At 40.2% G+C, this 72,089-nt stretch overlaps 1 long non-coding RNA gene and 1 pseudogene across 1 annotated transcript; one reads left to right on the plus strand and one right to left on the minus strand.

Annotated features, from left to right (window-relative positions):
* Positions 1 to 10,682: 10,682 nt before the first annotated feature.
* LOC141573094 (uncharacterized) lies at positions 10,683 to 55,054 on the plus strand. Its single transcript, XR_012498656.1, has 3 exons — positions 10,683 to 10,970; positions 50,807 to 50,866; positions 54,824 to 55,054. It is a non-coding gene; the product is annotated as an uncharacterized LOC141573094 (long non-coding RNA).
* On the minus strand, positions 13,793 to 19,332 carry LOC109444669 (kallikrein-1; annotated as a pseudogene).
* Positions 55,055 to 72,089: the final 17,035 nt, after the last annotated feature.

The following is a 72,089-nucleotide window of genomic DNA, read 5'->3' on the forward strand; positions in this document are numbered from 1 at the left end:
AAACTGAGTGTTTAGGTGTGACTAGGCAGGTTTGTCCCCCTCTATTCAAGCTGGAAACTGTTTTCTGGTTCATTCTTTCATTCTCTTAATTTGGCAAATGTTTGTGGCATGCTGCTGTGTCCACACGCTGACTGTGCTGTGAAAGAAGCAAGGAAGGCCAGTCTTCTACCCATGCCCCGTTGGAAAACAAAAGCTCATCATAGGAAGTTTCATAATGGAAGCATTGAACAGCAATTCAAGGAAGTGTTAAGGGAGACCTCACAGGCTGTCTATGAGCACGAGATCCCCCTGGAGGAGGTGGGACTTGAACTGAATCTTAAAGGATGGCACAGAGGAAGCAAGGAGGACATCTCAAGTAGGGAATTGGTATAAGCACAGGGTTGGGGTTAAGGAATGCCGTGCGTGTGCCCGTGTATGAGCGTGTTTAAAGCAGAGGCTAAAACGGAGAAAGGCAGACTAGGAATAGATCGTAGGAGACCTGGAAATTTTATGGGTACTTAAAAGTTGATCCCGTAGATAATGGAAATTATGAGAGAGGTCACTGAGGGGCTGAAGGAAGAAATCTGAATTTTAATCTCAAAATGACATCTCCAGAAAGCATCCCAGTTTTTCAATTGGGAAAACCAATTTTTTAAAAAACGTTTTTGTTATGGACATTATGTGTTTCCTGATAAATGTGCAAAAATTACCTATGAAATAGTCTTGCCAAAAATAGCATTTCTACGTGATCAAGTCTCTGGGCAGTACTAATAGTTTATAAGACATACAGAAAACAGAGGAGCACCTTAAATGATACATGAAGATGCAAACAATAGAATCTGGAATGTGTGAAACTGCAGGATTAAAAACAAAGTTTATCTTGAGAAAATTTCAAAAGGAAAAAATAATGTAGTGAACCCCCTAAATATTTATCACTCAGATGCAACAGTTATCAATTATGGCCAATCTTGTTTCATCTTTACTCCTCATTTTCGACCCACTACTAATTATCTTGAAGGAAATCCCAGTTGTCATATCACTTCATAAATATTTCAGTGTGTGTCTTTAAAAGACAAAGACTCTTAAAAAAACCCCACATAACCACAATACTATCATCATACCAAAATTAATAATAATTTTTTAATATTGTCAAATAGGCAGTTGTTCACATTTTTTTGGTTGTCTCATAAATTAAAAACAAATAATGCCTTTTGTTTCAATCAGAAACCCAATAAAGTCTATGTACTGAAATTGCTTGCTATGTCTCTTAAGCGTCTTCTATTGAAAAGCTCCCCATTCCTCTCTTTTTTTCTTGAAATTTATTTGTTGAAGAAACCAGGTTTCGTCCTTAGACTTTTCCACATTCTGAACTTTGTTAATAGTCCCCTTGTTCCATGCAACATGTTCCTGTCCCTTGATTTCCTGTAAACTGGTAGTGACAGCTGGCTCAGATTCTGAGTGCAGTTTTGGCAGTGATACTTACAGATAGTGGTGTGTATTTTGTGCTGTGTATTTTCTAATTTAAGTAACTCTATAGGCAGGAAGTGGAGAAGCCCTAGAGTTTTCACTGAGGTCTTCCTGGTTCCAAACTTGTGCTCTGGCCATCTCTTCCCATTGCTCTCTAAGATTAATCTGGCAGTAAAGAATGGGAACACTCGAGGGGAATGGAGGCTGGGAACAGTGAGACAAATTAATCTCAACGTGTATGTGCTAGACACTCCCCTGGGCAGGAAGACCGCAGGCCACTGTTGTGACCCAGGAATGCAGTGATGAAGAGTGTGACTGCACAGACTCTAGTCTCTCTGAGAAGGAAGGTGCCAGCCACAGGATCTTGTAATGTTATGGCTCCTGCCGTAATGGAGTTCCTGGCACCTGGTTAAGCAGAAACTTTTAGGTTTCTGTGATTTTTGAATGCTCTGCTGAGCTCTTGGGGTTAACAAAGGGATCAGAAGTACCCACATGGTTAACAGATAATTTTGATGACTTAAAAAATTTTTGTATTCCTTTGTTCTACCCCTTTTTCCAAATAGAATTTGAGATGGAAAAGTTTTCCTTTTGAAATGACATACTTACTCTTTTTTTCAGATAACACCATTATACATTCATTAACACACACACACACACACACACACACACACACACACACACTCTCCATCTCAGAAATATTTAACAAAAATCTCACATGACAGAGCTCTGGGAGTGGTGGAGGGAGGGGATTACCCCAAGATGACATTTAGTGCCATCTTGTTCTGTATTTGAATTTGTTTGTCATGTCTTCTATTTGTAATCAGAAAAAGCAAAACAAACAAACCCCAAAAGAATGCAGAGATGATTAAAAATGATTATAATAAATGGTATCATATTAGACATTGTCTTACAACTTCCCTTTCATTTAACAATATATCTTGGGGAGTAAAATGGTTATATAAGGATAGTTATATATTTAGGGAGTATTATTATTATATAATTATTGTGATACAAATTATTTATAATATAATGTGTTATATAATATAAACTCATATAATATATTTATAATAATATAACTATAATGAACTATTATATAAAATATTATATTATACAATTATATAATTTCTAAGCAATCCCTATATATAGTGACTAAGGGATTGCTTAGAAATTGTAATCATGGAGGGAAAAAAATCAAAATCATACCTATTAATCGACTAGTAGTGGGCTTATATAATTCATTGGAAATAATTGGTACGCTGTTTTGCTCTGAGAAGAGCTATCTGAATCGCACTATTAGTTTGTCCCGCTTCTAGCCTAGATTTGGCCCAACAGAAGGCAGTCCAGGAAGCCCTGTGACACGGGGACCTTTTCAGGCCACTTATTTCTATTACGAGCAGAGTGCTGGGCAGTGGTTCTCTTTCGTTTTTTCATCTTTTGCTCCCATAAACTGGGAGATAGGATCTTCTTTGCAAATAACTAAAAAAGAAAAAAAAAATTTTTCCCCCTACAGTGTGTCATGGAGAGATGTTGGGACAAATGTGCTTGTTTATTAATCAAGTACCTGAATGCCCAGGATGTGAAATGAGTTCGAGCACTGAGGTTCAAGCAAAAATAGAAAGCAGAGTCTCTGCCCTAACGTTCTAAAATATATATTTTCTGTAATAACCCAGTGCTGAAATGAAACTTACTCAACTTTGACACTCTGATGGTATTTCTGGTGACTGAGAGTCTGTGTCCCCTCTCTGCATTGCCAGCTGTGGGATGCTGCAGCCAGAGACTGACCATTGGGTTTCTGCATTCATCTGCAGTTTCTTCAAACGTGGTGCACAGGGCACAATGCAATTAAACGCCCAAACTGCCAAGTTCAGTTTCTGAATGCACATCACCCTAGGCCTGACTTGCATATTAAAGACATCCACTAAAAACAATTTCGATGTATACTCTGTCTATCTGTCATAGGCACTGATCCCAAGTATAGTTTATTTTATAATAATTTTAAAGACCAGACATCATAGACATGGAACTTAGGATATAATTATGAAAAACCATACTAATAATTAGCAAAACGAAAGCCACCCTAGAAACTGAGTTCCCACAAGCATGTTTCTGCCAGCTTGGATTTCACATTAGCACATTATCTGCAATGGTTTTCTCAAATGGAGTCCATTTACAGATATCTGCCAAGCTTCATCAAAACAAACAAGCCCCTATAATCAGAGTCAGCATATAAAGTGAGGGTGGACAGAGCAACAATCTTTTCCCCTGGGCTCTCTTTTATCAAACGACCCTGCCCGAAGAATAGAGCCCAGTGTTGTATGTTTCAAGTGTACCATATGGCACGATACGAATGCACTTTAATGACTTATTAGCATATTCTTCCAACGAGGCTTTCCTAGTTAAACCAGCTTGACAAAATCTGAATTTTAAAATATTTGCATGAAACCTCCTGGAATAAACAAGGCTCAGTGATTTGTTTGCTTTTGCTAGTAGATGAAAGAGAAGCCCACTGCTCTTCATGACAGCGCTCACGAGAAACATCAAGTTGGCCACCTCACTAGCCCTTAGGAGTGGAAGATTTTGGGGGTGTGTGAAGTGTTATTTAGACATTTTGTCTCCCCATGACATGATGATTCCCCACTCTGCCTAGATTCTGTGCTGTGAAGAATGCCTCCTCTGTCCTCTGTGACCTTGGTCCTTCCCTTGTGGGCAATGAGACGCTCTGGCTGAGACTGCGTTGCCTGCCTGCCTCATTAAAAAGCCTTTTAGCATTTGGGGCAGGACCAGGCATCAGGTCAGGGCTTGGGGCTTCTCGTGGTGGCTTGGTTAGGGAGTGATGTGAACCGAAGAGGGAGTCGTGTCTCCGTTGTGACTGCTCGGATGGTCTCTGAAAGTGGGGTATGTGAGGAGGAAGGTGAACAGAATGGAGCGGTCCACGCTACCTAGACAGAGGAAGCTTGCTTCTGTGTGTGTGCTTTCGCACATGTGGTAGCATTTATGTTTCTTTTCAGATTTGTCAGTGTCAATGTCTCCTTTTCTCTCTTTCCCAAGTCAGTTCTGGGTATGTTTTTTGTGGATCAGGATGCTCCTGGTGGAGTTGCCAGTGACCACAAATGAAAAAGGTGACAATCCTTAGTGACCCCCACAATAAGGCTGCCTGTCATCTCCAGTATGACAACAACATGTGTATGTCAATATTGAGTTCACTCTAGGAAACCTTCCTACTTTATGGCACGCATTGCCACAAACCCCTCCTCCCTAGTTGTTATCCAGTAAGAGGTAGGTAGCCATGTGACACTATTATGGCCAATGAAATGTAAGTGGAAGTCTGTTGGATACAGTTTCTGGGAAAGCTTTCACTTTACTGGTAAAAGGAGACAAACCCAGCTGGCCTGTGCTTTGCCTTTACTTCTACCTTCTTCTTGTGTGGAATGTAGATGAAATGGCTGGAGGTGCTGCAGCTATCTTGCAATCATGAGATGACAAGCAAAGAAAGATGTCAACACACTAAATATATGAAACAAATAAACTGATTAGGAAACCAAAGCCAGAGTGGCTGAGCATCTTGCTCAAGATCAAACAAATAAGTCCTCTGACTTCGAGTACTGTGTTCTTTCTTCATATTTTGTCAACAATTAAAAAAATAATACTTCTTACTGTTATTGCACTCTTGCTAAATGCCAGACCCTAACTAATCTTTTAACATGTATTACTTTATTTAACCTTTACAAAAACCTGGTGAAGGGCTAGGGACTGAATTGTGCCCCCCCCCGCCCCCAAATTCAAGTGTTGGAGTCCTAACCCTCTGTGTGACTATTTGGAGATTGGTGTTTTAGGGGGTTATTAAGGTTAAATGAAAGGATGGGGCCCGAATCTGATAGGATTAGTATCATTATAAGAAAAGACACCAAAGAGGTCTCTCTCTCTCTCTCTCTCTCTCTCTCTCTCTCTCTCTGCCATATGAGCACAAGAGAGAAGGCGGCCATCTACAAGCCAGGAAGAGACTTCTCACTGGAAACTAAATCTGTTGGCATTTTCATTTTTCAATTCCCCAGCTTCCCAAACTGTGAAAAACATTTCTCTGCTGTTGAAGCCACCCAGTCTGTGGTATTTTGTTATAGCAGTCTGAGTATACTAAGGCAAATAGGTACTGTTATACGCCCATTTTGCAGATGAGGAAACTGAAGATCAGAAAGATTAAGTACTCGTTTCTTTAAGGTCACATAGTAAATGACATATTTTCCTTTCTTCAAGAGATTGTGTCCCCGTGGCCAGTATGTATGTGGTCCGTCCTATTAATGAGTTTATACCAGACCGATTTTAATTTCTAAAGGTACAACAAGATTTTACCTTTGGAAATTGGTTCTCATCTCTCCATTGAGAGCTAAACAGGCTACTGTGTGTGAGAGAGTGCTTTATAAACTAGACCGTGCCATGCATATTCAAAGTCGTTCATTTTAAGAATCAACTGTGTTTATCTCCTTCATGATAGTTACCTTCAATTCCTACTTGTATGTTTCCTAAAGAAAGACATCAATCAATGAGACAGTGATTTGAGAACAAATCAGTGTCGGTGATGTTCTTGTATCTCCAAATAGAACTGACTCCTCTCTGAGATTCAGAGGATTTTCTTTCTGGTCGTGTCCTCATGTACCTCTATTTTCATGTTCCAACTAAGACCAAGGCTCAGTTAGCCTGTCAGAGTGAAGAGAGCCTGATCTCCGAAATCTGATCCTGACCAGCCACGTCTCCAGCTACATCTCTAGATTCCTCCTCCCCATGGTCACCCGACCAGAACCTCAGTCCGCTGCATGTCATCATCTCCTTAGCCTTATTTTCTATGGTCACAAAGTCAAGGGACAGCAATGCGGGCAAATCTCTGAAGCTTAACGTGCCTAATGAGCTCGCATCTGCCACAGACAGGAGCCTGCCCTATTTATGGCACCGAGAAGTGAGAAAATGTCCCCTACCATGGGGATCAGGTAACTCACACAGTTCTGCCAAAGTTTGGTTGTGAAACACGAAGCCTCTGAAACCTGTTGGTGTTAAGTGCACACCAAATATTCAATCCAGACATGTCGTGCTTGAACTATTCTGGGGCTCATAAACCTTTCATCAGAATCAGAGGTGAAATATTTGGCCTTATTTGTAAGTCCCATATTTCTAAAGACCTTGGGGGCTCATTTAGTATTCCCAGCAGAAAGGTCGCAAGGTTGGTTTTCAGGGGTCCTGGTGTAGCGGAACTGACGACTTCAGGCAGGAGATGCTTTCACGATTTTCCAGGAACCAGGGCCTTGCTCCTGCACGTTGCCTGCTCTGTCCTTTTCTCTGTCCTTGACCACCCCTCCCCCGCAAGAGACCCTAAACACTGCACTGTTGTATAGGGACGTTCAGAGCCCTATATTTTCAGACCAAAACACTGAAACATTTATTTAATATTAGTGAAGTGGCCTACTCCTTTTTTAGCAAGTTATATTACTAAAGGGTTTGCAAATTGTGGCTTTATTGGCAGAGGGGCAGTTACTGAATCTCATGGAAACCTGAGATCTAAGTGTTAGAGAGATCATCTCATCCACCTTTAGTTTTACAAGTGGATGGAATGAGACCCAGAGAGGTGAGGTGACCGGCCCAAGAGCTCACAGCTGGGCTGTGGCCGACCTTGGCTTTTTTGCGTACTATAATAGCTCCTGGACCTCAGACAAGTGACCTAACCACTCATGGGCTCAGTTTCCTCATAGAGGTTCTGAGGAGTGAGTGAGCTAATTCACCCAAAATAATTAGTGCAGTGCCTGGTACAGAACAAATATTAGCCATGGATGTTACTGCTACCGCTGCTAGGCCCCAAACTCATTTCTAAGTTTTACTTTTCCTAGCACCTAGCTCTGTCCTTATGTGACCAGCAATATGTCCAAATCTGGGCCTCAGAGGCGGCCTTATAATGGGATATTGTGATGTCATTTTAGAGAACGTAATTATGTTGCTTTGTGAAATATTCAAAGTCTCCAGAAGTTCAGAAAGGAATAAAATATCACAACAGGCCACGCCTAGTTTCCTATGATCACATAAGCTAAGAACTGACTTTTGAAAGCAGAGGTGAAAATGTTTCCCTCGTAAACAAGCTGCGTACTTAAAGTCACTGACAAGCCATTTTGATGTTCTGCTTCCCTAGGAGTGTTTTATTTCTCGCTTGATGATTTGTTAGAGGTGTTTGGACAACTTAGGCCCATTATCTGCAGGTATTATCTTCTCACTTGCTGACTTCGCTGCCTTGAATGTCCTTTTCTCAAACAGCCTTTCTTGAAGGTGGTGGCACTAAATCAGGCCTCTGTGGCACTGTGAGCTTCCTCTACTGGAAGGTCACCTTGGAACACACCTACACTCTGGGCTCTTTCTTAGAAACGGTGCTGTAGCTCTCTCCCCCAGGAAGGAGGTGGGCAGGAAGAAACTCCTGGCCTGGCCCATGGCTGAGGAACCATAGCTAATATTATGTGCCAGAGCACATATTATGTGCCAGGCTTTGTTTTAAGCAGTTTACATTTATTTTCTCCTTGAATCTACATAGCAATCCTCTGAATTAGGTACTTTTACTAGTTTCATTGTACAGATGGATAAATTGAGGCACCAGAGGTTAAATAACTTTCCTAAAGTGACACAGTCCCCTCTCGCATGTCCAAGCCGGCATCTGACTCCCAGGGCTGTGCCCTGCAGTGCACTGTCTCATCCAGTCTCGTCTGCATTTGGGCAAATCAACCAGGGGTTCATTCAAAACAGGGCTCAGCTGTATCAATGCTCCTTCCTGCCCAACCTCACAGATCCTGGTTGAGACTGGATTATAGACAACTTTAGAGACACAGTTCCCCCCACCCCTACCTCTCTACAATATATTCCCTCACCCCTCCACTCACCTTAGGTAGCTACTGTCCTGGAGGACTGAGATGTAGTTTTCCCTGGAATGCGTCTGTGCTTTAACTACAAATGTGTGTATTTATGTACGAGCATAATACACAGAATCATTTTGGGTGTTTCTGTACTTTATGACACATAAATGGTATTGTACTCAATAGGTTGTTCCACAACTTAAAAAAATATTTAACATATGTTTCTGAGTTTTATTCACATGAATATATGTAAATTGAGTTCATTCATTTAACTGCTATGTAATATTCCAATGTATAATTATACTCTAGGTTATTTTTTTTCATTTCTTCTATTGATAACCAATACTACTATGAACATTTGCTCACATTTGACACATAAGTGAGAATTTCTTTAGGTATATGTCGAAGAGGAGAACTGCCAATTTGTAAAGTATATACTTATTAACCCTGGTAGATATTGCCTAATTGCTCTTCAAAACAAGTGTGCTGGTTTACACTCCCAGGAGAACAGAGTAAGAAATTGTATTTGCCCCCAATCCTTGCCGACATCCGATATTCTCGGACATTAAAATTTCAATTATTATACATTGAGCTTTTTTCTCCATGCAATTTATAGCCATTTTTTTGTTTGTTTATAATTCTTCTTTTTAAATTGGGGAATATTGGGGAATAGTGTGTTTTTCCAGGATTCATCAGCTCCATGTCAGGTCATTGTTTTTCAATCTAGTTGTGGAGGGCGCAGCTCACTGGCCCATGTGGGAATTGAACCGGCGACCTTGGTGTTATGAGTACTGCGCTCCAACCACTGAGCCAACTGGCTGCCCAGGTTTACAATTTTTAAAATTATTTTTTATGTCAGATAGTTCCTGATTTAAAACTTCAGAACAGAAAAGCATATATGCTGAAAAGTAAATCCACTCCCTATTTCTGATTCCATCTCCCAGTTCTTCTTCCCAGAGAGGAATGAAACTATTTCTTATGTAGCCTTCCAGAGGTTGTCCATGCATTTATAAACGTACATGTGCAGTGTATGGGAATGTGTGTATATATACATACAAACGAGGATATGTATATATTGTAAACATACATGTAATTATCCTACGCGTGCTGTCTGTACCTTGAGATTTCCATTTAACAAAAGATCTTGGAGATTATTTCATCATTATCAATATTTATCTCATTTTTAAAACGGCCAATTAAAAATCTGTTTTCCATTTATTTGTATCTTTGTATGAGGACAGAACTCTTCCACTATCCAGCATTACACCTGATCTAGGCACTTGTTTTTGTTTTTCTTTTCTTTTCAGGAGGCCACATCTCACTGTGGCCCATGTGGGGATCGAACCAGCAACCTTTGGTGTTATTAGCACCACCCTCTAACCAACTGACTAACTGGCCACCCCACAGACACTTTTCATACCCCTACTTCGAGATGCCCACAGGTAGGTGCCTCCTGACCTCCCTTTTCAGCCAGGACTTTCTAGTCAAAGCCAAACAGTTATCCAGATAATTCAGACAGAAAGTCCTTGCTATAAAAGCAAATATTGGTCATGGCAATGAGATAGGAAATAACTGAAAAGTTTATTGTCTTGTTGGCATACAAAGAATGCAAAACAATTATTTTGATCTTAACATCTTCTATTATTGAGTTCTTACTATTGCCAGACCTTGCATTCTGCATAAGTTATATTTTTAATTCTCTCAGCGTTCCTATGAGGTTGATATTATCATCACCCCCATTTTATAGCTATAGGAATTGGGGCTCCGGGTGCTTAAATAACTGGTCTAAGGTCTCAAAACTAGTAGAAATTAGTGGAGCCAGGATTCAAATCCAGGTTGAGGTGACACCAAAGCCTGTTTTCTAACAACTGCCACAATGCTTCCACACATGCATATATAATTTAGTTTATTTAGTGATTATAAGACAATATACTTTTAAGTGTCAACAATGTATCAAGTTACATATTAATTTTTATAACCATACCAGCTATTAAATATTTTAATATACTCTAGCTTCTGATTTTATTACCCACTCCTCCCCCAGACCTGATTGACATTCTAGTGAAAGTGAACCAGTCACTCTTACCTAGATACACCTTGTGTTTTCCTGCCTACTGGTATGTACTTTGGCCCTAGAAATGCTGAGGAAAGTCCTCATGTCAGCCAGTTCTTCTTTGCAGCAGTTTAGTTCAACAAACATTTATAGAGCAGTTGCTAGGTAGCAACTAAAGAGAAAACAGTAATAAGGAGACTGGAAATGATGGGAAGTTCCGGGGCGTGGCTGTGTGTCTGGAGTCTCATTCATTGGCTGAGTCAACAGACTTGAAGGGGGCTCTCTCCTTCATTGTACCGTCTGCAGGACACCCCAGGGCCTTGTTCTCTTTGAAAAGGGAAGAAACCCCCCTCTTTCTCCATTATTTTTATTTGCTTCCAACTTCCCCATTTCCCTTCCACCTCCTTAACTCAAGGCATTATTCTTGTTTAAACAAGGTAATAGTCTCGGTTTGAATTTTCCTCCATCCTTGACTAAGAAGAATGCAGTTTCTGCAATCTTTCTGAATGGGGCATGTTGATGGGGAAGCGGAGGAATGAAGGAAAGAACTAACTGCTCTGCATGATGACATGAAGTGTCACCACTGTTATAAAGAGGTAACCTTGTGAATAAGGCATTCTGAGGGGTTTGGCGTTCACTGTTAGAATGAATGTTTGCTATGGGAAATGGTGTGAGCGTGTGATACAAATGGAGCTGGCTGCACAATCTTAATAAGATAGAAGCAGGATAGCTGACTTATAACCCCATCGGCCTCTTTGGCATCCTTCCTTCTCAGGGCCTTTGCCCTAGCTCAAGGTTTCTTAATATTGGTACCTATTGACATTTTGGCCTGGATAACTCTTTCCTGTGGGAGCTGTCCTGTTCGTTGAAGCATGTTTAGCAGCATCCCTGGCCTTTACCCACTGGATGCCAGTGGCATCCCCACCCCCAGGTCATGATAATCAAACATGTCTATAGACATTGCCAAATGTCCTCTGGGGGACAAAATTAACCTTGGTTGACACTGACTGCTCTATCTGTTCCTTTTGCCTGGCACATGCTTCCCCCAAAGATCCATATTTCTATCTCCTTACATCCTTCAAATCTTTGTGCAGCTCTTACCCATCGAGACTGCTCCGACCACCTTATTTAATAATGCAAACTGCCCATCTCCTGACTCCTTTGTATCCCTTACCTTTCTCTACTTTTTAATTTTTATGACCATTTAATGTACCATACAACGTACTTATTTTTATGTATTTATATGTGTTTTCTTTCACTAGAATGTAAACTCCTTGAGGGAGCAGTTTTTCCCCCTGATGCTTTCTAAGCACTGACAACAGCTCCTCACATATGGTAGGAAAAAAACACACCAAACACGTGCAAAGATCCAGTGAAACTCTACCTTTCACTCCTGTCCTCTGAGGTCTCCACCAGAAAACTAAGTAACCACTTTTTTTCCTAGTTACTGGTATATCCTTTAGTTTCCTTATGCACAAATCAAGCAGTAAGAATATATATTTCTACTCCAAGCTTTTATTATTATTATTATTTTTTTTTTAATCAAAAGTTGACATGCATAGGCACGTGTTCAGCATTTTTCTTTTTAAATTTAACCTTACATGCATTTTGATAAGAGTTTCTTCATCTATTTTTTGATCTAAGATTTTTGCTTTCCTGTTTGAACTTTTCCTCTCTGTGGTTGAAACTTGGAGATCCACAGCCTAGTAACACAGACTCGCCTTCCCTGTCCTATAACAAAGAAAAAATTGGATTTGCCCTTTAAACTTGAATCTAGATTTCAACCAGACCCCAGCCGGGTCTCAGCCAGTCAGAAGTCTGCCCGCCTTGTTTCCTGCATGAGAGTGATTCATTGACTTAAGTCCGCATGTCATTTGATTATTTTGGATTATGTGACAAGCTTTCTTTTTCTTTCTTTCTTCTTTTTGATGTAAATTAAATTGGTTCCCTCAAGGACAGGGCCAGATATTGGTACTTCTTGGAAATCAGCCAGCCTGGGAGTGGGGACGCAGGCCGTGTTGTTCTGGACCTTTGAGCAAGAATCCCCTGGCGGGGTTCCTAGGCAACAGGAGGTGACCAGGGTAGAAGTACCTCGCACAACACTGGAGGTGACCTAGAAGTCACTTAGAATGGGCAACTCTGGGTTTCAGTGCAGCAGTAGGATGGCTTCCTCTGATCTCTTTCCACCCAGGATGGGCCTCAGCAACCCTGAAAAGGCAGAAACTGGGAGGCCCAGAGAGACAACTTGTTGCCTTAGGAATCTAAATGTTCCAAAGGCCCAGGAAATAAAATCTGACCTGGTGCGGGTGGTGTGACTCTGTGATGGGCACTTCATCCTGTGGAAACAAATGAGTGGTGTGTGTTTTGAAATTAAGCACTTAGTGATTATTACATTAGAAGTCTTAAAACATTTAGCTCTCAACTTATCAGTCCTCAATGTATGACATTTCATGTTAGCCAAAATGACTTTTTTAAAGACCTAAAAGATAAAATACATACCAACCTTTGAAATTGTAAACAAAGAATTAGAATGACAGATCACTACTGGTTAAAAGAAGTTATTATCTTGGGTGTACATACAAGAGATTTTCTTCTCATTTGGGAGGGGCATGTGCAGGTCACGATAATTAAACACTGTTTTTCTCTCTTAGTTCCAGAAAGGTTAGCATGAAGTTCCAGCAGGCAAAAAGAACAGCTGGATCATGCATCTTTCAAATGGGAAAAACTTGTGTCCTTAATCATGGATGAACCCGTGAGGAAATACTTTAGAAAAGACTGAACTCATCCATCCTTTCATAGAATATGCAATCTAATCAGTCCCCTGAGCAAAGCAGAGGGGAAGGATTAGGAATAATAGTCTGTGTTTATTTTTGTCTGGGATCTATGGAAATGTAGGTTTATGACTTGACTTGAGCTTTCACAGTTAAAATAGATGTTGTATATAATAGCGCTTGCTGCCAGGCCTGGGTGGGGCCTCACTGGATTTCACAAGGTAAGTGGACAGCCAGGGCCCTCCAGAGCCGCAGTTGCCTTTCTTGTCTCTAGACTGGAACCCTTTGCACCAAGCCCCACGACGAGCTCCTGACTGCACAGTGGCCAGCTGTGGCCATTGCCCCTGCCATCTCCTACCCTCCACTGTCACTGTCACTGACACAGCAGTGTCACGGTCAGGTCTCCAATAACCACGTTTAGTTATTTTTGCTGGGAAGAGAGATAGCCATTAGTTTAGGTCTTCTTAATTTCCTAATTTTAGTATACATACTAATATAGTTTATTTTAAGCTGTAAACAATATTTCTTTTTTGCAACTTGATCTCAGATCTTTGATTTGTAGTGTGTTTTAGGGGGAGGAGTCTAGGTAACTTTTTTTTTGGATGCATATTTGGTTTTACTGGGGGTCAGGGACAGGGCGGGGGCATTCAGGGGTTGGCTACCACGGTCTCCTTGATCCAGTCCAGGAAGGACAGAAATTTGGTAAAAATGCCAGGCATATGGGGTCAACCACACGGGCTGTGTCCCCAAGATGTGATTCCTTGAAACACACCATCATAGATCCGCGGGCCCCCTGAGTCACCCACAAAGGTGTCCTTGCCACCCTGCAAGTGTCCAGCACACAGCATGATGTCTGTCACCTTCTGGGGGTGGGCACTGGCACACACATCATTGGGCAGGAGCTTGGGGTCCACACACTGGAGCTCATCTGGATACTCAACTACGAGTGGATATAGTTCGATGTTGCCCCAGCCAGAGGCATAGCAGGTGCTCCGTAGTCAGGTTTCCTGGGTGGGCAGGTAGGTGTAGTCTTCTTCTGGATAGGTGGTGTGGTTCTTCAGGAGGCTCAAGTTGAATTGAGCGTGTGAGAAGCTCTTACTGACCTGGACAAACTGTGCTGTATCTTCATTCTCAAATAGGTTATGGCGACCCAGCCAGAGCTGGTAATTACTGGGGAGAGAGAGGGACCCAGGGAATGAGGAGAGAGGAGGGGAAAGGAAGAAGGGGCAGGGCAGCATGGAGGCAGGTCCTAAAGGAGAGAAAGAGAAACAAGGAAAACACTGAGCATGAAAGGTTTAGAATCATGGAGAAACAGAGACAGTGAGAAAGCAAAAGAATGTGACAGTGAGAAAAGCAGATCCAGAGACAAAGAGAAAGGCAGTGAAAAACAGCTTAAAAAGATACAGGAAATGAGAAAGGCAGAGGGGAGAACAGACAGATAGAGGGAGCAGAAAGGAGGCAGGGTGAGAAGGAGAAAAGACAGAGATAGCGAGAAACAGACAAATGGAAGAAGCAGGAGTGAAAGAACAGAGCAAGGGAGGAGAGTGAGAAATAGACAAAATGGGAAAGGAATGGAAGAAGTAAAGAGAGAATGAGAAACAGGCAGAGGAGGCCAGGAGGTCTTTTTTGTTTTGTTTTAAAAAGCTCTATTGAGCTATATACCACAGAGTCCACCCGTTTAAAGTGTACAATTCATTGGATTTAGTATACTCACAGAACTGTGCAACCATCACCTAAATGTAGTTTTAGAGCATGTTCATCACACCAGAAAGAAAGTTTGTGCCTATTAACAGTTACTCGCCATTTCCTCTCTTCCCCCAATGCTTGGCAACCACTAATCTCCTTTCTGTCTCTGTAGATTTGCCTATTCCGGTCATTTCATTCAGTATGTGGTCTTTTGTGACGGGCTTCTTACACATGACATAATATTTTCAAGGTTCATCCATGTTGTAGCAGGTGTCAGTAATTCATTCCTTTTTTTAATTACTGAGTAATGTTCCATTGTATAGATAAACTACATTTTATTCATCCCTTCATCAGTTGATGGGTATTTGAGTTGTTTCCGCCTTTTAACTGTTGTGAATAACGCTGCAATGATCATTCATACACAAGGTTTTGCGTGGATGTGTGTTTTCATTTCTCTTGGGTATATACCTGGGAGTGGGATTGCTGGGTTATATGGTAACTTTATGTTTAACATTTTGAGGAACTACTAGACTGTTCTCTGCTTTTTTACAGAGTGATAATACTATAGCCAGTGGTTTCTGTTAGGATTTGAGTGAAGAGCCATATGTGAAATAGTGGGGGTCACAGTTGTATTTGCATACCACAAATAAAACTCTTTCAGGCAACTGGAAAATGCTCTTTTGTAATCTAAGAGTTTCTGTCTTTGACCCACTTTCCCTTTCTTCCTCCTCACCTCCATTGTCAATTGTTTTATTTTTTCATCAATGTTGATCGAGCCAGGTTACCAGTATTAAAGGATTACAACAAGAGGAAAACCAGATAAATAAACAGTTATGAGAGCACCATGGGACACAGCAGTGCACACTGGGCCATACTGGCCTATGCTTTATTCACCCTGTATTCTCTTTGAATAAAACTTAAATTTTAAAAAGACAACTGTGTTTGCTAACAAAGTCTAAAGAGTAACAATATTTTTATCTGTCTCCTGAACAATACAATTAACTAGTCAAGCACAAAATTCCTTCTTCATTCCCTTCTTCCAATCTCTACATTTCAATCAAACATTTTATTTTTCCCTTGTTATTATATTTGAAGTCCACATTTATTTAGATTTACTAACAAATATAATTGATACCTTTGCTTACTATTGCTACTGGCTTCCTATTCCTTTCGTCTGGATTCATTTCCCTTTTCCTGAAATATATTCATTAGTAATTCTTTCAGGAAGGATCTGGTCATATTTTATCTCTATTCTTGAATGATTGCTTATCGGGTATATTAGGCAGGATAAATCACACTCTTCAGCTGCTGTCTCAAGATTCAGATTAGTCTGCTCAGGAGTCAGCTATGCTCAGTGTCTTTTGCCTTTTCCTCTCTACCACCTTCATTGTTAAATCTCTGTGGCTTAACACTATTAAAATGAAATTCTCATTCATGCTTCAGTTTAATATGGGTCAGATGACTCTCCTGAGTGGTTTCCTCCAACCAGTGACTCAGGGATCTTGCTTCTTCTGTTTTGTGGTCCTGTCATACTCAAGTCCTTTCCAGGGTGAGCACGGCTTTTTGTTTTCGATCTTAGTTTTTCCAGACAAACCTAGACGTGGTGCACATACCATCCACTATGTCATGTTGGCCAGAAATCCAGCTGCATGGCCCCAAGGGAAATGGGAAATGTAGGCATCCTATGTGCCCAGGAGGAAATGAAGACGCTTTAATGATTCCACAGCATCGTCTCTGCCACAGCAGGAAATAGAATTCTTGGTTGGCAGTCATTTCTCCTCAGCACTTAAAAGATTTTATTCTATATTCTTTTGGCACCTATGGTTAAAGAAAAATCCATGGTCAGTCCTGATTTTTTGTTGTCGTTGTTGTTGTTGATAATCTGTCTTTTCTCTCTGGCATCATTTAAGATTTTTCCATTTGTCCTTGATGGTCTGCAGTTGTACTTGTATTGGTCTCTTTATAAATTTGTTTTTATTTATCTGGATCAGAAATCAATGTGCTTTTCAATCTGAGGAAACTTAAAAAAGATAATCTGGGAAATTCTGAGTCTGGATATCTTTGAATATTCACTTTCTGCCATTTTCTGTCCTTTCCCTCTGGAAATTTTCAGTCTATTTTTTCATGTCTCTTAGTTTTTCTTTCATATCTTGTATCTTTAGCTCTTAGTCTTATGTTCTGAGTGACTTACTAACTTTATCTTTTAATTCTCAAATTCTCTTTTTAGCTGTGTTTAATCTGTCTATTGAGGGTTTTTATTTCAGTGACAGTATTGGTTTATTTATGTGATATCTACTTGCTTGTCTGTTTCTTTCCAAATAATCCTGTTCTTGTTTGATGAACTATATTCCTTCATCTCTTTGAACAATTGTAACATTCATTTTGAAGGTCCTTCATTTTAATTTTCAGATTAAAATTGCTCTACCATTTGTAATTTGTTGGGTATGAATTCTCCTGGTTCTAGGACTGTGGGCTAGCTTCCTTGAATCTCTTTTTCCATGGGAGTCACATGTATGCCTTAGAGTTCTTTCATAGCTTTCTCTACTCAGGCCCTATAGAGTCCACCAGTTGTGAACCAGTTTTTATGTTACTTTTTGGCATGGGATTTCTTTAGGCTAAGATAGTATGCAATTTGGTTCCCCCTCTCAGAAAGGCTTGGAGTTCTGGATTCTTGAGAATGACCTATCTATACTTTTCAATTAGGGAGTATTTAGTTAACTAGAGGAAGTAGAACATGGCAGTTAAGAAAGTGTTGTAGAGTCAGACTGCCTGAATTCAAGTTCTGACTTTATCAATTTGCAGCTATGTGACTTCATTAAAGTTATTTAGCTTCTCTGGGCCTGTGTTTCCTAATTGTAAAGTGAGGAGGAAAATAACACCTACTTTTTAATTTATAGATGTTAACCATGGTTAACTATGATTTCTAGCTACAAACCAGGATAGAGGAAAATTTGTTTGTACCAAATATTCTGTACAAGGAGGCCCTAAGGTCCTGCAGGGAGACCTATTGAATGAGTTGGTCAAGAGAAATAGCTGCAAAGGTTGGAGAAATGCCCTCAAGTTGTCAGCATCAGGCAAATGTCAAGGGTGAAAAGTAGGAACACTGAAGACATGGCTGTCTCCCCAGCTGTGCTCCTGCAATGCCTTACCATCTTCCCCTGGACCCCCAGTTACTTAGAACCATATTTGTCAATGATAGGGGTGTCTAAGCTATCCATCTTCATGATGTCCAGTGCGATCTGCCAAAGGGCAGAGAAAAGGCTTATTTCCAGACTTTTAAAAAAGTGCTACATGAATACTATAACCAATTAAGTACAACTTTCGGTGATTATTGAATTGAAAAATATGAGGCAAAAATGAAGTTAATTAAGCAATCTCATTAGTTGAGCCTTAAAGTTTGTATTTAATTGGGCTTTATCTCATTGTTAATGTAAACCTTCAAGTGACTTCCTTATTTGGGAATCTACAATTAGCTTTATTTTTTATTTTACTTTACTCCTGTGTTCCCACCTCCATTTCAATGCAACTTCCCCTAAGCGTCTTTGTGTCATATTTGTCAATATAGAGAAAGGTTTAGCCAATTTGAAAAGAAAGAAAAAAACACTCTTCTTCTAACCGTGGTTTTTACATATATTAACCTAAGTTTCACATACTGATAGGACACAATGTTGCACTGATTGAGTTGAGTCCTGTCTTAGACATCTGGTCTACCCTGAGTTATCCTTGAATTCCAGTTTACCACGGCTGACCTATCTGACCTCCCCATAAGGTTAAAATCCAGATATGAAAAGCCTCACTCCTACTCAGCTTGTCCTAAAAAAGGCTGAGTTGAAGCAGGGTCCCATCTTTCTGGGGTGGGATCAAGGACATATCCAAGCACTTTCATGTAATAGTGTGAACAAAAGACTCCTGAGCCGTTGACCAGCTTTGCGCCAACACTCCTCACCACCTCATGGCATGAAGAAAGCAAAAGTCTGACAAATGAACCCAACTCTCAAGGCTTTGAAAAGGCCTGTGGAAAGAATTTTCTTTCCTATTTTAATGCTTCATAACCCTGATTATCATCATAAATAATGCTTACTTCATGTCTAATGGGGCTAACATCATGTATGATGACACTGTATCTGAGGAGGCATAAAAAGAGAGCAAGAAATCATTACCAAGAATGCAAAGCAAATTTGAAAAATCAGCAAAGTTTAAAATGAAATGTTCCTAGTTGATTTCATGTCCTACTCGCCTAATGAAAATGTAACATATGATTACAACTAAGTCTAGAGCTGCTGGAGGAGCAGCAGTGGGGAGAGTCACTTTTCCCCCCTCATATAGTACTGCAAGGCTCAGGGTCAGTCCTCTGCCTATACCTGAGCATATCGACAGCATAGGAAACTTTTGCTTCCCAGCATGTAATCAGCACCTTCTCTTTTTGTCTGCCCAGCATCCTCTCCCCTCTTTCTTGGTACCCTGATTCTCTTTCAAGCGTGGAAATTCCACTCTCCTGCATTGTGTGCCATTTTGGTGGGATCTCTCTGCCATCCTCTAGTTAAGTGATGGTCACATGACCCACGCCTGGCCAATCAGATGTTCTCTCTTGGGAATCTGAATCTCGAGTGGCACCTGTAAGACAAAGATAATTGATTCCTCCAACAGAGGTGCCCCGAGGAGACAATCATTAGAGCCTGGAGATACTCTAGTCCTTCAGCCTTTCCAGACTTTTCCATTAAATTCCCTTATTCCTTGTTAAGTCTGTCAGTTCACTTCTGTTGCTTGCAACAAACACCCACATTAATACATGGTTACCCTGTCCCTGAGGCTCTTGGTGTGGCTGTATGTGCACTCACCCACCAAACCCTCCTTCATTCAGAAGGAAAGGTCATGTGTATACCTTCCTACAGCAGAACTTCCGAAGGGAGAGCCCTGACTTGGGACAACCAGTCATAGAAAAGATGGAGTTACTTCTCTGACAACATATATTTTTTTAAGTAAATTGCCGTGGAGCATCTCTCACCAAGCACCTAGTTGTATTTCAGACTTCAGTTATGGTGCACATTCTTCCTTAGAAGGTGGCGGTATGCTGGGAAGACAGTCCACACTCTGGAGTCAAACTGCCTGTGTTCAGGTCCTGGCTTTGGTACTTAACTAAACCTCAGTTTCCTTGTCTGTTAAAAGAGAATAGTAGCATCTGCTTTATAAGGTAGCTGAGAAAATTAAATAAGATAATTCACATAAAGAGATTAACATGGTGCCTGGTACATAATAGATTCTCCAGGACATTGACTACGGGAACTTTAAGCTTAAATTGCTTCCTTAATTTCCTTTTATTTGGTCTGTATAGCATCACTCTTGGGATAACAGGATCAAGCAAATGCGGTATCTCTCACTTACAGAGGTACAGTGTGATTCACCATCAGTTGAACATGGGTTTGGAGTTATTTAGCATGTAGTGATTGTACGAGTCTTGAGTTAGGGGCTTCGATGAAATGAGATAGGGCCCTCTTTATTTAATTATGATCTATTATTTCTCTCTCTCTCTCTCTCTCTCTCTCTCTCTCTCTCTCTCTCTCTCTCTGTTTTTACATTAATTCTTTGTGTGCCTCTTTCTTCCTCACCTTGTTAGATGGTCAAATCTTATAGCTGAACAGCAACTCTAATTCAATAACTAGATATTGAGAGCCAGGCCTTGAATATAAAGATGAATTCAAGTGCTTTCTGTCCACAAGGCTTGCCCTCATCTTCATGCCCATTGCTTTCACTGACCTTCAAGATCAGGAACTCTTATCTGAATGGTTTAAAGAACTTTCTAACTGATCTTTTGCCTCTCATCCCTACCCTTCCTTCCACCCCTCAGACCTCTCTATTAACCTTCTTAAAATTCAGCTGATCACATGGATCAGCACACCCCCTATTGCTCCCCATTACCAGCCAGATAAAGCCAGCAGTGTTCTTTCTGGTGTGTGGGGCTGTCCACAATACAGTGTCACATTTGCTTCTGTCTCCTCCTCTGTTCCCCCATTGCCCTGACATTTATCTCTTCCTCTCTTGCAGGCTCTACATTTCCCTATTCAGCCTTTGGTCCATTTGCAATCCCCTTCCCAGGTGGGTCAAAACCCTGCCCATTCTTTAAGGCCAGAAATAAATGCCACTTGTCTACAAAGTTTTTCCTGCTTTCCCAGAGTCTCTCCTTCCCCTTAGCCCCTCTAGCGCTTTGTAGCTCTGACCCTGCTTTATAGGACTCTGGCTTGCTTCGTAGATATTGAGGTAAGACAGAAAGGACTCCCTGACTGTAAGAAAGGAGACTCTGAAATGTACTTCTAAGGAAGGATGTACTTCCAAGGGGATTTATCTTTCTCTGGAAATTTTGAACAAAAGGATATATCTTTCAGGGAAATTTTTACATGAGGCTCTGTCCTTCCTGGAAGTCAGTCAGTAAACTGATGACGGCCAAAGGGTCTGGGTAATTAAACTTCTAGTAAGTGTCTTGAGACAGCACTTGCATGTCTATAAGAAGAGAGAGAACACTAGCCTGGACTCTCATGAAGGAGACTAAGGACTAATGTGGAGGAATTTTCACTTTGCTAAAGGAAATAGTAGCCAGGAGAAGCTCCTAGAGGATGGGTTGTGTTGACGTTCTCTGTACTTTCTTAGGACTAGGTAAGTTATTTTTCTTACTTCCACAATGATTTGGGTCCTGGGATCCTTGCCCAGTTCATTTCCTGGTTTTTTGCACAAACTTTTGAGTACATGAGTCACTATCAGGAGACAGTATAAAAAGGAAAGATATTGTATTGCCACCACGTATCACGTCTGTTTTAACTTCCACATCAGACCATAAGGCTCATATTATTTTCTCCATTTTTATAGGTGTCAGAATTTTAGAGAGGTTTATGGACTTGACCAGGGTAACTCAATAAGTGTTAAAGTGATTGTTCAAACTGAGGTCATGCTCTTTCTATTTCCATTCAAATCTTCCCACCCCACCCCTTCCTTGCTATCTGTTCTCTTTTTTGACTTTCTTTCCCAAATGGCCCAAGAGCTATCCTGTTGCCCCAGCTCTCCACTAGCCTTTCCCACTGCCACATCAATCTAAGTATTTTGAAGTTTATGTTAATAACTTCAAATAAACTGTGTATTTTGAAGTTTATGTTAATAGGCACATATGAATTTAGGATTGTTACATTTTTCTGATGAACTGGCTCTTTTATTATTATGAAATGTTTGTCTTTATTCTTTGTCATGAAGTCTACTTTGATAATACAGCCACACCACCTTTTCATGGTTAGCATTTGCATTGTAATAACATTTCCATTCTTTTACTTTCAGCTTCTTTGGGTCTTTATATTTAAAATGTGTTTGTTGTAAACAGCAAATATTTGAACCATTAAGTCATTTTTAAAACAATCAAGTCTCATAGTCTCTGTTTTTTTAATTAGAGTGTTTAGTTCATTAACATTTAGTGTATTTATTGACATAGCTGGATTTGTGTCTCCAATCTTGCTATTTGTTTTCTGTTTGTTTCTGTAAGGATTTGAATAGGAAACTCATGAACATAAAGCTTCTAACTTTATTTGGTAATATTTTAGACTATCTTAGCCAATGAAGTAAGGGGGTTTCTGATATCTCTCAAGAGTTACCAGGTAAGCATCTGAATTTTTTGCTTATCAGTAAGGAAATGTCTTAATTATTTAACACTTTTCAGTTTTTACTCCATTAATGGTACCTAAGAGATCATCTTCACCCATAGACTTTTACCTTGTTTGGGGCTAATATAATAGAACAGAGTTTTAGAAGAATGATCATTGAGTCAAAGAGTAGAAAACATTTGTATAGTTAATATACACATTGCTGTGTTTTTTTCCAAATGGGTGGTACCAGTCTACCATGCAAGTGGCAATGTATGAGAGTACCAATTTTGCCACACCTTTACTAGCACTGGATATTATTATTAAATTTAAAAATTACTTTATTTTCAAATTTAATTTTGCTATAGCTTCTAGGATTATATTTAATATCTCTTAAAATTTTGATGTTCTGTAAGAACCTCCAGAGGAGCAAGAAAAAATACAAAATACTTATTATGCTGAGAATTCTAAAGCGTGTTTTTAAGTAGGCAGAGTGAAAAATTGTGGAGAAGGTCCAGGGAGACTAAAAAATTCCCTGGTTGATTCACGAGGAACACAATTGCCACTTCATAGATCTCTCTATCCTCTCCTTTTCAAAACTTCATGCCAAATCTATTAATATTAGGTTGGTGCAAAAGTAAGTGCGGTTTTTGCAATTATTTTTAACCTTTTCAACTGCAATTACTTTTGCACCAACCTTATATATTCTGTTTCATTCTAAGGCATTGTCTTAAAAGGAATTTGCAAGATGCAAATTTTGATGCACCTAAGGGACAGCTATGTGCTTAGAATAGCGATTGCGCACCCCTGATATCAGGGGAAAATGAAAATCTTTGCTAATTAGGTACCTTTGTAATAAGGAAACATAATGATTTCTATTATGCAACCAAGCATGAGCATTTCTTTTATTTTAAGCTGCAATTCTTTGTTATGTGAAAGCAAGAACTATTTTTATTTCCAGATCAATAGTTGGTGTGCTGAGCTAATAAATGTGAAATGTTAATATAGTGTAAAATAGCAAATTAGGCTGCTTGTGTTTGGAAACATCTTTCTAGTCAGACCACGTGGCTTTGGCCAGGTTACATGAATCACAGCAGCCTGCTGCTCTGGAGTTTTCTGGATTATAGAGACCTCCCTGGTTAAGACAGCCCTCCTGAAAAATCACAATGGGACTTTGAATAAATGCTTTCATCTCTTAGGCCTGTCTCATAAAATCGGTGTGGTTCTGAAATGTGTTTTCTCAAGGGGTGTAATGCGTATTTGCTTTTTGCTGGCCGGGCTGAGCCAATAATGATTGCAATCAATAAGAAATGCTTTCATCAGTAGAGTTTTTATGATTGTGGCTTTAAGGGTCTCCTGACATGAGATGAACTCAGTTAAGTTTTATAGGTAATTTACTAGATATACTTCATGAAATATACTCAGAGGAGTTCAGAATTCATTTTCATCTGCAACCACTGAACGGCCTCCAAAGATTACAGGAGACTCAAACCCATTTCCAACCTGACCGACACGTAAAGGCGCTAGCCCACACAGCCAGCTCCCAGCTGTCTACCTCAGTTTTCACAGGGACATTAGCTGACACATATTTTCAATCCTAGCTTTATTCCTCTCCTTTACCTGTCTTTTCTTAACTCCCTCCCACACATGCACACGCACACACACACATGCAGGCGTGTACACACACTCACGCACACACATGTATACACACTCTCGCATACCTTATCCAGCCGCCCCCCGTAAGCAGGAGATACTCCAGTTTTGATAGCATCTTAAGCTCTAGCCCTCTTCATGAAGCTTTAAAAAAATCAAAATATTCTTAAACTATTTTTGAGTTGTAGTGATGCTTTAGATCTATTATTTCACTTAAGCCTTACAGTGATATTTTGAGAATATAACAATTCTTTTATAGAGGAGGAAATTGAGGCTCAGCAAAGTTAAGCAACTTGCCCATTGTCACACAATTATGACTTGGTGAGTGAGGGACATTGAGCCCAGATCGAACTTGACTTCAAAGCTCATAATCTTGCCAGATACCACGTTGGCTTCCAGGAAGAATGACGCAACCGAACACTTGCTTTAACCTTTCTGGACCAGTGAGCAGGTGAATAATCCATACCTTACATGCTCAAATGAAAAGTCATGTGTAGACATGCTTTGTAATGCAAAGAGAACTATGGAAGTGTAAGTGGATATCACTAATATGTGATATAATTTGTTTGAAGGTCAACAAATAATTTGTTTGAAGGTCAACAAAAACTTCTAAGAAACCTCAAGTATCTCCTGACATCCCTGCAGGGCTTCTAGAAATGTCTTTGTACTTTTTTGGGTTGGTGAGTCTGGCCCACCTTGTTTCTTCTACCTCGACCTTCCTTAGCCAGGACCAATCCACTTATTAGGCACTGTAGCAGAATGCCGAGGGCCCACAGTACTTTTAGAGACCAACAAAAATGTTTTAATTTCTTTAAAATCAGAAGAAAAAAGTGAATATAAGCCAGCCTCGCTTATATTCATCCTTATACCAACTCATCATAAAATATAATTTTTAATATACATATATATTTTAAATGGAAGAAATAGCCCACGAAAGCCAAGTGCCTGGGGTCCGTGAAAGTCATAATGGGGTTGTGACCTCAGCTCCTCCTGGTTGGACCAGCAACGTGTCCAGGCTGAAGCCCCCACTCTCCAGTGGGGTTTGGAGCTAAGTCTGCTTTCTGTCAGCCAGGGCTGGGTGGCTAGTCATACCAGTCTCAGCGGCTTTGTGGGCTTTTGTGTGTGTCCCTGCTTACTGTCTGTATCCCAAGACTTCTCACCCAGGCTGCGTCCTCTGCTGGAATGCTTTCCCTCCCAATCTTTACCAGCCTGACTCCTGTTCAGCCTTTGAGTTAGCTTAAAGATCATGTCCTTAGAAAGTCTTCCTCGACAACCCCTTCACAGTCTAAACTTTTATCCTTGGTGTGTGCTAGAGTATCCTTTTCACTTGTCATTATGAAGCAATGTATCTTCACCTTTGAAGCACTTGCTACACTCTGCTGCTGTGTTTATTTTGTGTGATTCCCACATTGGATTAAGATCTATCTTCCTCTGTTACACCTATGCATTTTTTTACTGTGTATCCTTGGCACCTGGTACAGTGCCTGATACCTGCTAGAAGCTCGATAAATACTTGTTGAATGAATGAATGATTGGATAAACGTCTTCATAGCCAACCGAGTCCTGTATCCAGTGGTCCAGGGCAAGCTCTAGGTATTACTGAACTCCATACACACCTTCTTTGCCTTCCCAGCCCACATCATAGGGCTCCAACTATTTGAGCTCTGGCTTGCTTGGATACCTTGTATAGCACCCCTGATTCCTTGGGAGTGGGGCTCACACTATCCCCTAGTCAGAGACTGGAGCCCTGACACCCCCACCTGGACCAGGCAGCCAAATTGCCCAGTTTACTTCTGTGTTATAGGGTCAGATCTTTGGCAAGTGTGAGTAGCGCTTTTCCTGGCCCCTGAGTGTTCAATTCCCATCTGAATTCACCCCTTTTGAGCTCTGCTGCAAGACTAGTCTGCTGTGGTGGGTTTCTGCTTAGCCTCAGAGTCTTCCTTCTCTTTCACGGCTCGTGTGTCTCTGCAGGCTTCATGCCGTTGCCCATCCTGGAATAAAACAGAAGTTATAGAAAGCCCCAGCTGAAATAGGAGAGATTTATATATTAAGCCATCACCACCCGTTAACATCAAGTAATTTCCTTTTCTGAATTCCTGCAGTTCAGGTGAAGCTGAGGAAATATGAGAGGCGTGATCAATACATTTTTCATTTTTCATTATGAAGCAATGTATAGTTACTGTTGAAAATTTATAATATAAAAATAAAAGAAAGATAATAGAAATCGTTTAATAAATATTTTTCTTCTTCTCATCTATATTTTCAGTTTTTCAACACTGAATATGTATTGTTTTTATAAGAAAAGAGTTATTTTTAATTTTTCAAAAGTTCAGAAATATATACTTGAAAATGTTAATAGTTTTGTTTTTTTTTCCTGGGTGGTAGAATTATGGGTACTTTAAATTTTTCTTTTTTGGACTTTCTTCTTGTTTTTGTATGATGATAACTGTTTTATTTTTGTAAGAGACAAAACAATTTCACCATAAATTTTATTAAGATTAATTCCACCACTCAGAAAGAAGTATGGCTAATATTTGGTGTATATTGTTTAGGTCTACTTTCCTATGTATAGATAGTTTAAAAAAATGGTTACAGCCATACTGCACTGTAATCTTATTTTTAAACTTACCCTCACATCTTAAGCGTTTTTCTACATCATTGAGATTTTGTCCACAAAATCATTTTAAATGACTGCCTAGTACTTCATTGTACAACTATAACATTGTTTATTTAAACAATTCACTGTTGTTGGACAATTATATTGTTTCATATTATCAAAATTATTAATACTACTATGACTACTTCCTTGGAGCAAATTCCTAAAAGCAGAATTGCTTGATCTTTTTTTTTTTTTTTCCCCAGGGCAATTTCTAAGGCTTCATACTAGAGACCCAAGTCATGGGATTTTGTGGGTAGAGTCACCACTGTGGGAACTTGAAAGAAGTCCTGAGAGGGAACCAGAGGAAAATAATATGGTTATGGAGGAACACAGATCTGGGTTGGGTAATGAGGAACGTGGAAATTGTATCAAGGGAAATACAGATAAAGCCACGATAGACTAGAATGAGGCAAAGGGTTATGTTCTTATGGGGGATGCCTGTATCCACCATCCAAAATCCAAAATTTAGTCTTGGCTTTGACTCTTTTGCCCAGGCTATTTGCTTGAGTTCCTGATCCTATCTATCCTCAGTCTCATTGCTGTGTTTCAAATCTCTGTTTCACTTCTGCTTAGGACGGCTATTGTAATTTGTTCAGGTTGTGCACTGTACCTCTTAAGGGACACCATTCATTGTAGTCTGTGACTTGTGCAGTGCACAGCCTGCACAGCTCTTTGCGGTGGGCTTGCTCCTGCCAATCTTTGTGTGGTCCTGCCCTTTTGTTACTTAAAAGAGCTCTTCATTCTCAATCTTTTGTCCAGATCCTAGACTGCCTTGTCACATAAACCCCAAATACTACTCCCATTCACTTGAGAAAGTTGGTGCTATTAAGAGTGCAATAGAGTGGATTTATATTCTGGATGGAAGTTTAGGCAAAAAAGTTCCTTTAAACTCAAACTACCTAGGTTTCCTACATATATATATATATATATATGTAGGAACCAGCTAGAATCAGCATTAAATATAACTGATCTTAAAATACATTAAAGATAGAAAAAAAGATCCAACTACCTGGTGTGCAATCCAACCATCCCAAATGCTAAAACTTTATGTTCATCCGTAACATTTTCCTCTTAGAATAAGAACATCTGAGTGTAATAGTAAAGCAGCAGGGACTCACCAAAGAGTGAAGTTATCACCTGTATGCAGGAGAGGAGACATTTAAAAGCACTGTACTCCTTGTGGCCCTCTCTATTATGAGTTTCATGATAAAAATTCATCCCCAGCCAATGCCTCGGGTGATTTAAATATATGGCAGCACAGTCTCCAGTGGTCGATTGAGGGATAATGAGTCGAAGAACCACTAAAGTGAACAGAAAATCCTCTTAGTTCAAGCTTTTTCTTTCTCTTTGAAGCAATGGACACATTTATCACAAAGGAAAGGAACAGATGAAGAGGAAAGGGAGGCTGAGAGGTGAAGGGAAAAGACAGAATCTAGGCTTTTGTCGTTACGTGGTCCAAATAAATACCAAGTCGCATGCTAAAAATTAATAGCACGCAGAACATTCCATGTTGAATATCCAAATGGAGCATTTTAAACATGGTTACAATGTTGTTCAAACACAAAAAAGTATATTTGGCATAAACAAATCTTTGGATATATTTTGTGAAGTGGATGATAACTGAAGATTGACCTCTAAAATCTGCGTGCCCTGCCACCATACACACATTCACTCACTGTTAGGACTTTCTACCTCTCCATAGTTTTAAAAATATCAAAAGCCTTGAGGTTGGAACTCTTCGTTCCCTTTACTCTCAGACCTCTCTCTCCTTCTCTGTTAGTATGGTCAGCAGTTACAATCAGCTTAGAACTCCTTTCCCTTCAAAACATATTTACTATGATGGAAAATTTATTTTTCATTTGTGAGATTTTATCTATAATTTTCAACACTCATCTTTGTCATATATTTAGGAATACCTGGCAATAGGAAAAATAAAATGGAAGTCTGAACCCTTGAATATTGAGTATTTTATACTACTTTCTAGACCCTAAGTTCCTTCAAGGAAGGAGAATGTCTGATTTATGAAAAAAATATTTCTCTATCATATATCCTTGGAATCTAAAGAACCAGGGGTCCAAAGTGAAAACATATGTAACTTCTCTCAGACCTTGTATTCTTAAAAGAAAGAAAGAGAGAGGGAGTGAGGGAGGAAAGAAGCAAGGAAGGAAGGAAGGAAGGAAGAAAAAAATGAACAGAATGTTTCTTAAGCATTGGAATATGGTAGGTTCTTAATAAAAGTCTTTCATTTTTCTTTTTTATTACTGTTTTTAAGCAATTTGATTATTACATGCCTTTTATGGTTTTATTTAAGTTTCTTGTGCGTGGGGTTTATTGAGCTTTTTGGGTCTGTGGATAATTACATTTGGAACATTTTCATCCATCATTTCTTCACAGATTTTTTCTGCCCACTCCCTCCTTCAGGGACTCTAGCTAGTTACATATATATTAAGCCTCTTGACATTGTCACACAGTTCACTGATGCTCGTTTAGTATTTTCTCAGCATTTCATTTTAAACAGTTCCTATTGCTCTATCTTCAAGTCCACTAATTCTTCCTTCTGCAATGTCTAATTTGTTATTAATCACATCCAGTGTACTTTTCATCTGTAGAAATTTGTTTTAGATATTCTCTTCTTGGCACATGATGTTTTGTGCTATCCCTTTTAAAAAACTTATTTTGAAGTAATGTTAGATTTACAGAAGAGTTACAAAAACAGTTAGTCACAGTTTGGAACAGTTTGATCCTTCAGGTCTTATTTTTAAGCTTTTTAAGTCAAGACCTGGGCTTCAGTCTAGGGCTAATTTTGCCGATTACTGAGGCAAAGCACTTCTGAAGTGCTCTATCAAATAAATGTCCCATGAATTATGAGGTTTTCCACTCTGGCTGGTGGGTAGGGGGACTATTCCTGGCTCTGAATGACTTGCAGAGATTGTTTCCTCTGATCCTTTCAGGTGATTCTGTTGCTAGCCTCAGGTGGTTTCCTCATCCAAGGCCCTAATCAGTATTTAGCTCAAGTACTGTATTTGAGGGCAACTCTTCTGCAAAGCTGTGAACTTCCTCCTGAAGCTTCTCTTCTCTGGGACTCTGTCCTGTGTACTCTAGCTGTCATGTCCTCCCAGTGTTCCCACCTCTCCCTGACGCAGGGAGATATTGGGACTTTTCCTCGGTCTCCCCCTCCCTATGCCGGAGCCTGGAAAGTCTCCAGGTAGAAGACTGAGGTAATTATGGGGCTCATCTTGTATGTATCCCATCTTTCAGGGATCGCTGTTCTACACTGTCTTATGTCCAATGTCTTGAAAACTATATTTTGCTTTTCTGTTTATTTGTTTCAGGTAGAAGGTAAATTAGGTCCCTTTACTGTATTATGGCCAGAGCATAAGCCTTAGTAAATTTGATAAATCTTTCTTGAATGAATGAATGAACTCTGTGTCCTGTCCTGTGGTAGGAGTTCATTAAAAAAAAAATATTTTTTTAACTGAAAATTGTTCTGTTCTTTGAAAAGCTAGATCAGGGAAGGACAATAGCTCTGGAGGGCAAAGAAGTTGAAACTATTTGACCATTTTGTCAGGAAACCTGGGTATAACAGATGACCTTTAACGATTTTACTTTCCTATCCTTGCATCCCTTTAATAAAGATGGAAAAACCCAAGAGTCTGATTGGTCCAGCTTGGACCACATGCTCTTTTGGCTTGAGTGTGGAGTGTACCTTGGTTGACAGTCCTACCAAAGCTGCTTACTGTGATGGGAAGTAAAGCTCCAAAGGGAAACAGGCATGCTCTATCCAAACAAAGGAAATGGATTCTGTGCAGCCAAAACAATAAATGTCTCCTGCTGGTAGTCATTTATGAAGACGTTTATTGGATTTTTTTTTTTTTTTAGTACTGAAATGTTATTGGCTTATGTTATCATGAACTTGCAGGTAAATGGCTGTTGATTGCTTTTCATTGTATTCTAAACCATGTCTAATTATAGGATTCTCAGATGATTGCTGTTCCATCCTATTAGCGGGAGAATTTATATATATATATATAAATTCATATATATATACATATATACACACATATATGTATATATACATATATGTGTATATATATGTGTGTGTGTATATGTGTATATATATATATATATATATATATATATATATATATATGTACATACACACACACACACACATATATGCCCTGCTACACGCACTTGGCTTCTCTTCTGAACCTTAAAAAATGCTCTATACCTAACATATTTTAGCACTAGATGGCTATAAGATAGGGCAAGCCTAGAAGACTCTTGTCTGGGAACCAGGCCAGGTTGGGTCAGGCAGAGAGCATGATGTGAAGATAAGAGGTTATGAGTGGAAAGATTCAGAAAGGATAGTTGGAAAGATGTGTGTGTGTGTGTGTGTGTGTGAATGTGCGTACGCACATGTGTTGGCATCCGGAGAGCATAATTAAGATCTAGGCCTGGGATGTATCTGGTACCCAGATAGGCAGACTGAGGGAGCACACGTGGACATCAACAGAGATTAGGCATTCAGGTACAATTAAAACAGCTTAAAGGAATAAGCAGAGAATTTATTCTGTACGCTTTGTAAGATGAGAAACAACGGCACAGTATCTAGTAGACGTGGGGAGACATATACAGCACCATAAGTGCTGGTGACTTTTGAGGTTGGACCACTTGCTCCCCAGTGGCTAGTGGTCAGAGCATTGATGCCCTGTGGGTTCCTCACTGTCCCGGCATCCATTTTTCCAAGTAGCTTACTCGATCCTCAAGCTTATTCCTGTGGTGGGACACCTGTCTTGGAGCTCTTTATGGAATCTCATGAACAGTTGATATGACAAAATGTATAATTTTGTGCTAAATCAGATGTAGCCTTATTTGGATTCTTGTACACACATGGAGTAGTGTGTGTCAAAGGTTTACTAAGGATTTCAGATAAAAACTTAAAAATAAGAAAAACATGCATTATCTTAGGTTTCTATTCTGTGAAAATGGAAAAAAAATACAAATCTTTCCATTTTTTATTAGTGGAACACTGATTGATTTAACTTGTATAATACTGTGGTTCTGTGCAAGTAGACGTCAAAAATACTTAGAGAGGATGGAGTGTTGCCTTTTTGTTAAAAAACACTTTTAATTGAAATATAATGTAATATATTTATTTATCATGTTAAATATATATATATATATATATATATATATAGAGAGAGAGAGAGAGAGAGAGAGAGAGAGAGAGAGAGAGAGAGAAAGAGCCAAAAAAATGTATATACATTTTAAGAAAGAAAGAAACTGTATTAAAATTGTAGTACTCAATATATGCCGATAATAAAAGATGAATACAAGTCATGTGTATACATTTTTTGGCACCCCCAGATATATATAGATAGATATAGATATAGATATAGATATAGATCTAGATCTAGGTATAGGTATAGGTATAGGTATAGGTATAGGTATAGGTATAGGTATAGATATAGATGTAGATATATATTCCATCCCTTGCAGTGTAAGGATCCATGTGCTACTCAAACACCCTTTAAGAAAGGACTCACTGCCCAGTTGCAAGTAGTATGGTTCCCTGACAGCTTCTTGCTGTTAATCCCTCTAGATCTGCTTTTGAGCTGAGAAGGTCATGCCCTTCTCAAGATGGCCCCAGCCAATGATTGAGCAGGGCCTCGTCATTTCTTCTACCATGGAATTCCTCCAATGAGCAACCTTTGCTGTGGGCTCCAGATGAGCCGACAGAGTCTTTGTCTGCTCGGCCTGATGATCTGATGGTTTTTCCTGACCCCTTCCTGCTTCTCCTCCCTTTCCTTTCACAAATGTTACTCTCTAATAAACCTTTTGCACTCCCCTGTCAATCTTAGCATCTGTTCCTGACCCAACTGACAGACAAGTACACATATCACAAGTATACACCTTGCTGAATTTTGTACAAACTGAACACACTCGTGTAACAGCACATTAAGAAGGTTACAAACAGCACTGTAGAAGTCCCCTTGTACAACCTTCCTTCTGATCATCACCCCCCTTCTAAGGGTGACCACTATCCTAACTCCTAACATCCTGGATTCGTCTGCCCTGTTGGACTTCACATACGTGGAATTGTAGGGTGTGTTTTGTATTTGACTTTTTTTGCTCAAGACTGTGCATTTAAAAACATTCTTTTAAGTTCATAATAGTTCAAGTGTAAGTTTTCAAGTAAATGCCTGTATTTTTTTAATCTTTCTACTGTGGTCACTCTCTCTGTCTCTGTTTCTCTGTTTCTTTTCTGTCTCTCTCATACACACACACATACACACACACACATTAAATGTAATGAATCTTTTTCAGTTCAATTTCCAATCTAAAATAGGATATACATGTAACAAGAGGGAAATTGCATAGGATATTCAATCTACTAAATGAGCACAATTAAGGTATGCTGGAATTGTCACTGCCTCTATTTGCCTCATGCTTACCAAGTTTCTCTAGCTTAGTTTCCACTAGATATGAGTCATCAGGGATAAATCACCCTTTAATACTATTCCAGAGGACAGTGACTGGTTTCAGACAACTACCGATGGGCCATCGATAGCTACATCTATGTTAAGCCGATCTTTCCTGAGTTTTAGTTTAATCAATTCCACAGTTCTGCCCTAGAGAAATGGGGATCTTGTTACGCAATCTTTTTTCTTTTTTTGCTCAATTCCAAAGACATTTCTTCACTCATTAAATGCCTCATGGTTCAATAGCTTCTAGAAAAACTCCTATTTCTTAAGCTGCTTGACAATCAAGATTTCACCCATTAAGTCTATATGTTAAAGAATTTCCACCTTTTGATTCTTACTCCCTACCCAATTTAGGAGCATTCTTGAAAATTAATAAAGGGAAATGTAAAGGCATTTCCTCATACTTGAATAAGTGCACTTAATGTGTATTATAAAGAGTCCTCTGGTGAGAGGACCTCTTCCAAGTTCTTTTTATTCAGAGCTCTATTGTTGGTGGGATTATTTGCAAACCATTTCAGAAAGAGAATTCTCCATTTCTCGTTGGATCACCTAGCTACAGATTGCTATGCTTTCGCATATGATTTTGTTTTAAACACTGGCAACCAAAATGTCGGTATAGTATAGAGTTAGCCTTTTCTTTCAATTCTGGAAGGCACCCACAAATATTCGTGTTAGAAAGGCAAATGAAACCAGGGCTTTTTCACTCTAGAAAATAATTTTTTCTTAACGTGGGGACCTGTCAGTATCATTGTCTAAATGGAAACACCTTATTGGCTTTCTTAGGGAATCAAACAGTACACTGTTTACAGGGTAAACTTTAACAGAATAAATGGGTAGAATTTATTGTTTATGTTTTAAATCAAAATAATGACTCTAAAAAGAGAGGGGTAAATGGTGTGTATTTTGCTCGAAGATTTCAAAAGTTTCTGTTTTTGTGACTCACATGTAAGAGTATAGTCTGTTGTGAAGAGTATTATGTGTTAATCTAGGTAATTTCTTTGAGACCTGATCTGAGAGCAACAGTGGAATTTCATAGCTTTTAACAGGGTTAAATTTAATTAAATGTACTTAGAATATAGGCTCTTACTATTTTAGAACTAAAATGACCTTAAAAGCAACCTAAGGTCACCATCCCTCCCCCTGCGCACCTTTACACATGGGGAAGCTGACACAAAGAACTGAGAAATGACTTTCCATATCACCCAGCTGATCAATCTGGAGCTTTCCATAGAGTCCCCACTTTGGGGACTCTGGCTAGACTGGACCGATGTTCTTCAGAGGTTGTCAGTGTATTGACCTCTGATTTACATACCCTCAGTAAAAAAATGACTGCCATCAGAGGGTCATATACCTCCAATCTGAGATGATTCTAACCTATTCCAACAAGTTTCTCTTTCAATACCCATAACATACATTTAGAAATTCATCTGACCAAAATGTACTGGGTGAATCAGATTTAGGCCCTGCCTTCAGGTAGTGCAGAGTCCAGAGGAATGAACAACAATCGCAACACCGTGTGACGAGTGTGATAACAGAGGAAAGGTACAGAGGGTCCCTTAACCCAAATGTGAGAGTGGATTGAGAAAGATGGGAGAGGAGAAGAGCTCTTTAAGGAATGAGGAGAGCATGCCATGTCCAAGTATTGCACCTGTGAGTCTACAGGGAAAAGTGCTTTTAGATTTAGCATGGAGAAAACCAACAGAAATTCTAGTAGGATTTATTTTGCTGAACAGAGAACTTGAATCTAAAGTTAAGAAAACCAACAAGCTCTGGTGGGAAGAACCCATGCTGTCTTCCTGGCTCTGCTGGTAACTTGCTGTGTGACCTGGGCATGTCACACATGCCCATGTCACAGACCCCTGGGGGGTCTTCCCCTGAAAAATAAGGAGTGGGGAATGATATCCAAAGTTCCTCAGACTCTAATATCTGAAGATTCTGTGAGTCTAGGTAGCTTTATGTACTTGTGTGTCTACTATACAAGGAACTGCAATGAATAAAATTTCTGAATTCTGTCCCATCCTGATCAGAATTAGATCACAAGTTAATAAATCTGATTTAGAGGTCATAGGCAATGCATTGACTTCCTTTTCGAAAGGAGAATGAATATTTATAATCTGTAGTGTTTCAGGCATTTTATTTAACCATTAAAATGATACTTCAGACTACATATTATTATTTTCATTTAACAAATGAGAGAACTGGAGTCCACAGAATTTAAGCAATTTATCCTTCTGTCACATATTGAAAATGGTGGTGTTGAAATTTGAACCCAAGCCTACGTGACGCCAAAGCCTACCTTCTTTCTACTATGCCAATGTCAGAGCAAATTTGCTAGAGAGACTGCTCACCATATAGGAAAAGACACTGTGGAGATGACTTCCGCTTTGACAAAAGATCTCAGGATTATCTTCCCCATCTACCGGCAAGCCCCAACCCATTTTATTTGTTGGCTTATTTTTCATTCTTAGTTCTCCAAACCACAACATTTTTTTCTTTGCCCTAGGAGTCAAAGCTCAAGTTGTTGAGTGAAAGAGGAGAACCAGGGGCTAGGGCTAGTGGAGAAGATAAAGTTTTTTACAGAGACCTTCAGAGACGATTCCCTCCCCTGAATATAACAGCCTTTGTTTCTATCTAGCACCAGGGTTGAAGTTTCCCAATAACCAGAAATTGCACCCTGTTTCATGAATTTCCCACAGAAGAAATCAGTCAACATGCCTTTCTCACATCTCTATTTTCTTGCTAACCTGTCCGTCAACTCCCCTCTCCTAGTCACAGATACTGCTTTACAGTTGGACCTGTTATCAGGCCTTCAAGAAAAACTGATTGACAAAATGTGTTCAGTTGCCAGCAATCGTGATTTACTCAAGCAAGTTCAAGAAAGAAACAGTTTATGTTATGTTAATGTAGATCTTCGTGGAATTCCAAGAACACAGCTAAAACAGAGCCAGATCTCACAAAGTATAGAACTCAAGGGCATTTCTGGATCCAAGGTGGCTCTAATGGCCCCAGGACTGGGAGTCTATGGATCTTTACTCTATGGGTCTTTACTTCCACCAGTAATGTGATTTAGCAAAATGGGCAATCTATACCTTTTGGTCTCTGATTACTTCGAGCTCCAAAGCACCTATTCTTTTCATCTACTTTATCAGAACCCCCCCACCCCGCGCACAATTTCATAGTTTTTGCTTCCTCACAGTTTGGGCTTAGGCATAACTTCAGCTTGCCAAGATCCTTCACAGCCCCTACTCTGCTTCCTCTCATAACCCCAACTTGGCTTCATGGCTTCTCTTTATAAATCCTTTAAGTTCCCATTCCTTCTGCTAATTCCCTATATTTCTCCATGTCTTCCAAATAAAATTCCCAAGGAACTGTCTCAGATCCTCTTTCATAGGAACAGTGTGACTCTCCCCCAACCTCCAAGCACAGCTGATCAAGGGTGGGCTCCTGACTCCGAGTGGACGATTCATTGGCTAACCAATGACTTACCACAGAGCCTGGAAGGAAAATAGGAGTTGGGCTTGTGATTTTTTTTGCCTGAGGCTTTTTTGAGGGAGAGGGCTATGGGAATACACTTGACCTGTTAGCAGGCAAGCAGAAAGAACAAGAGAGGTAATACCCCGCAAAGCAGTGTTCAACCAAAGATGGATGGGGAGTTGGCTGATATGCTCCTCTGTCGCTCCTCCGTTAGCAAACTGAGGTGTGTTCCATAATGCTCCCTGAGTTCCCCAGGAAGATTGAGTTCCAGTTTCTGAGCCTGGTAACGGACTTGATAAAGCCCCCCATACTGGCTGCCCTCCCTTCTCTGCCTCACTTCCCTACCCCCCTATTGGTGTTTCCAAGGATCATCTCTTAAGTAAACTATTTGTACTTTAATCCGTCACTCAGTCCCTATTTCTGGGGGAACCCAAACAAAGACCCTCTTAATTGGGGGTGGGGGGTTACACATCAATTAACATCTTATAGGTCCTGAGAAATATTGATTTAGGGTCCACAGGAGCTAGGGAAAGTGACCTTGATCTGAAACGAATTGAATTTCCTGTGATTTGTTCATAGCTCAAGTATTCTTGATTCAAGGTGTTCTTTGTTGGGAATAATTTGACATCTATAAGGATACTTGGATCTTAGATGTGTGACCATTCTGTTTTTATTTTACCTCTTTGTTACTCTCTCCCTGAAATATGGCTTACATTGTATTATTTTATATTACATCTCACAAGGAAGACATTGTAGAGCATTTTTCTCAGCATGACTATAAATCTTGGTTGTGTTTTTGAGCCTGGCTTATTTTAGGTGTCATTTTGGGGACTCTATGAGTAACTACAAATATCTTTGTGATGTTAACAGATGATACAGTTTGGTCTGTCAGTATAAGAATGTTCTTTGTTGTAAGATTTAGAATCACAATGATTTCCCAAGATTACTGTATTATCCAGTTAACAAATAGATTTCTAATCATTTCACTTTTCTAATCTCCAAATTTTAAATCACATGTTATGAAAATACTGCTATGATTTTATATTGGGTCCTTCAGGTGCTTTCAGATCTAAATAGAAGAAGATTCTCATTTGGGAAAATAACGCATATTTTTAAGGAAGCTGAAGCACCTCACAAATATAATGGTATCCTCCATTGTTTAGACAGTTTAAGACACAGTCAACTGTATGACTTTAAATGCCAGTGAACTGAGAAACCGGTTCACCTGAACAAATTTTGTTAGGAGGGTTTGGCTGCAAGTAATGGAAAACCCCCAACTCAACTGTCTTGAACAATAAGGGCATTTTATTTTCTTATGTAGCAAGAAGTACTGAGGCACATTGGTCCAGGGTTGGTGAAGCCATCAATTTATCAAAGACCCAGCTTCCTGCCATCACTTTGTCATTCTCAGTGCATTGGCTTCTTCCTTAGGCTAGCTCACCTCATTGTCATGTGACAAGCTGCTAATTAAAAGAAGGGTCGTGTTTGTTACTATGCTTCTCTTTTTCAAATCAAGAAAACAAACATCCCTGAGAAGGCATCTGGTAGACTTCCCTTTGAGTTTCATTGGCCAAAACTATGTCACATGCTTTTTCCTAAGCCAGTCACCAGAAGAAGATGGTATTACCTTGATTGGCCTGGTCTAATCAGGTTTTACTTGTGAACTTCACGGAAGAAGGATGGTCCCTCAGCAGGGAAAGGTAGAAGGCAGGGGGTAGCTGTTGGGTGGACAACCTGTCAGGTCTGCTACCATCTCCCATATTGTTTGTCATGGGATAACCAGAGTAAATGAGCACCAGTTCTTAAAGCCATTTCCTCTGTGATATTTGTGTGTGTGTGTGTGTGGGGGGGGAAAGGTAAAGAAATGTAAAAGGAGTAGCAGTGATGAACTATCATGCTGTGACTTAAAGATGGCTACTGAGTATCGTGCAGTGTTCAAAATTCTTAATATGAAGTTTGGTGTGGTAGGGAGAGGAATGGATTTTGGAGACAGAACACCTAAATTTGTTCCCTGACTTCAACAATTATCATCACTTTGTCCTTGGGTAATGAATTAGCTGCTCTGAGCCTTAGTTTCATCATCTCTAAAGCAGAGCTAGCTACCTCATAGTACCTCAGAGTTCACTGTGAGAATTAAATAAAATTTGATTCAAGGGAGAGTGCTTTGTAAATTATTATGTGGTCCATACACGAGAGCTATCTTAAAAGAAGAACAATAATATTCCATTTGTACAAGCAAAAATATCCATACCAGTCTTGGCAGTAGACTCGAGGCTCGAAGGGGAAAACATCTGGAAGGATTACAGCAAATGAATAAGTTTAAACATCTGGAAGGATTACAGAGAATGAATAGTTTTTTAATGAAGCAAAACTGATTTATTAACAACCCAAACAAAGTTAGTCTCTTCAAATTTTTTTCTTAAGTTAATAAATTTAGGAGGGGAGTTAGATGTACAAATGTATCATCTGTCCTTCCAACTTTGGGGCTTAAACAGGGGTAGACTGGCCTGAGACTAATTAAGGGGCATGTTGACTTGTATTTTAACACAGTGAAGGCTGGAAACCAAAGGTCTTTACTACTGCAGCATATTTGCTCTTTTCATTATGGCAAAGTTCACGTCAGGTTCTGTTACCTCATGAAAAAGCTTGGTCACCTGTATGAGTTCTAACTGGCTCAAATCTGCACACATTTCCAAATGGCCTACTAGAGAAAATATTTTTTTCCTAACTCATAAGTTACTGTGATCTCAGTTTCTCTCCCCACCTGAATCATTCAACTCCAGCCTCAGAGCTGGACTCCAGCTGCTCGTTTAGAAGGAGGCCCTGTTGACCTTGAGCTCGAGAATTTGTATGTGTTGTAATACGGATGTCATTAAAATATAACATTTACCCGCTGAGAACAACATTATACTATTTATGAAACCATATAATTTCAATAACTAAACTCAGCAAGATTTTATTGCTCTCTGCACCTGTAATCACAGAAATGCTGACTCATCATTCTAGCACCACTGCTCACCGATGTGCAGCTTCACTAAAATCTGCAATGAGTCTTGTTTTTCCAATCGTTTCTGCGCAACCTTTTTTTTGCAGTTAAACAACCCCCTTCTAAAAGGTTATAATTAATTAAAGGCTCAAATTAACACCAGGAAAACTTTTGTGTCACAAAATTCTCAGTGCTTCCATGGTTAGAAAGGGCTATATTTTTAATACCATGATGATAAATTAAAATTCATGAATGTCTTTAAAATTTTTATAGGTATTTTAACAGTCAATTTCACTTTCTCTGAAGATATACTAAAGGCAGCCTTCTTTGATGTACTGAAGTGATTTCTTCCCTATTTCCTTATCTTCTACTCTGGCTTATTTATTTTACTTCATTTCTCACACACACACACACACACACACACACACACTCATGCAGTTTTCTTCTAAATATCAGTCCCTTTTTATTGGAATGTTTAAGTGATTTTATATTTTTTCTAAGGGACTTTAGACATTATCAAATCACCATTTATATAGCATTACATCTTGATTCCCTCAAAAAAAAAAAAAAAATGGGCGGGGGAATAATGACTTGCCACAGAGAAATGGACAGATTGTTTACCCAATCCCATTTTTACCTTGAACCACAGTTGACATCAGTATAGTTAAGGTGAGAGGATGCTAGGAGAACAGCAGGGAAAGTTAGTTGTTTGTGCACTGGACACTGTTATATTTACATCTCACCCACTTACTGTTTATTAGTATGTTGAAGGCATGTGGAATGTCTTCCTGGCTTCAACTGTGGGATGAGTGTCTGCATAGAAATGTGAGGATTGATAGAGTTACCAGTTGCTTGTTGCTGTTCTGATCTGTAGGAGTTTTACATCATTTAAAAATTTTTACTAAGCTGTTAGCCTCCATCATGCCCTGAAGCAGTTACTTCCCCAGGTTAATGATGTGTTATATAAAGAACGATTTCCTTTTTATTCTTGGTGAATTTGACTTTTAATTTCATTTAGCAGCCATTTTGTCTTTCACGATAGAAGGTGTAGGTTTAAATGAACTCTCTAAAGATTGATAAACATTGATGTCTATTCACCATGCTTTGAACTATACTTCAACCTTATAAATGGAATTTGCTGATTTTTTTTTTTAAAGGGAGGATCATAAAATATATTTGATTATTTTGGTAAAGACTGGCTTCCCTTAGTAAAAGAGATGGTGTGTTATGGAATGACGTTTATAACCGAATGTTATTTAGATAAAGGGGAAGAAAATCCAGCAGGACCTCAATGGGGGAAGCAAATCTGGAAAATAAGGATATCTGATAAAACATAAGGCAACCATTTTCATCCTGTTTTGTGGGACCTGTCGTTACCTGCTGGAGAACCCTGGCAAGTCTGTTCAGAGACTGGCAAACGGATTTATTAATCATTTCAGGAAAAATGAAGAGCATCTTCAAAGACAATACCCTCTCCTTGGTTTCATAGACTCCTTTTAGGTTTGACTGTTAATAAGATTAAATAAGAGATGGACAGTAAAGATATTGGAGCAGAGTTTATTATGAGAAAAAGTACACATTAAGAATCAGACTCCCCCACCACTTAGTTCAGCACTTTGTACACATTTTTCCATTCAGATTTTTTTATTGCTGTTTGCTTTGGGAAAAAAAGTCCCCGGTGAAAGAATGTGGACAAGAGTACATTAGTTGCCTCTCCAGTGCTCTTTCTGTTGTGTGGGGCCACACATCCCTCCCAGCTTTGTAGTTCTCTGCTGATTGGAGTTGCAGGCCGCTGTTGGCCGAAACCCAATCTTCTCCTTTGCAAATAAAAGAGTCATCTGCTAGCATTGAATTTGTTGGGCCTCTTCTGAGCCAATCAGGACTGCCCTTGATGGAGGGGATGAGGAGAAGTTTATAATAGGATCAGTTTTGTTTGCAATTTGTTTCTAATAGATGCCAATAAGCCAGTTAACTAGGCTCCAGTTAATGGACATTTTATTGTTCCTCCCCCCTGCCCACCCTCCACCCCCCCAACATCGTGCACATGACCTTCTCTTAGAAGCATTTCCAGTGCCCCAAAACACATATCTGCTGCCTGGTAGCCGGAGGGCTCTCTCTGCTCCAGAAAACTTGTTCGCCAACCCTGGGCTGCAGACCAGACCAAAATACTTTGATCATCCTGTCAGTGGGAAATTTACAGCAACATTTGGGCTTTTGTTCCATGTGTATTTCTCCAAATATAATATCTCCCTCAAGAAATCAATGATAAGCTGTTAAACTAAAGAGCATGGTAACATCCACAGAGCAGTAAATTAATGGTCTTTTGTGGATAGATGGTTACAGATTTCATCATAAAAAATGGATAAAAGATTACATATCACACAGAGCGAAACTTTTAATAACTCAACATGACTTTTCTTAATGGGTTTTATTCATTTTAATCATTATAGTGTCAATGATGATTATAGCCTTATTAGATTGTAGTGATTGAGGGGCCTGTTTATGAGATATTGAAAATCTCAGGCTGCTCAGAATAGCCCAGCGGCCTGTATGGATTTGATGTGTGACTTTATCTAGAAGAGCAGGGCTTGTCAGGAGAGTTTCAATTAATACTTTTACTAAATTGCCCCTGTCTTTAGTGACCTAGGTCACCGATGACTTAAGGATTCCACAACATCAGCCTTTCAAAACAGTTGAGCCACAGCAGTATAAATCAAAGGAGGTTGTGAGCGAGTGTTTTTAAATAAGGTAGGGCCAGGAAAGGCCTCAGGCTAAAGTGGCAGAAGTCCTTCCATCTCATTTTGCAGCCAGTAGCGTTCTCTTTCTGCCTTCATGGTACCTCCCCAGAAAGGAGTTATTTTAATAACAGGATGTAAAGTTGGCCACAAGAATCTGGAAGATTAAACTCTCAGTTTCCCCCTCAATGTCTGGATGCATGATTAAAATGAAAGCCAGGACTGTATTAGTGATTAATAAGGTACTGTTCCAGAGAAATGCCCCAAGACACCACATCCTCAGAAAATTAGGGTAAGAAAGGTATCAGTGCTGTTCCTAAAAAACAACAAACGAAAAGAATCCTAGAAATGAATAACTTCAGTGGAACCGGGATTGTAGCACCATCTGGCTGATATCCTCTTGATTTAGTATTGATTCTTCACAATGTCTATTTCCATTACAAACAATTCTGTCACCTGAAAATTATAACAGGCCTAGGAGAAGCAGTGCGTCATGGTGTCATAGCAGGAGACCTGGGTTTGCATTTGGGCTACCTCTGTCAGTGTAGTGTTTTGGGGACAAGTGATTGGAACTGCCCTAGCCTCCATTTCTTCAGTAATAGAAACAGGAATAATAATAATAATAATAACAATACCTGTTTTGTTTATCTGCTTCACAGGATTTTTGAGAGAGTCAAAAGAGCCCATATTTATGCTAAAAAACTCTATGTTTTCAAATTAATCTTTAGCTCTCCACTAAAATCAAGGGGGCGGGTGACCTGGCTTTTATACAAGGTTTGGTATTTAGGTAGAAAACATCGAGTGATTTGATGAAGGTCTCAGAAAGTCAAATTCAATCTGAGTGTAAATAACTTAGCCCCAATCACTTGAAAAAAGAACAATAAAAGTCAAGAGGTATATAGAAGAGATTCTCGTTCCTTTTCTGGAGAGAGGAGAGGTAGATATTTGAATTAAAAAGCACAGTGCAAGCTATGTACGCATGAGTAAGTACACATGAGTAGTCTGTCTCCATCTGTCAGACAGACGGGCATACTTGAGAATCAGTCTCAGTGTAGATTTTAGCAAAAGAGAAAGAAACCAAGGGTTGGGAGAGGTGGGCAGCTGATTAACAGCAACTGGGTGATGCCTGTTAAATGTTCCTGTGAAAAGGGAACACACAGCAAGGAGGGAGGTGGTTTAGTGGGGGGAAGAGCACGAGCCTTGGGATCAGACAGCCCCAGTTCAGTCCTCCACCATCATCCTGGTGCACCCCACCCCTAACCCCCACCAGCTGCCAGTTGTATTCAATATCCACTCACCTACCAAGGAACTCATGTGGCATCGGTCATGTTTATATCTGCTTGGGATAGATGTAGTCTAGTGGTTGGGGACACTCAAATGGCCTCAAAATTTTATTCCCTTTGCCTAGACTTCTATTTTTGATCTACGTACGCTCCCTGGGAAATTCCATTCAAGCCTATGGCTCCATAAATACCAGTCATTCCCAGATTTCTGTCTCTAGCTCTAACTTTCTCCTGGGGTCCAGACATAAGTTTCTAACTTTGTCTTGCCTGTCATCTTTGCTTAGACATGTCCTAAATTTACCTCTTTCTCATCAAACCTCTTCTTCCTCCTGAATTCCATATCTTGGTTGGGAACATTGCCACTGACCCAGGAGTCATGGTCTGAATGTTCATGCCCCCACCAAATTCATATGTTGAAATCTTAACCCTGGATGTGATGGTACTAGGAGGTGAGGCCTTTGGGAGGTGATTAGGTCATGAGGATGAAGCCCTTATGAATGGGATTAGTGACCTTCTAAATGAGAATCCATAGAGCTCTCTTGTCTCTTCTGCCATGTGAGCTACCTATGAACCAGGAAGAGGGCCCTCACCAGACATCAAATCTACTTTTATCTTCCTAGCTTCCCAGCCTCTTGAACTATGAGTAATACGTGCTTGTTGTTTAAGCCACCCAGTCTATAGTATTTTGTTATAGGAGCCTGAACAGAGTAAGATATCAGGGGACTAATTTTGGAGTCGTCTTCTACTCCGTATTCCTCACTCCCCAAATCCAGTCACTAAATCCGGTCAATCCTAATCCCTTACTGTGGTAGTTTTAAAATATGTCCACAAATTCTTTGGCATACCTCCCATTGAGAGTTGGGTCTATGTCTCTTCTCCTTGACACTAGACTTCTGCGACTATTTTGACCCATAGAGTGATGCAAGTGGCACCATGTGATTTCCAAGGTTAAACCACAAAAGGCGATTCAGGTTCCCCCTTGCTCCTTGGAACTTATCAGCAAAAGACCTCATGTTGTGGAGAAGCCCAAACTATCACATGTGGGTGAACGACATGGAAAGGGCCTGAGACTCCATGTAGAGACAAAGGTGCTTGGCTGGCTGCCGCTGCTGCATCCCTCTGCTTTGCAGGCTTCACCATCTGACTACAACTGTGGTAGCCACTGCCTAGACATACTGCCTAGCTGAGCCCATCCCAAATTCCCACTCACGGAAACCACGAGAGATGATAACGTGATCGTTGTTGTTTTAAGCCACTAAATTCTGGGGTAAGCTGTAACATAGCGATAGAAACCAGAATGCTTACCATCTATCCCTCTTTCCCTTACCACTACCACCACCTTAGATCTGGTGCCCATCACCTTCCCTGGCCCAGTGCCTGGCACGTAGGAGGCCCAATCAGCCTTTTTGACTGAATGAAAGCCAATTCCATGAGAATAGCATTGTGGGCAAGACTAGGATCTTAAATCTAGTTAGGCCAGAATTTTGTGACAATAGATTTCTCCCTGTATTGTAAAACTGTTAACCTCTGACCCAGATGAAGCAAGAACTAGGATGAGCTACATGCCTCCATCAGAATCGAAACAATGAAAGGGGAGAGAAAAAGTTCTTTTAAAATGAGTGTTATCAAGTCCTGTAAGAGTGATTTGTTTAGAATTGCTTCGGATCGTTTTCCCCCCTAATTTACTCTTTTTGTCGTCTTGTCAGTTGAAATGAGCCTTGTGACTTGAGTCTTTTTTTCAAAAAGGGCAAAACAAAGATTATCTAACATTGTTCTTGTCATGCCAGCTGGTGATTCCCAGTTTCCACTGGAGACACTTAGGTTTTAACTTCTGTTCATCCTTAGGCAACACTAAAAGCATTGGAATGCTTCTGATTTCCACATTCAGTGAGAAACAGCCTTCCGAATCGTATAGCCTTTTCCATGCTCCATTTTTCAGTTTTATCTATTGGAATGTAAAATTTCAGCCCTTTTATAAATTGCCTATTAATATTTAATTTCTTATATCATTGTATTGTTAACGGGTAGCCACAATCGCTACATGGAACAATAATACAAGATGCAATAACTATCAATAGACGAGGACAGAAACAGACAGCAAAAGTAATAGACGTGAAAAATAGTCTGTCAAGCAGCGTTGGCCTCCATGAGCATGAATTTACAGTTGTGTACAGTGGCCACAATGCTTCTCATTGTTGACTCATTCACTGATTACTCTGTTTGCACTGTAGACAAAATAGTCTAAATGAAGACCAAGATAATAAGTGACCTATCTATCATCTCTTTTATTTTTATTCCAAGCTAGGAGAATTGGCAGAAAGAGAGGAGTAAATGGAGATTCCTGCTGCTTCTGTGTCATAGGACTCTTTTAAAACACTGGAGGTGCTGTGAATTATTTAAGACAACGAACAGACAGGAGGACTTTGCAATTTTCCCGAAGCTTTATGGCAAGATCCTTACCCACACTCCAGCCACAGTCATCTCAGCCTACCAGTTTGTCTTTTGGCTGTTGTTCAAAAACTATCAGTACATCAGCTTTCAGTTAAAAGGTAGAATGGCCAAGTCAGGAATTAAGGAAAGGATCGAGAATGGAAACACATCGCAGGAGCAGGTTGAGAACTCGGAGGATTATTTTTAGTTAATCAGAGAGTCTCTGATTTTAGACCTTAAAGTAATTTTGCCTGCTTGACATCTGCTTGGAGGTGCCACGGGCATCTTCAACTCACTGTATTTAAGATAAAACTTACTATTACTCCTCCCTAACCATTGTTTAACACAACAAAACTAACCCTGTTCCTTTTCATCTTGATTTTCTTTCTTGCCTTAATGGCACCATAATTTGCCCCCTCACTGGTGCCCATAATCTTATTTCCTGTTTCTCTGTCCACTTCCTTTAGTCAATCATTGCTGAAAGAGACAGATGTACTAAGAAGCAGATGAAGCTTGCGTTCGGGACCCCTCTTGTGCACAGCTCTCTCTTCCAGGGCTCTGGCAGGGGCCCCAGCAATGCGTTTTTGTGAAGGCCACATGTTTTTGTAAAATTTGGAAACACAAGATGTTTCAGATGCCTCTTTCCACTCTAACTTCTCTTCAGCCACACTTTCCCTCTTGTCAAGTGCCAGTTTGGAGACAGGGCAAAAGGGATGTTAAATTGAATTTGGGGATGCATTTATTTGGGATTAATGGAACATATTTATGTGTTTTGGTGGCACTTCTGTTTAGATTTAGTTATTGGTAATTGTCCCAATGTCAGGGATGGCTTCTAGTATATTCGTACTGCCCCTGTGCTGAATCACCTGGTTTCCTACCATGAAGAAGCAGGTGCGGAGGAGAAACAAGATGTGAATGCGTGGGGGACAGAAGCTCATCTGTGGAATGTGTTTTCAGTTTCTCAGACATGTAAAATCATGAGCGGAGAATTCACTTCTCATTAACACCTGGTTAACATACCAGGTCTCACCTCTCAGGAATATATTCTAAAATGCAGTGCACCTATACAATTGTGAGTTCACTATACAGTAGTTTTCTTTTGTAATGGGAATAATGGAAAATAGAATTATCAGCTTGTGTTTGTATGGCACAAACCTGGAACAGAACTGTAAATAGTAAATGTGTCTATAACAACTCACATATAAAAGAAACTTAATAAAATGTTTTTCAGTTTGAAAGCAATCCTACAGTTTTACATAACTCCACCAATAATGAGCTGTGGGCCAAAAGAAACTTTTCTAAACTATCAATAATAGAAAAAATTTTTCGATCAACCATGCTAGAGGAAAGACTGAGTTATCTTTCTATTCTCTCTATAGAAAATGGTATTAATAAAATACTGGTCATATGAAGAAACAATCAAGGAATATATAGCCCAAAATGTACACAAACAAGAATCATAGACGTTTGTCAGGCAGTTGATTTTTAAAAATATGGTTTTGTAATGCTAGTGATATTGGTCAGGTTTCTCGATTTTGTAATTTGTTACAATTTCTTGTTCTAAATAAATATTCACTTTTATATTGAATATTTTATTCTTTTTCTTTGAAAAGGACTCCCAATTGCATATGCTTCATACCCCAGCAAACCTGGATTCACCCTGGCCCAGCCTTCCAGGGTCTTCTTCCGTGGTGTTTCTTGACGCGGCGTCATCTTTCCACTCGTCTATTTAATATCATAGACATTTTCCATGTTTCTGCATAGTCTTCCTAATTTCCATGTTGAACAGTCATGTGTTTTATTTTTCTTCAGACTTCATTTCTTTTTGTGTGTAGTCTAGCAGAGTAAGGACCTAAAGTGGTTCTCCCCACACCTTCTTTTCTTGACTCAAATCCATGCTGCTCTCTGATATCAGATTACTCTGATTAATAGCAGTGGTAAATGTAATCTATGTAGTACCTGTTAGGTACCAAGTACTTTATATATGTATTGTCTTTAATTGCCACAACCACCCTAAGATGTAGGTATGACTGTCATAGCAGAGGTGAGGAAACCAGGACTCAAAATGCTTAAGTAACGTGCCCAAGGCCACAAAGTTATCACCTGACAGAAGTAGGATTCAAACCCAGTTCCTCCAAGTCTCAGTCTACTTATAGCATGTGGCCTCCTCTTTTCTGAAATGCTCAGCTTCTCTCACTGCTTCCAGAAAGAAACGTTAACCTTTAGCACTCCACAGGAAGATGCTGGCTTCTCCTTCCAGGCAAATATGTCCCCCATCCCATGTCCATGCCCCACAATGCAGCCAAATCAAACCCTCCATCGTCCTCAAATATGACACATCTTTTCTTTGGCACTGAACGTGCCCCTCCACAGTAACCCCTTCTCAACTTTCTGGAACCTTTGAATGCCAATTTTACGGGCCATCTCTACAGTTTCCCAAATGGCGTGATAGATCCTTCTCTTCATCTCCCAAAGCACTTTGGTTTTGCTCTAAGAAACTACAGTACTTACTCTTCCTTTTATATAAGGAATATGGGCACTCATCTGTACATTGTTGCAATCGTCTCATTTCATAGTTTGCTTATTTCATTTAACATAGACATTTTCTGTATTTCTGCACAGTCTTAATAATTTTCATGTTGAATGGTTACGTGTTTTATTTTTTTGACGTAGTTTATTTAAATATGTCTCTATAGTTGACAATTTTTGCTTCAGTTTTTGTTTGCGTTTTTATTGTTGTTTGTTACTGTTAAAGTCAGCATTGGAAGGAACATCTCTGGAATATAGATTTCTTTCCTCTATGGAATTATTTCCTGAGGATAAAACTCTAGAAGTGGATCAAAGTGCATGGACATTTTATGACTCCAATGGCCCTGCTGCTTTTCAAAGATGTGTATAATTTACATTGTAAGTAATAGTACAGGATTGTACTAATTTCACCCTGCAGTGTTGGATGACATTTGATTTTCTGTTTTTGCCACTAGTAGGTTGTTTCCCCACCCCCCCCTTTTTTTTTTTTTTAGATTGGGTGTCTTTGGAAATCAGGGCCAGAGGGAGGAATGGAGATGAATTATATGAATAAAATTGCTTGAACATTTTAAAATTTTTAGATGAATGGCAGAGGAAGGTTACATGAGGAGAAAAGTTTGTGAATACTTTTTTTTTCAATTTTATTTTTATTTTATTGGGGAAGGGGAACAGGACTTTATTGGGGAACAGTGTGTACTTCCAGGCCTTTTTTTCAAGTCAAGTTGTTGTCCTTTCAATCTTAGTTGCGGAGGGTGCAGCTCAGCTCCAGGTCCAGTTGCCATTGCTAGTTGCAGGGGTGCAGCTCACCATCCCTTGCAGGAGTCGAACCAGCAACCTTGTGGTTGAGAGCCCGTGCTCCAACCAACTGAGTCATTCGGGAGGCAGCTCAGCTCGAGGTGCCATGTTCAATCTTAGTTGCAGGGGGCACTGCCCACCATCCCTTGCGGGACTCGAATTGAACCGGCAACCTTGTGGTTGAGAGCCCACTGGCGGATGTGGGAATCAAACTGGCAGCCTTCGGAGTTAGGAGCATGGAGCTCTAACCGCCTGAGCCACCAGGCCGGCCCAAGTTTGTGAATAATTTGATATAAATTGTAAAAATGACTTGATCCACAAATGTATCAAAGCCTTCAAACCTGCACAACTGTTACCTGACAAGTGGGCTCAGTTGGCTGATTGGCTGAAGACATGCAGATGCAAACACAACTACTGTGCCAGATGTGTAATTGGACAGCCACTGCCAATTAAATGAGGCAGCAAATTGAAGAGGTCCAGGAGATAATCGATTTTCCAAATTAGTAACTCAATTGGTCAAAATTACAATACCTGTTGAAGTTACTTTAAATTATGCTCTAATAGTAATTAGAGGCTTTGCCTCGTGTTCTATGAAATAGTTCCCTTTGCCGATGAAGTACTAAGGGATTGGTAATTTAGGCAAATAAATGATGATTGCCTGATCAAAGTTGTTAAATTAATATAAAATGTAATGGTAGTAAATTCTCTGGTAAAAGAAAATGGTTTAATATCTCAAGAGGGAGGTAGCCAAAAGTACATTCTGCAAATATTTGGGTACATTTTTCATGAGGTCCCGCAGCCCATTCCATTTTGCAGGTTTGCTTGATAGGTTCATAGACCCATCTTTTTTCTTTTACTATGGCAATAAGTAATTGTGTCTGTTCTATGCCTTTGTTATACCTAATTGCCACTTTATTGTTCCCGAAGGCAATTGGACTAAGACTTTTAAAAAGCTGAATTTAAAATGACTAAAAAGGATTAAAAGAAGGAACCCAGAGACTACAGAGCCATCACAGCCTGATACTGTTTCCCACATATTGTTGAGAGAGAGTAACTGTGTTTTCCCAAGGTCTAAACTTTAAGAACCACGTATTCACCCTCAGCATGATCTGATTCAGATAATTTTGGCCAATCTTTCCCATCCAGCATTGTCATTCATTTGAAAAATAAAATTGTCCCAGCGTTGTGTAGAATTCACAAAGGAAAATGAGTCTGAAATAGCAACAGTTGCTTCTCCACATACTGGGAATTCCACTTAATACCCAGCAGTTAGAATGTGATAGGATTTCTGGCATCTTCCTAATTGTGGTTCCTGGTTGTTTTACAGAAAAGAAGATTATGGCCCAGTCTATGCACCCTAGAACAGAAGTTTCACTACAAAGAAGTTGTAAGTACCCGCTAATTGCAAGGCTGAGTTCTACACCAATGATGCTTTTGAATCGATGAGTAATTTGGCTGCCTTGAACACAAGCTGTAGTCCAACTTCTTCCTGCAACTCTAATATGCAGATACAACCTAAAAGTATAGCCCTCTACTGTTGCAAAAGCAATGTAAAAATTAAACGTGATTTTTAGAATATTCTTCGACAAAGCAAGTTTCTCCTGGATCCTGGGTATACGCACCTAGGAAGGAGGCTGCCTTTTCTGTGTTTAGAACTTACTAAGAGTTAGTGACTCTGAACCTTAATCATTGCAATTCCAGTTGGTCTGCCCCAAGTAAAACACAAAATCGTATTTTAAAGGGGTGAGTAGATGCTTTAAAAATGTTTTCAAAATAAATGGTCTGAATGTCAGTTTGGTTTCTGGGTTAAATTGCCTCTAAATTACCCAGTTCTAAAATCGCATTTCAAAGCTTCGGGAAACCCTGTCTGGGGCCTGTCTAGACCTCAGGATTGGCCTGGTTTGTTTTAAGGTTTCAACAAGACCCTGGCCTGCTGGGTTTGCCTAATGCCAGGGCAGAGACATGTGTGAGACGTGATGCAGATTTCTAAGGTACTGTTGTGGTTTGCTTTTTTTTTTTTTTCTTTTCATTATACCCTGTGTGGAAAAATAATTTAAAATATGATATCATGGTATATTTCTGGAATTGCATCATCCCTTGTCTTCAGAGCCTCTTAAGTGAAGAAAGACAAATGGGTGGGCCACCACCAATGAAGTGGGATCAGAGACCTGGCTCCTACTCTGACACCATCTCTAACCCACGTTGGGGAAGTCACTCAACCTCTCTTCGACTTCATTTCTAAAATGAGGACATTTGGCAAAGAAACTCTCTATAGTCTCTTTGGTTCTATGCTTCTATGATATTATAAAAAGTGCTGGGAGGTTTTCTAAATTTTATTGTATGCTATATGTTTTTCCTTGGAAAACAAACCAACAATTCAGCACTAATTATATACCAGGCAAATCTAAAACTTAGACTGGACGTAGCAGCTGGGCAGTCCTGAGTTAGTAAATAAGGGTTTATGGAGACGCAGAAGCTCATGCAGCTCAGGCACCAAGCCAGTTGGGGTTAGGCCTCTGTCACAGTGGGTGTGACAAAGAGTTGAACTGAATATACGCTTTTAAAACATAGACACACTTAGACTATTTCTTTAAAAACAAAGTTTTAGAGAGAGCTAGAAACATTGATCAAATCAATTAGCTCATACCTTAGCAGTTTGCTTTGCATGCATTTGACAGGGTGGAACATTCATGAGGAGGTATATTTAAGTCCCCATCGGGGCTGGATTGTGTAATAGTCTGGCATATGTGACTTCTGGGTTTTTTAAATTACTGCTTCATGTGGCACCTGCTTTACAAGTCGAGCACTGTGGGACTAGGGAGCCAACCTCAGACCAAAGGGATGGAGGGTGTCACTAATGTCTGTTGCCTGAGTCTTTCCACTTGGACAAAGCAAGTGTGTCCGTCATGGGGGCTGGAGCACCCGGCATCATACTGGGCCCCGTTGTTCCAGCCAGCAGACATGTTTCCTCTACAGCCAAAGCCATTCACACGTGAACTTCGAGCAAGGAGGCTCACAGCACCACGGTGCTACCACTTCTGGCATCTCCGACCTAATTATGTGGTTTTTGTTGTGTGAGAAAACCTCATCTAAAGAGAGACATATTCACTCTTCACTTAGGGAAGATGAGATGAAGTCTTTTCAGGTAACTGAGAAAAACCATTGTTTTCATCAAATAATACCTATTGAACAGTCTCCTAAGCTAATGGTTAAACTCTCTTCTTATAGAGTCATTGGGTGTATACATTTTCTGTGAAACATATCCCTGAAATGGTCTCATAAGAGAATTGATGAACAGTCATGAAATCTGTGAGAACAGTGTTTTTGTGTGTGTGTGTGTGTGTTTTTTAAGAAATTGAGGTGACATTCACATACTACAACTAACCATTTTAAAGTATACAATTCAGTGGCGTTTAGTGCATTCACAATGTTGTACAATCACCACCTCTCTCGAGTTTCAAAACTTTTTCATCACTCAAAAAGAACACCCATAGCCATTAAGTAATAACATCTCATTGTCCCCTTCCCGCATCTCCTGGCAACCACTGACCTACTTTCTGTCTCGGTAGATTTGTCTATTCTGAATGTGTTTTAAGTTCTGAGGAGTTACTTTTTATTCCAAAGTACTCAGCTCCCAAAGGATATAAAGGAAAAGAGCATGGATCTATAGAGAGTTCTATGATTATTAAATATTTACCGGTCAGGGCACCCAGCTTCCTTCCCCCTGAATTACAACCACCTTCAGAGCACAACAGGCTGCCCAGGAGCTAGGAAGGAAGAATGATGTCCATTTAGAGTTCCAGGAAAGGAGTAAGTAGGGCCCACATGATTTTCGTTGGAATGTGGCCACGTTCAGGGGCTCATTAATGGGGCCAATGAACAAAGTGAGGAATGTGCTCCTGCCACCGAGTTATCACTGTGGTCTGTCTGGCCCGTGAGTTTGCTGAATTCTGTAGAAGGTTGCCCTGCTGCTCTGCCCAACATATTGAATCTGTTACATGCTGAAGAAAACGGGGCTCTTGGAAAAGTATGTGCAGTCTTTCATTCACTGTCTAAGAGAGAGGTTGGTGCTTAAACCTGTGGGAACCTGGACACTCAACTCTTTTGATCTTAAATCTCGGAGGGAAGTGGCTTGGTTAGCAGGCTCGCTGAGGGTGCCATTCTGAAGCTTCAAAAAAGCAAAAGAAGAAATCGTCAACCTTTCCCCCATCCTAACTAAGACAGTTACCAATTCCTGCAGTTGAACTGAGAATGTTTCTGTACAGGTGCAAAATAAGAAGAAAAAAAAATCATGGACCCACAAGAGCAGCTAGCTGTGTGGTCTTGTTTTTTCATTAAGTTTTTTTACAAATTCAAGAACTCTAGAAAAGCTAGGATGGAAATAGAAAGGGAAAAATAACAATAACAACAACACCACCAAAAAAAAATAATAATAGAGAAAGGTCTTTTTTTCCTTCAGCCATCGTGCTTCAGTGAGTGAAAAAAGTTACCAAATACCTGCCTGTGTTCCAGGATCATTTAACAAATGTTAATAAACTCCCCCCCCCCTTCTTTATTATTCCATGGCCTAGTCATTTTTTCCCTCTAGAGTTAAATACCAGGTTGCATTGCATATGGAAATGCATGGGTTTCATCTAAAACCTGCGATTTTTTTTTTTTTTAGGTGAGCTCTTTTTTACTCACATAAAGTAGCATTGTACGTAAAAAAAATTTTTTTTTTTTAATTTCCAGCCTGGGATTTTTGAAAATTAACTGGCCTTCTGCCCTAAAGTTCTGCCCAGGTAATACAATGAATGAGACTTCTATTCTTTGCCACCTAGCTTTTAAAATTTGGCAACAGTGAGGATTCACCAAAATTTGCTCAATTGCATCAACACTGTTTTAAGAGAAAAGGGAAAGATATGAGCAAATGGGAATGCAGCTTTTTTGTTTTGTTTTGTTTTGTTTTACTTTTGAATTGGAAGTGGAGCTATTCTGCATTTCTTCAAAGTCTGGAAATAGTGGGGAAGGTTGGGATGGGTATGTTGAAGGGCAGCGCATAAGGAAGTGGAGAAGGGAAGAGGTTGTCTGCAAGGATTTTCCTAAGCCAGGCTCGCACAGGCCAGGTAGTGAGTATCTGAATAGAGAAAAGCTTGTTGGAGGCTTGCGACTATCTCATCTTCCCGACTGGGAATTCCAGAAAACCGAGGTAGGAGTCTGGTGGAAGGCAGAGAGGGCTTCATGGGTGTGTGACTTGTGCAGTGGCCCAGGGCGTGGTGCTCAGAGGCCAACACTTGGTTTAGGCTCTACTGTCAACATCTTAAAATTCTTAATTTTTTTTTGAACTTGTGTTTTGTATGTGAAGTCTGATGGGACGTGGAGCATGCGCTGAGTATTCGCGCAATATTCGAATACACCGAAGTCGCAGGCAGGGCTCGCGATGCCTCTTGAGCACGACATTCTCGTGGACCACGCGAGGGAGCTGAAAGCGCCAAGGGGCCAGGCTTTCCATTCGAAAACTTGCTTTCCAGAATTTGCTTCGAATGCAAAAGGAAGTGGAGTGCCAGGAGACACAAACAACCGGTGAACCCAAACGTATCCTTTGGTAGCGTGTTGGTAGAATATGCACTTATCCAGAAGTGAAAGAAAACCATTTCGTGCAGAATTTTCACTGTTCTCATAAGGACAAAATACATGTGCATGCATGAAGTAAAAAATACGAATTGTGTGTAATTTGGGATATTCTGCATATAAGTTCAGTGCGCTTATATTTCCATTGAAAACTGACATTGCATAATATGAAGATCAGCAGTAGAATTCATGCCAATAATTTAAAATATTTTACATTTTAGTACCGCATTTTGCAAATAAGAGCACACCATGACAAGTCAAAGGGAAAAGTGTTATAATTTAGTATCTTGAGTTCCCTCTTCTTGTTTGAACAAGGGCCCCCACATTCTTATTTTGCAGTGGACCCCACAAATTATGTAGCTGGCCTAGGGGAAGGTGTACTGGTGTGATGCTGGAGCCCGAACTGGGTGTAGCTGGAACTGTAAAGCTGATCCAATTTTATTTTTTAAAATAACTCTAAGTTCCTTGATAAGACAATTCCGTCTTTTTTATTAATAATTTGCCTTCATATCAAATACCATGTTTCTCCTCCAAAGCACTTTGCCCTAATGTACTTCCATGGGACAGGCCGTTTTTCTCAAATGAGAACAGCAAGTGGTGGTTTGTGCTTGGTGTTTCTTCCCAGGGCTGCTGCAAGGGCTGAGAGCTCACGTCCCTCTGTTCTTTCCATGGAGCTTGGCTGGTTCCTAAGAACCTCATGTTCAAGCTTGTCATTTTATGGTTCATTATAAAAACTTTTTAATAAAAATCTTTAAAAGAACACTAACAATGTAAACTAAAAAAAAAAAATATAAAAAGATTAAAAAATCATTCTGGTGACTTTTTCTCAAAGACCTAAAACCCACAATTGGATATTATAATTTTTGGTGTCATTGATCATACTTTGCATTAGTTTTCATATTTGTAACTATGGGGTTTACTAATCTCAGAGCTATCATACTTTTTATAACTGTAAGTGGAAGCTGTCCTCTAGGTTTGCTTTGTTATTAACCTTCTCTTCTGCTTCAATTTTATTGGTTTGTTCTACACATTTTGCAAAATCCAACCCTTGAAAAACAAGTCTTGGCAATTTAGTTCCATATATATTTTAAAACTTAAGAAATGGCTAGATGTATTTCATTTATATTCTTTATTATTCATTTGACTTACAAAGTATATAGGCATGGAAATTGCCTGTCAGTTTTACTACTGAAAGCGCCAGCTACTCTTACTTAAGATTAAAGTCATTCTTTTTATAATCACTCACTTTCCTCCAAGAAATTCTCTGTGTGTGAGGAAATCATCAGTGGAGAGGGATTCTATGTGGACTTCCAACCCTTTATCCTAGATTATAGTAGGATGTTAAGTCAGGAAATGACATATCGGGCAGGAATCAGTTGTTCTCCCTCTCAAGTCTATTTTAAAGCACTTTCCATTTTAAATATAGCAATAAAATATCAGCCTCGAAATGTCTGATAAGGATAAAAGCAATAGATCCAAATCCAATCTAAATCTGACACTGCCAGGAACAAGAATTCACATTGGTAAGTCAGGACTCATTTATGGGGCCATAAATGGGTGGGCCAGCTATAATTTGGGTATTAAACTTGTAAAATATATTGATGGTATGTAAGAGCTAAATAAATAATTTACTACAAGAAAATTGGAAATCTTTACATGGTACTTAATTGACCGGTTGGTCTCCCAGATTCTCCATGGCTCCTTGCTTTGCATTTGTGTGTGTTTCACAGGCTAGAATTTTCTTTTCCTCACTTCAGTTTAATTTCCCTCTGCAGTGAACGATCACAAGTTAGTGCATTTCTGAAAACACGCAGTTTCCATTTAAAATTCTGCCAATCCATTAAATGCCTTTGACAATTTCATTTACCTTTTAGGAGGATAAATGTGCCGCCCCACATGCAGTCTGTTCTGGGATTAGACAAATTTCTTTCTGCCCCCCCGACCCCTCCCCCCCCAAAGCCTCTTCAGTACCACATCTCGGATTCCTGTCCTGAGCACACAACTGGAGGGGTTGCAATGAGATGCTTTAAAGAATTTACTGTATCCTTTTGTTTGGTATTTTGGGAATCTGCTGAATAGGGAGAAAAATGATGCTGGAAAGCTCTGTCACTGCCTCCCACACATCTATGAGACGCTCAGTATGGTTGGGAAGAGAAATGAGAAAGAAAACAAGGAAACACAAACTAAGGCATTGTTCTTTATGTATGTGTAATGTATCCAGAAAAACAAGTAGATTTCTCGGGCACATTACAAACTTACTTACCCTAAGAGTAACTGTACCTCATATACCTATTTGTATATGTAACAGCAAAATGTTTCAAAGAGCTTTTGTATCTTTTATTTCTTCAGCCCTAGTGATATTGCCCCATAGTAAACAGGACAGGTTATTATGATGTCCAGTTTTACTAGATGAGAAAACTGAGGTTTGGGGAAGTTGGGATTTACACAAAGTAATTTGTACAATAAATAATTAAGCTGGTGCCTAGATCCCCATTCTTCCGGTGTGAAGGGTCATTTTTGCCTTCAGCTACAAGCAATGGAAAGGTCAACTCAAACAATCTTAAACAGTAAAGAGTTGCATTGGCTCGTATATTGGGAAGGCCAGAGGGTGTAGGCTTCAGGCTTGGTTCCATCCCAGTTTTGACCCTATTTCTCTGCAGTTCTTTCTCCTCTGTGCTTTCCTGGTTGCTGACTTTGGCTTCTGGCTGGCTTCTTGAGGCCTAGTTATTCACATGTGATGAGGAGGACTGGTGACATAATTGGCAGGGCCCTGTGACAAATGAAAATGTGGGCTCCTGTTGAAAAATTATTGAGCACTATAAGATAGGGGCAGCAGAGCATTACATCAAGCATGGAGCCTTTCGAAGCGTGCGAGACCCTGTGTAGCTGCATAGGTCTCAGGCCCATGTAGCCGGCCCTCGACTATACTCTTGAAAGTGACAGAACAAATTTTCTGCCCCTATTTACAGTATATATTTCTTAGATTTAAATAGTGCTTTTCTTCCAAAGGCTTAGAACATGGAAAACTAAAGTGTTTGGCTATTAAGAATTATTTTAATTGGAGGAACAGAGCCTCGAGGGAGATTTGAGAGAAGCCAAGAATGCATAAATAAAATAGTTGATCGTTTTTGGTTTGTTACTGTCAAACCTTGTTTGATTCTGTTTTAATCCCTGAATGAACTTTAGTCTCAAAGTCTTAGTCTCATTTTCTGTAAAATGGGGAGAATTCAAGTACCTACTTTATTGGGTTGCTGTAGAACACTTAACATAAGTTCTGACTCATAGTAATTGCTCAATAAATACAGGCAGCTGCCATAGTAATTATCTCCAAGGGGAAGGGATGGTTGGGCACTGGGAATCCTCCAGGGTGTTTTAGGGTTAGCCGGCTCAAGCTGTGTTGTCTTTTCTTGAGCCTCGCTACTGTGTTTCCCTGAAAATAAGATCTAACTGGAAAATAAGGCCTAGCATGATTTTTCAGGTTGACACCCCCTGAACATAAGCCCTAATGTGTCTTTTGGAGCAAAAATTAATATAAGACCCGGTCTTATTTTCGGGGAAACACGGTAGTTACCACTAGAAATCTTTCACTTTCTTGGTTTTTTTTTCGTTTTTTTTTTCTGATAATGTGCTCTCATTTGTAGAATATTTCAGAAAAATTTTTTTTTAAATGACATTTAATCATGGATCATTCATTCAAAGATTGTGAGTACTTAGTCTATCTTCCTCAAACTTTTTTATTGCGTGTATAGAAGTAAAAATTGGATCCTAGTATATCTACAGGTTTATACCCTGCTTTCCACCCCCTCCTTACTGTGACTCACCTCTTGACATTGTGACCACCTCATATCATTACATTGTCTTCAAAAAATTTTTTATGGCAGTTTAATTCTATATTGGGCAGATGTTCCAAAACTTGTTTCTCTATCTCTTAGACTTTTAAGTTGTTTCCAGTTTTTCACGACTATAACTGACACGGCTGTGAATGGCCACATGTACAGATCCTGGTCACTTCTCTAATATTCCTCCGTAGAGAAGAAGGGGAAGGAGCAGGGACAAACTTGAGACTGTTGGTCTGTAATTTCAAAATGACTGTGCCAGTTTCCCTCTCACTGGGTGTGGGTAGAAGCGTTCTTTCTCCTGAAACCCTCACCAGCATCGAATCAAGTAGTATCATATTTGTAAACCTTTGACCATTTTATTGGTAAGTAAAATGACTTGATTGTCATGTTTATAGTAATTTGATTGCTTTGATCAGTAGTGAGGTTGCACATGTTTTCATGGTTATTGAGTATTTGTATTACTTTTTTGTGAATTGTTAAATTCATGTGTTTTTCTACTGGGGAGTCTGATTTTTACTCTTATGTTATTTTTAATGGTGTAACCCAATTTTTCTACTGGGAAGTTGGATTTTTGTTCTATATTATTTTTAATAGTGTAACCCAAATTCTTGCATCTTTCCCTAATAATACATCTCATATACATCGGATAGTTTTCTGTAGTAATATATTTTTACTTCTAAAAACATATAGGACCAGAGCAGAGCATGAAACAGTAATGATAAGATGGTAAGGTGATTGACAGATGTAGCTGCAGACAGTTCCTTTCACCATTGTAGTCATGCTAAATGAAACTGTCTTTTGCAAAAATTACAATACTAATAGAGAGCAATTCTTTCATATTTTACATGATTTTGAAAAGCTTAGGGGTTATTATCAAAATATTAGTAGTAACTTTTTTCCTGTGTGATAGGGTAACAAGTACTTATTTTATTTTGTCTTATATCTTGTACTTTCTAAAATTTCTCTCCTGAATACATATTACTTTTTATTATCTCTTTTATAGTAAAAGCAAACAATAAAAGCAGAAAAAAATCCAAAGACATAGTGATAATTAGAATAAGCCTATAATATTTTCGGTCCACATGGTTTAACAGAACTGAAATTATATGTCAACTAATTATTTGACAAATTACAAGTGAACTATTTTGGCCTATTACCCTTTTATATAACCAGGCTTGTAGCTGCCTGCTAACAAAGCAATCCCATGGAGGGGTGTCGTGCCACCACAGGCTTTTGTCAACTATCTCTGAGGTCAATTGATTGTATGACCCTGGGTGTTATTGTTTTTGTGCCTCGATTTTATGTCTTTAAAATGGGGACAATGTCATCCTAGTAAGGCTGTTGTAAGAAGTAAATGAGATAGCTGAAGTGGTGCCAAGCCCACCTGAAGGAATACATTGGATTCACCACTGAAAGTTAAATCTACAGAGGCCTTATTTTATGCCACTTAAGCCTTCATCTTGAGTGAGTAATGTCGAGGGATGAAGTCCACTGTGATCCCACCTCCCTTCCTAATTAGGTCTCGTGGAGGGCTGGATGGGACAGACCACTGTTCTCATAGGAGAGATCTCAGGTGGCTGAACGTGCGTACTTCTCTCTCTGTCCCCTGGTCTCTCCCTGGCTCACCCTCTCTGTCTCTCTCACAAACCACACACTCACACACTTAAATCTCAGCAAGTTGTTGTTCACAATGGAGGTATATATTAGTTTATTACTTTCAAGTGATTTTCACTTTACAACACATGGCTGTGACCACAAATATGGTTAAAACAACTAATTGGAAGAAGATTGGTGGCACACAATGAAAGGTTTAAATTAAAGAATGTGTTCCCTTTAAGTGCAAATATATTACTTTTCAGCATATTTTATGACTCGAATTAAGCATTAGAAAGCAGAGGTCCTGCTGGGCCAGCTTGAATCAACAGATAGACTCACTGTGATTAAGGCAGAGGCCCATGGATGCAGTTAGGAGACAGAAATCCTTAGAGCAGCTCTTTCTTCCAAGTAGACAGGCTGGCCCTATCAATCTTAAACTAAATGCTGCCCCTTCAATTGGCAAAGGATTGCTATGACTCTAACACTGGTAAGAGGAAACAGGCATTCTCCTATTCTTCTGGTGCGCTGTAAATTGAAACTGTCATCTGAAGAGCATCAAACCCATTGTGCATCATTAGTGAAGATATTTTTAGATGCAAGTAGTAGAAAACCTAGACAAAAAATGACTTGGAAAGAAGAAATTTCATCATCTCACATAACAAGATGTCCAGAGGAGAGAGAGTTCCAGGGCTGGTTAATTGAGTGGCTCAGTGGTCATCAGGGTCCAATGTCCTTTCTGCTCTGTCATCCCCAATGTGTTGGGGTGTCCTCAAGGTTAATGCCTCATGGTGTCAGGATGGCTGCTGCAGCTCCAAGCATCACAGACTCATTCATCAACGTATAAAAGGCTGGAAGAAAGAATGTCCCTTTCTTATGACTCCACTTAATTGGAAGAAAACTTTCAAGACGCGCCTCTGCCTCCTTCTGAAATTTTCCATTGCATGGCTCATTGGCTAGAATCATATCACTTGTCTATTCCGAACCCATTGGAATAAGTGAATTAAATTACGGTTGGCATGGGGCTGCCAAGAGACTTAGTTTCCTCTGAAGCACAGACCCTCTAATATCTGATTCAGATGTGAGTTCATTTAACAAGGAAGAAGTTAGAGAATTCTTGATGTTTAGGCATCAATAGGGTCTGCTGTCTTCTCTAAGGCAGTGCTTTCCACAACATACCACACATAGAAAATTCTAATATTTGCGTGGCACACTGGAGTGAATTGGAGCAGATTGGGGAATCCCAATCCTCTATGGGGCTTGGTGAAAATAATCACTACTTTTTCTTTATGTTATATAATTATGATAAAGATAAAATAAAAAGCACTAAGGAAGATATTAACATTGAATTTGTATAAACCTTCCAAACAAAACATTTTTAAGTTTAAGATGAGAAACTTGAGCTTGCTTCTATAGACATGTATTTTTCTGTTTCAGGTTTTATGTTTGAAATGGCTACACATTCAACTCCTAATCAAGACTTTTCTCTTCATACCCTTTTGGTCACCAGAGAAAAATTTTCTTCTTAAAGTAGGTGATTAAACAAATTTAAAACCATTTTTTACAACCATTTGGAAATTTTCTGCAGTTGCAAATCTACTTAAAAATTTAACGGGCCTCCCTTTCTTTCAAATAAAGCAATGAAATTTATTTTATTAATGTAATTTAGTTTCAAATTCACTTGAACATATTCATAGCAAATCTTTCAAAATAACAACAAAGTTCTTGTGTGCACGCGCAATATTAGAACACACACTGGTGCCTAGCCCAGAGGCTGCTAAAAGGGCACCTCAGCTGCAAACGGACAAAGGTCTATGGTGTATGCGAAGAAAATGGTTCCCAATTGTACACTGTTGGTGAGAATGTAAACTGGTACAGTCATTATGGGAAACAGTATGGATTTGATTTGTGGTTGTTAAAAACAAAATTTAACTGAATACACTTGGAAGATCTTACTGGATTTATTCAGTGATTCGTGAATTGGGCAGCATCCAATCTAGCAGGTAGAAAAGAGCTTCAAAAAACTATACACGGCAAGAGATTTTATAGGCAAAAAGGAACAGGAACAAGGAAGTCGTACTGGGTGAAAATGAGGGTTGGTTATTATTGCAAGTTTATTTTCCTTGTAGGGGATACCAGGGCTTAATAGGCATATTACCTAACTAATACTGATCCGGCGATTCCTGACTGACTGGTTTAAGATTCCATTTCTGAGACAGGCAAAAACTGTAATTAAATCTTAGTTTGGTGATGTGGAGCTTAGTACAGGCGACTCCATTTTGGGCCTATTGCCTTGTTTAGAGTTTGGTGAAGCTGAGACTTGAACCCGAGTATTTTGTCTCTACATGCTGTCCTTTTCTTGCCCCAGCACAGGATCTCCTTGTTATTTCACGTTCTTCACCCTCAGCAGGTTAGGATCGATCTCATTCCTGCAGACGAAGGACAGAGTTTCTGAGACTTGCTTTGTCTAAGAAAACCACTGTTGTGTTGTTAAACATCCTTGCTCTTGGGAAATTCTTCCTTATTTGGACTAACATCCTTTCTTTGTAATTAAGCCCATTTTTTTTCTCTCATTCTTTTCTGGTAAAAAGTGTGTGTGTGGGGGTTAATAATAACAATAACTAAATTTATTGAGCATGACTATGGCGTACTTACATGCCTGTCATTATTTAATCCTCACCCCAAATTCACGAGGTAAGTACTCTTCTAGACCCATTTTATAGATAAGGAACATTGAGGTACACGATCGTAAGTAACTGACCCAAGATAAAACGACTAAGAAGTATTTCAGCAGGTATTTCAGCCCACGTAGTTTCACTCCAGAATCAATGTGCCTGTTGACTTTAAATAAGGAACGAGATTCTTGATGATCTACTTTCTTTTTATATGTCATGTTATATTTATATTTCATTTTATATTTATAATTCCTTTATTCTAGCTCTCCACATAAATCCAGCTGCTTTTGTAGTTTTCCCCAGATCGTACTGTTCAGTTCATCTCTTTTTTTTTTCTGTGAGCTGCCCTCCAGCAGTAAACACATTTGGGAGCCTGTTCCCATGTTGTTAGACTCCTGGGTTATTATTTCCACTGTGATAAAACTGTTATTCCTAATTGGGATGCAGATGTCCTCAGGAAGGTTTTCCAGGTCCTACGTCTTCAAGACCAGCAGGCATTTTCCTTCTGTCCTCTGCTCCTACTCCATCCAGGCAACACACTTCTACTCAGAAGTTCACGTGACATAAATACTCAGCTAAACGTTATTCTTGAGGTGGCTATAAAAATTTCCAATATAACAAGTACAAAATGTTTTCTATTATTTTGAATAATTTTCAGGTTAATTTATATGGACTGATTAAAAATAGAATACTATCAAACTAAAGTCAAAATGGTCAACTGAACCTGTTTTAAAAGCTTGGCAGGGACACTGAAAGAAATGGGTTTGAGCCCTGGCTATGAGGCTAAGAAAAAAGGGCTTTTATCATTATTCCTAAAAATCCAGAGCAGTTCCGGGCTTGAGAGTGGGGTGCAGGCACAGGGATTGCCCCATCCAACAGGACACTTGCTGTTCCCTCGGTCTGAAATTGCTTTCTAATTTGTTCTGAACCATCCCTGGCTATCATCATTGTCTGATGTCCACTTGCACATCTCCTCCTTTCTGGGGAGCCTTCTCTGTTGCCCCCAAATTGGATCCTAGTGCTACGTAGGAAAGGGACTCATTCATAGATGCTCAATAAATATCTAGTAAATGAATGAATGACACCCTATCAGTGAAGATACTTTTCTGTTGTTTCATTTCTATGAAAAGGCGACCTTACTCGCCTATGTTGGTGAACATAATTAGTGTTGTTGTTCCCCCCTCTTCTTTAATTAGGTGGATCATGAAAAATCACAAAGGATTATTAAAAATAAACTGGTTGGAAACATCCCTCCCACGTATGAGCAGCAGCTCCCAGGGATTCTCCAAAGCGCTTCTGTGGTGCTCCCCTTTCGTCAGTCACTGGATGCTTCCAGAGCCTTGGCCCAGAAAGAACGTCCAAGAGGGGGAAAAAGCAGTGTGCTATGCGGCTGCTTTTTCAAGCCAGGTTCCCAGCCAGGCCTTTTTCTTCTACTGTTTCCCAGAGATCAAGCCGCTGACTGCTTCCTGCCCCCTGCTAAGCTGGAACGGGGGGTTGATGGTTTTACTGTTCTTCAGTAATCATGTAGATTAACAGCTGCGTGTTCAGTAGCTTGGGGCCTCCCTTAAATTGAGAGGGCTGGAGCCACACATTCCACAAGCGGTTGGAAACATCTCTGCCTTCGGTTCCTTATTATGAGAATGTTACTGTGGCTCTGGGCTAGACCAGAAGTAAAGCAATGGTTTTGATGTCTTTTGTTTCACGCAGCCCATAAAAAAAGCAGCCTTGCCTCCCTGTCCACACTTGGTTTGGGTACATAGACCCTCCACTATGACAGCCCTTAACTTTCGCTCCCACCGCCCTCGTTGTTACCTGCAATGGGACAGCTTGCATATCCTGTTTCATTTTATAGTGGCATGTAGCACCCTCAGGAGACTCACCCCCACTCCGTCGCTTTGAGACCCTGACTCAGGAAGCTAGAGTATTGTCTCCATTTGGTGTCGCCTGCTATGACCTTCCCTCCTTTAAGTAGCTGCAGTCGAATTTTGTGATAATCTTTTCTTTTCTGCCTCTGAAGTGATTTTTAGGGAATATGTGGAAATCTAAATCTCCTGCTGGTTGACAGGCGAGAGCTGGGTACCAGAGGCCTTACAGTTGATGGGGTATTTGATTCTTTTTCATTCTGATTAAGCCCCTGGAGACTCATAGTCCGATCGTGAAGGACAAATGGACTTTAAATTAGTTCGGAGGGTCCAAAACCTCAGGCTGCAAGTACAAGGAGGTTAATGGTCACGTAGGCATTTTCACGTGCATCTCAGTTTTACAGCTTTGCATTCTTCTAATGTGAGACTATCCGGGCTTCCCTTTGGCCACAGATGTTAGAGAACTAAACCCAGAAATAATAGGAAAGACAGGTAACCTGAAGAAAGACTGTAAGGCTTTTTTGACTTCTATCAGTTCAAGCCTGCCCTCGGGACGGTAGGGGACATATGTGAAAACACCCATCTCAGCCTATAAGGGTCTCGGACCAGCATAGACTCAAGGGCAGGGTGACAAAGACCTTCCTCGCCATTCTGTTGCATCCATACCCAGGTGGAGTGTTCCTGTCGCTTTTTTATTTTTCTTTAAAAAACTTTTTCTGAACACTGGACATTTGTTAAATGAAGAACAAGTCCTTTTGCAGATCTTTGTGTAATATGCAATGATTCATTCAATATCAAAAACGGTGGAAAGTCAGATCTAAACCAGCATGCACTAACACAGAGACATAAGAGATATGATGTCTTCAACTACTACCAGAGCACGTGATAAAATTACAGATACGTGATTAAGAGAAATTCAGAGGAAGAAGATAAATAGCTACAGCCGGAGCTGTAATGCGTATCTACTCTCTTTCATCGGCAGTCTTTCAGCTTGTATGGAACCAAAGCTACCAGAAGAATTTTCTGAGTCCAAAACTGAAGGCAAATTTTCAAATGCCAGGATGAAACAGATCTCCCACAGTCATATATAGTGTAATAGCTCCATTTACTATTCAGAAATAATCAAAGTTCTGTTGCTGTTTTCAGTGACTCTGTTTTAATGGCAGTGTGTTTTGTTTCTCTGATAAAAAAAAAAAAAGAAAAAAAAAGGTTGTGCTTCAGGAGCCTACAACAGCCCCACTGAGCACATTTCTCACCTCTGGACCAGGCACTTGGGGATTTCTATGGGACCAGTCCATTTGCTTGGGTTGGAAGAGACTTGATTTCGAAAGTGAGGCATTTGTTGAAGGCAGGAGGTGCCTCCATTCAACTAAGGTCACAGGTAGCTATTATCCCTCTGCGACCTTCCTCTAGGTCATGGAGGCAGCCGTGGGCAAAAGGTGGTGTTGAGTTGGGGGAAGTAAAGAAAAAGTAAAATCTGTGAAGTCAACGATTGAGTACTAGGTGTTTAACCACCAAGCAGGGAATCGGTGTCTAGTCTCTGAGGGATGAGGTGTGAGGGGTAGAGAGGGATGGGGGAGTCGGGTCCCTGAAAGCAAAGTCCTGCAAACTGCTCTGTTATATGAGAAGGAAAGTCTCTGTGTGTTGCTGATGGGCTGGTGGTGTGTGAGCTGGTCAGTGGGTCGGTGGGAGGTGGTCAGCTGCATATGTGGGGCCCTTGTCTTGGAATATGGTATCCAGCTGCCTCTGCCTTGCACAGGACGCCTGGGTCAGGATTGTGTGGCCCAGTCAGCTCTGCACCAATAGCAAGCTTGTGGCCAGGTCAGGGTTTATCAGTGGCCAAAGTGGTGGGACATAAAGAGAGGGTGCTTCTCATAGGCCCCTTTTGTTTATGATACTTCCTTGGCCCTCTCTACATTTAGTCACATAGCAGTCGGGAACAAGCTGTTTGATATGGGCAATTTGCTTAGTCTCTTTCTACTAAGTTGACCAACTGCTGACAACCCTCACCTCCCTCCACCCCCGTTCCCCAACCTGCAACTTCATGGTGTAGTTTCTTATTCTTGTATCTCTTCTCAGATACTACTAACTCCTCCAAATATTAAATTCCTTATTAAACTGCACATAGGGGTCTCATTTAAAAGGTGATCAATTTTGAAAAGCAAAGCTCTGGATTAGGGAGCCAGGCCCCCAAAGTTGTTAGTGTATTCACATTGGAAAACAAGCCATTTGATCCCTTTCAGCAGAAGAAAAAAATGCGTTAAACTCTGTGACCGAGAACATTTATAATCCATCTGACCCCAAATCGCAAAACCCGTTGAAAATGACATTTAAATCTCACAGCACCCTGATTCAGCCAACAGCAGCGTGGAACATAGCTAAGAGATTGTGTTTCATCTTTGACCTGAGCTTTTTTTTTCCCCTTTTAAATATGGTCTTGATAAATGATTTCCCATGTACCTTCTTCCGTTCTGCGTTGCCCTAACCTTGAAACTTGATTTGCTACCCACCGAGCAATACTGATTTGCAACTTGAGTAGATGGGGTGGGGGAGGGGGGTCTGCAGCCTCAGAACAACCCTGCTTTCCTCACCTCAGGGCCCAGAGAGGTGGGGGGGGGGGCTGAGTGGGCTTTGCTGGGTGCTACTCAAGGTAAGGATGTTGGGCGGTATTCCCTGCCCTTAACTGGGTGAATTATCCCTGGGTACCTCAGGCAGCACATTTCTGATGCAAAAATGTGGCGTCTGCTCTACAGAGCTGTGGGGTGAATGCTCGCAGGACTCGGGGAGGGGGGGCAGCAGCGTTGAGTCCATGGATGAGAAAACTGGGCAGAGTGGCCTTCAGTGCTCTGAGGTAGAACACGGGCCAGTTCCCTCTGTACACATTCACGGCAAACTAACAGAAACACCTTTAAAGAAGCATGCAAGAGACTTAGGAACGTTGTCATCGAGGGTGAATTCTTGCCCTCGTGATAAAAACACATTGTATTGTTTTGTTGTCCTCTTTATGTCTCTATAGGAACTGTTGTCTCCCTTGTCCATCATTTCTTCTTTCTCGTGCTCCTGCCTCCAGTCCTTGCATCTGGGCATCCTCGACAGAACTGGGGGGTATGCAGAGCTTGCCCGTGGCAGCTCCAATACCCTCTTTGTGGCACTCTTCATCGCCCTGCTGTCCAACCGCGGTGCCCAGGAAACACGCCCGTGACTTGCTCTCCAGTGGGCAGCACAGCACAGGCCCAGAGTGAACCATGAGCTTCCTCTCTGATTTCTGTCATTTACTGCAAAGCGTCAAAATAAATAATAATAATGATATAATAATCACTGTGCCTCAGTTTTTCCAAATAGAAAGGAATAATAATCTTCTCTATAGAAGGGTGTTTTCAGCAACAAATAACAGAAAATACAAGTCAAATTGTCCTCCACGATCAGAATATTTACTGACTCCCACACAGGAAGCCCAGGGGCAGAGAGGACTTAGCCCAGTGGCTCTGGTTTCCTGTCCCAGCATCTCCTGTCCTCTTTTCCACGTCCACCACATCCGTGGGCTACTAAGGTATCAGGAGCACTGATTCCCAACCTGACATGGGCACAGGGCACCCAGAGGAGAGAGACGGGGTTGTCTCTGGAAGCTTTCCTGGAAGAGTAAGGTGAGCAGGAATTTCCCAGCTGCCCCAGAAAACCTTTTCTTGAATCTCAGTGTCTGAATTGAGTTGCCTGCCTGTCCTGAATCATTCACCAGCAAGGGGGCTGGGATCTCACTCAGACCAAGTAGGCTCACCTCTGCAGCTGGGGGAGGTATGCTTCTCTGAGGGGCTGCAAGGGGAAGGGAAGGTGCTGGGACACAAACTGAGCTCCCATTGGAAAAGAGAGAGGAGAAGGGATGCAGGAGCAGCATCCGACACTGCCACTACAGGTCCATCTCTGGATTGCCTGAGACCCAAAATCAAAAGGAGAGAAGGGAGAAAAATACACTTCGGAGCCTGAAAACATGAAGTGAATGTAAAGGACAGTTAAAAAGCAAATCCTGCCAGGCTTTAGATGATTTCACTTAAGGGAATATCCATCCTAATGGGAGACTTTGACCTACCAGGGTTAGAGTCTTTAATGGTGAGATTTCATGCCCTAAGTCACCGGCATGTATGTGGGGTGTGAGGTGAATTTCCAATATCTGGCTATCATGGTGTGCATAAAAACATAGGGCCAGCCTTGCTTCCCTGGGGATTCTGGAGTGTGTCCACACCACAGCACAGACACTGGAATGGCCGTGCCTTCTGTGGGATAACCAGTGTCACCAGATCATGCTCCACTCAGGGGAGACAGGTATTGATGTGCTCAATTAACGCTGGGAGCTGGAGAGGCCCCTTGAGGCTGAAATTTAAAAAGTTGCCCAGAGATGTCAGGTTGTGTCACCTTGGGCTCCCTTGGAGAGAAGACTGCAGAGCAAGCCAAGGCTCATTCCTGTCAGTGGGTGGCCTTCCTCCAGAAGCCACAGATTGTTGGGCCACACCCCAGGAGTTTCTGGTCCAGGAGGTCTGGGGTAATTTGCATCTTGAACAAGTTTCCAGGGGATGCTGATGCTCTTGGTCCAGGCATCACCCTTTGAGGACCACTGACCTAGGGGGTGAATGATGGAATGTGTTTTACAGCAAAGAGAAAATGGCGGTTGCCCAAACTCAGCTGGCTTCCTCCCTACTCTGGCTTAGTTCCTTTATTCTCACTGCACTCCCCCAGTCATTGAAGTATCCTGGGTCATACATACATAGAAGGAACCCCATTTTTACCCTATAGACTGGAGCTCCTTGTAGGAGAGTGGTAGGGTTTGTAGTTTGTCAACTAGGAGCTGAAGGTTTTGCCCCCATGGCTGTTTATCCTGTACGCGAGAAGAACCAAGTTCCTGGAGGTGCTGCCCTCTTTGCACCAGGTATTCAACGCTGGGAAGCACAAGGACGGCCCAAACTGAAACCCTACACAGCAGCTCTGGAGGACTTTTAACTAAGGCACTTGTAAACCTAACAGGATTTCCTACCGGTGTGAATGCTTTGGGTAAAATGCTCATTAAACTGTCAGCTAGCAGAGAGGTGTTACTCCTGGGAAGAGGGTCGCAGCATCCTGGGCTGGAAAGAAGCCTCCAAGGGCCACCAGGGTCTTCCTCTCACCCAGTCACTCACCACCTACCCCAGACTCAAAGCCTCTTTCCAAAGCCTTTCAGAGGACTTTACAACTCTCCTTCAACCCTATCAGCAAATTATTCATTTTCTTCAACCTGAAATATATATTCCTTTAAAATTTGTTGTTTCCTCTTGTTGGAGAAGATCTCTTCTGTGGAAATTGGGAATGGCTAGCCACTGTCCATGGTAGAAGAGTTCTTCACATGCTTAAAATCTCTTCTAACACCACTCCCGAGTCTTCATTTTTTTTCACCATTAAAAATTTTAACATTTATTGTTACTCAAATAACACTTGCACATGGTAAAAAAAATATTTCATACAAGCACAAAATGGTACACAATGAAAAGTGAGTTTTATTCCCACCCTTGGATCCTGGGTTGATTCCTTAAACCCTCCAACAACAGTTTTGTATGTACCTACCAGAAGTTTTTCAAATATATGTTTGTGTATACAAAGTAAAACTTTTTTTTACTTTACAGAATATCTTGGGGTCTCTTTACATTAGAACTTACACTTCTTTGTAAGAAGATACTATAAATTATTATTATTATTATTATTAATAATAAATGTTATTGGGGAACAGTGTGTTTCTCCAGGGCCCATCAACTCCAAGCCATTGTCCTTCAATCTAGTTGTGGAGGGAGCAGCTCAGCTCCAAGTCCAGTAGCCGTTTTCAATCTTTAGTTGCAGGGGGCGCAGCCTACCCTCCCATGTGGGAATTGAACCAGCAACCTTGCTGTTGAAAGCTCACGCTCTAACCCACTGAGCCATCTGGCTGTCCCACGGGAAGCTCAGTGGCAGCTTGTTGTCTTCAATCTAGTTGTGGAGGGTGCAGCTCACTGGCCCATGTGGGAATCGAACCGGCGACCCTGTCATTCAGAGCTCATGCTCTAACCAACTGAGCCATCGGGCCACCCCCTATACATGATTTAATCAGTTCTTTATTTATGGTCTTTGGCTGTGTCCAGTTTTGTTGTTTCAGACAATGTCGTAGATGCATTTTTAAAAGATTGTTATTAAAAATGTAGTTAGCATACAATGTTATATTAGTTTCAGGCATACACAATAGTTATTTAACATTTGCATACCTAAAGAAGTGATCACCATAAGTTCAGCAACCATCTGATACTGTGCCACGCTATCACAATATTATTGACTATATTCCCTAAGCTGTACATTACATCCCCATGACTTATTTGTTTTATACCTGAAAACTTGAACCTCTTATTCCCCTTCAACTTTTCCCCCCTTTTAATTTTTCAGTTACAGTTCACATTCAATGTATTTTGTATTAATTTCAGGTGTACAGCATATGGTTAGACATTTATACAATTTAAGACGTGATCACCTGACTAGTCTAGTACCCACCTGGCATTATACATAGTATTACCATATTATTGACTGTATTCCCTATGCTTTACTTTACATCCCTATGATTATTTTGTAATTATCAATTTGTATTTAATCCCTTCACCTTTTTCACCCTGCCCCTCAACCACCCTCCCATCTATCACCTGATAAATCTAGTAACCCTCTGACACCATACGTAGTTATTACAATATTATTGACTATATTCCTTATGTTATACCCTACATTCCCATAACAACTTTGTAACAACAAATTGTACTTAATCCTTTCCCCTTTTTCACCCATCCTCTCAACCATCCTCCCATCTGGCAGCCCTCAAAATGTTCTCTGTATCTATGAGTCTGTTTCTGTTTTGTTTGTTTATTTTGTTCTTTATATTCCACACATAAGCAAAATCACATTGCCTCTGTCTTTCACTGTCTGACATATTCCACTTAGCACAATACCCTCCAGGTCCATCTATGCCGCCGCAGCTGGCAAGAACCCATTCCCTTCCC

Source organism: Rhinolophus sinicus, linkage group LG09 (genome assembly GCF_036562045.2).
Source record: "Rhinolophus sinicus isolate RSC01 linkage group LG09, ASM3656204v1, whole genome shotgun sequence".
Classification (NCBI taxonomy): Eukaryota; Metazoa; Chordata; class Mammalia; order Chiroptera; family Rhinolophidae; genus Rhinolophus; species Rhinolophus sinicus.